General features: G+C 45.9%; 3 protein-coding genes across 5 annotated transcripts; 1 reads left to right on the top strand and 2 right to left on the bottom strand.

Moving 5' to 3' along the window:
* Positions 1-25850: 25850 nt before the first annotated feature.
* LOC121835572 (nucleoside diphosphate kinase B-like) lies at positions 25851-31186 on the bottom strand. Its single transcript, XM_042289987.1, has 4 exons — positions 30875-31186; positions 30202-30303; positions 28415-28527; positions 25851-26253 (listed from the first exon to the last, which is right to left on the bottom strand). The coding sequence occupies exons 1-4, from the start codon at positions 31049-31051 to the stop codon at positions 26130-26132; spliced, it is 516 nt and encodes a 171-aa protein (XP_042145921.1). The 5' UTR covers positions 31052-31186; the 3' UTR covers positions 25851-26129.
* A 3583-nt stretch (positions 31187-34769) lies between these two features.
* Positions 34770-42322, top strand: LOC120837000 (nucleoside diphosphate kinase B-like). The gene is made up of 4 exons (XM_042289986.1): positions 34770-34946; positions 38241-38342; positions 39272-39387; positions 41838-42322. Exons 1-4 carry the CDS (start codon positions 34770-34772, stop codon positions 41959-41961), a joined length of 519 nt encoding a protein of 172 aa, XP_042145920.1. The 3' UTR covers positions 41962-42322.
* A 2513-nt stretch (positions 42323-44835) lies between these two features.
* Positions 44836-63960, bottom strand: LOC8036941 (beta-alanine-activating enzyme-like). 3 transcript variants are annotated; one of them, XM_042289984.1, is made up of 15 exons: positions 63796-63960; positions 63352-63614; positions 63148-63271; positions 60523-60705; positions 57119-57308; positions 55725-55954; positions 54481-54578; positions 52853-53233; positions 52597-52718; positions 50745-51232; positions 49051-49199; positions 47045-47208; positions 46883-46963; positions 45752-45796; positions 45363-45630 (listed from the first exon to the last, which is right to left on the bottom strand). In XM_042289984.1, the coding sequence occupies exons 4-15, from the start codon at positions 60651-60653 to the stop codon at positions 45412-45414; spliced, it is 2298 nt and encodes a 765-aa protein (XP_042145918.1). In that variant the 5' UTR covers positions 60654-60705; positions 63148-63271; positions 63352-63614; positions 63796-63960; the 3' UTR covers positions 45363-45411. The 3 variants fall into 3 exon arrangements, with proteins under 3 accessions (XP_042145919.1, XP_042145918.1, XP_042145917.1); XM_042289983.1 differs by having other exon boundaries at positions 63352-63960; XM_042289985.1 differs by lacking the exons at positions 63148-63271; positions 63352-63614; positions 63796-63960 and adding an exon at positions 44836-45213 and having other exon boundaries at positions 45496-45630; positions 60482-60675.
* Between the last annotated feature and the right edge of the window lie 6937 nt (positions 63961-70897).

The raw sequence follows: 70897 nt of genomic DNA, 5'->3' as shown, positions 1-70897 counted from the left end.
ACCGAACGTTCTGTAATGTTCATCCGTCCAAAACGAGTTACGGAGAACAAAGGACAAACCGTAAACTACCGAAATTTCTTATAAAATTGCGATATACTACTCGAATTAACATCAAAAAGGCATTCGATGTTATTCTTTTTGCACGCGAATATAACTATAAAATTTGCAGCGTTAGAATTTTTTTGTGTGCATTCTATAGTCACTTGTGTCGTTTCATTGTTCTCTATACATTCTCTTCCGCTTAAAAGTGTTGTACATTTATGTTTTTTTGTTTTTTGTTTTTTTCTTCTTCAAAATGTCTTTTAGCAATGCATATGTAATGTACTTCGTGATCCTTAATTGTATCATTTCTGGGGAGAGGAAAGCTCGCCAAGCTGATTTTTCATATTGTTTCCCTCCAATTCCTCCGTCTCTTCGATGGGAATTAAAGGTATTATTCTTAGTATTATTAGTTTCTGCCAGCATAGCCACGGAGAGCGCAAGGAAGGCATGGCGTGTCTTAGAACCATTCTCACGCTTCCATCTTCATGATCCGTTCTTCGGCCTTTTTGTCGGCTGATCTCACAGTCCTATTGACTGCACAGCGTTCGTAAGACGATGCTCAACACGGCCTGAACACCTCAAGCGGTTGTGACGTCACGCCACACTCTGACGTCATGCCATGACATCACGTGAGACTAAATTTCCGCAAAAAACGTAGCTGAGAAACTTCCATTTTCGCTGTAGTTTTAGGGGGAAATTTTTTTCACTAAATTTATATGGCGGGGGAAGTTGTGACGTCACACGACGTGGCACAACGTGAGACTGAATTAGGCGGGAATTTAGTGTCACCTGGAGTCGTGACACAGTTTAGATTCTACTGTGTCCACGCATACCACAGCAGGGACGCTGAACATCCCGAGCACGCTCTTGTATAGGGAGTATCCACTGGACGCCATATTTGTGGGTGCTGTTTAGAGCGCATGCTCAGGACGAGCTCACATCAATAGGCTGCTAAGACCGGCACTCTCGATGGTGCGGAATGCACGTTGCAAAAGAACTGTGGAAGCTCGCCATCAGCACGCGCTCAGCATTCGCGCACACAGATATGGCCGCCAGTGACTCACTCTCTATAGCTTCCGCCACGCTCACTCCTAAGGTGAAACGGAGTATAGGGTGTATTCACTAGGCGCCATATTTGAGGGCGATTTGCAAGAAAGGCTCCTGTGCGCTGCTGTTTGGAGCAATGCTGACGCCGCGTAACGTTTCCGTCATGCTGTTGTGCGCGACATTGGAGTGCGCGATGACAAGATGGCGGCGCCTGGCGTATCGCAGACGGCCAGCGTTAGCGATACACTTCCTGTTTCGGAACGCAGGAGGATCGGTATCCACACAGAATCGTACGTAGCATCAAATATTGTAGGATTGAAGCTGACTCTATAAAGATCGCAGCCTGAGTTCCAGCACGTCGTAGAAATCAGAGCTGACGCGAGCGCAGCCATCGTTGATGCAATGGCCATGCGGCTTCTGACGCATTCTGATGAGCGCTTTGAGACTTCAGATATGTTTTCTAATATTTCGATTTGTTACTGGTTTAGGTATTTTATATAATTGTTCGTGATCTTTAGCGGTCGAAAACAACACATGTATGTTTTATACTAATATTTTTTTTTATTTCTTTCTGCGCTTAGTGGCGTATGCTTCAGCAAGATACGCTTGGCAACTTTGTACGACAAGCAGCTTTGTCCGGCAATCACCTCGGCGCGCGGTCTCTTACTACGCTCACTGGTGTACGCTTCAGCAAGGGACGTTTGGCAACATTGTACGGCAAGCAGCGTTGTCTAGCGTTAAACGACAATCAGTTCGGCGCGCGGTTCGAGGTTAAGTCGAGATCCCACTTGCAAAGGTGACGACAAGGTTCGGGTTTTTCACCCGCAAGCGAACAGTGGTGAGCACTGTCGCCAGCCCGTCTCGTATAGCGTCCCAAAATGAGTGCGACGCCGCACGCGGTGACGCCAAGACGAACGCGTCTGCCGCCCTTGAGACCACTCTCGTAAATCTTTAGCGTGCTCTCCGCTTGGGGGCGGACCGGTGATCCACTAACGATGACGTCATAAGAGGGTCTCATCTTCTATGGGTGGTGGGGTTGAGTTTATTCGCTAGACGCGGCAAGAAACCATTTTTTTTTTTTTGTTACAAATCTTTGTTTGCAGTTTTTAAGTAAAAAAAAACAACAAATAAAACGGGAGGAAAAAAAAAGCGTGGTCAGTTTTGAAACGTGTGAGTGTCATTTTTGGCTAGCGTTCGTCGGGGCCATTTTTTTCTCTCTCTCTCTTTTTTTATCGGAATATTTATGAAGGTTGTTTCAGTTCGTCCGAAAAAAAAAAAGCTGTGCGACACACCGCGTGGGACCACGGTGGCGAGCGCAAGGAAGGACCAAGTGCTCTCTCAATCTCGTTATGAGGAAAAGAACGAGCCGGTTCATACGAGACAGTTTATCACGCTGCGGACGTCCAGAATCAAAATCAAAGCCAGGGGAGTCTTTCATCTTGATTCACGGACGGCTCCCGATTAAAAAAAAAAAAAAAACATAAAATGAAAAAGGTCGCCTCGAAACGTGTCAAAATAGAAACGACACATACTACAAAAACAAAATCTTTTTTTTTGCTATGCACTGTTTTTTTCCGCACGTTGGACCGCAGCGGATGTTACGAGCGATCGGAGCCAATCCAATGACGTATAATTGTCACGTGACCCTAGAAAGGAACGCAGCGCCTCCTTTATGCTGTGTGTCAGCCCAGCGCGATGGGTCGCTGGTCGCGTCCACTGAAGTCCATCGGGAGGTAAAACGGAGTATCGCTCGCTTTTATAAACCTAGAGAAACAAAGAAAGGAAAACAAACACATTTGCGGCAACAAACACAAACCGACCGCGTAGAAAAAAAAAAATCCGAACAAAACATTATATGGCCATTCATTTTTATCGCCTTTCTTTCAAGACCTGCCTCAAAAGCCCCCCCCTTCCCCTTTTCCCCCTCTCTTTTAACGAGACAAAACAAAATAAAACAAAAAAAAAGACAAGGGGCAAGGCGATATTGGCTCCCTGGGGCATAGATTATCAAGCGAAAAGCTCAGAGAGAGAGAGAAACAAATAAATATCGGTTGCGAAATATAAAATGTGCTTCCCTCCCATAGAATCCCGTCTTTCTTAATATAAAGGCGCCTATCTGTAAACGCCGAATTCCAGACATCGTAAGCCGCCGGTCTTGCTTAGAGGCCAAAGGGACGCTTTGGACGCTCATCGGCTGCGCCCTCAAAGGCGTTGTTGTGTGTCGCCGTCGGTTTTTTTCGCGCGCGCAATGCAGTCCAAGTTATAAGCTCGTTAAGCAAACACATACAGTCCGAAAACCGGTATTTATCTCCTATTTTTTTAAAAAAAAGAAAGAAAGAATACGTAGGAATATTTTGGTCAAACACGAATGTTTGTGTTTTTGTCGACCAAATAAAATCAGCTTTGTATATACTGTTTTTTTCTTTGCTGCTTGAGTAATGCTTAGCAGTACAAGGAGGCGCCTTCTTTAGTGCCCATTTGATGGCTTCCATGCTCAAGAAATGACGCTGACGGCGGGGAGAAGCTTCAGTCGTTCCGCCTTCAGCGCGAGCTTCCCGCCTTCGACAGTGCTTCGGCGTCTCGCCAGCCTCGAGCGTGCGCGCGCAGTCGAAGCACGGCGGAGAGCATGAAGCCCATACGACAAGCGAGAAATCCTACTGCGCGTGGAATACGAAACGCCGTGCCTCACAGCAGACTTGGACGTGGTGGGCGGCACACCACAGGTTCTGAACACTTTCCGCCTATCATGGCTGCCCCCTCCTCCAAACCCAACACAATGCGTATACCTAAAAGGGGTTGCTCCGTACTTACTTTTGAAAGAGCATCCGAACCACCAAAGTATCCAAGATTTTTTGTCCTTCAAGCCCTAGATAAAGAAAAGCCACTGGCTAAACTCTCGCCTTTCCTAGTGTCAAAATGCCTTGATGCCATCATTGACAAAGCTTTCAAGGCGAAAAAGCTTTCTGGTAACCACCTTGTCGAGGTTTAAACAGAAGTTCAAAGCAGAACGCTTCTAAAACAAACATGTCTAGGCGAACACCAGATAAAAGTCAGCCCACATCGGACACTGAATATAGTGTTCGAGATGGTATCTCTGAGGCTAATCTGATAGATTGCACTGAGGCTGGACTCCAGAAACAGGCAGTGGTGGCCGTCAAGCGGATCACCATCCGTAAAGACGGGCAGGAGCAGCCAACCAAGCATTTGATCCTGACTTTTGAGCTGCATACGCTTCCTACTTCCGTTAAAGCTGGTTCCCTACACTGTAAAGTCCGGCCTTTTATTCCCAATCCACAAAGATGTCTCTGATGTAAGCGCCTCCGGCATGGCTCGCGAAACTGTCGGGACCGTGAAACTTGCGCAAAGTGTGGCAGCCATGACTATGTTGCTGACATTTGTGAGAATACTCTCAAATGTGTCAATTGCCAAGGTAACCATGCTGCTTATGCTAGAACATGCCCACAATGGAAACAAGAAAAAGAAATCCTAACCCTTAAAGCTCAAGAGAACATTACCTACCAGGAGGCCAAACAACAGTATTCCTCTATTGCAAAAGGAACGTTTGCCCAAGCGGTGCAGAAGGGACCAGCACCGCAAACAGAATCGAAGGCCACCCAGGTCTCGCCTGATGTCCTGGCAGTGGCTCTTCAGTCCCCAAACCCCCAGTAGCGGCAGCAGCTTCCTCCGGTTTCTGGAAAAAGCGCACCAGCTGCTTCTCGACCACGGGACAGGCAGGGAGCCCCTCTGTCTGTTTGCACTCCGAGGTCTCCCCCCAGGGAGGAGCGAGAGTCTCGCCCCAACTCACGGGACAGGACCTCGTCCAAGGAGCGGCATCGCGCGGCTCCTTCAACAGCTGAGGGGCGGGGATGGATGGAGTTGGGCGACGCTCAGCCCAGCACCTCCACTGCTGCCCTTTTGAGTGAGGTCGGTCGTGGCCGGGGAGTTCGGCCCCGTGTCTCGACATTGCCCAGACCTATACAACAAGCCTCGTCTCAAGAGGTGGAGGCGAGGGACGAGGCCACCGAGGCTTCTGCTCTTTCGTCCGACCAGGACGACATGGAGTGGGAGACAATTAAATCTAAGAAAAAACCAAAAATGCCAGTAATTCTACCAAAGTAGTTTTTTTTTTTTTGTGGGAACTTTATTCCTGGATTGGATTAATTGACTGTGTTCCGTATACCTTCATCTACTTCTGATATTAATGCCTCAACTTCTCCTTCAATGGAACTATCGAGGCTTACTTGCAAATTGTGATGATGTTACTGACCTGCTAGAGGAACACAGTCCCATTGCTTTCTTTTTTCCAAAGGCTCACTTGAAGGAAAGTCACTCGAATATCCTGAAGCATTCCCAGCTGTTCCGCAAGGATCGTCAACATTCGAGCCATTCGTCTGGAGAATTTGCTGTTGTGCTACAACGCTCGGTCCCTTGCCACTGAGGTTTTCTTAACACATCACAAGAGGCTGTTGCTGCCCGTATACTGACTGACCGTTTAATAACCATTTGTTCTGTATACATACCTCCAAATTATCACCTAGAGTGTAAAGAGCTTGAAGCTCTTTGTGATCAGCTACCTCCTCCTTTTGTGCTCGTAGACGATTTTAATGCTCATAACCCTCTGTGGGAAAGCGTACGAAGGGATACACGAGGAGCACTTATTGAACGTTTTTTACTTTCGACAGGATTGTGTTTGCTCAACTCTAAAGAGGCTACACACTTTTCCCAGCAACACATATATTCACATCCAATCTACCTTTCACTTGTGCATCCGACATTACTTCCACTGTTGTCATGGAGAGTCTATCCTAATCCCTACGGCAGTGATAATTTTTCCATTATTTTAGATTTCCACAATCATCTTGTCACACTTCCAACACGGTTACCTCGGTGGAAGTTTGACAAAGCCAACTGGACTCTTTTTAAGCAGTCATCTCTTTTAGCTATTACATCCCTCCATCAGCTCTCTGTCGATGAGGCAACAGGTCACGTCATAAAACACATACAAGAGGCTGCTATGCTTGCAATACCAATGGCGTCCACTTACCTCCCCAAACGGCTTAAGCCGTGGTGGAATCAGGACTGCAAAGAGGCCAAGAAGAAACAAAACAAAGCGTGGGGCATATTTAGGCGATATCCTACGCCAAGTAATCTCGTTTCGTTCAAGAAAATGCAAGCGTATGCACGATTTGTCCGCAGGCGGTCAAAGAGGAATTGTTGGGAGAAGTATGCATCTTCTGTAAACAATCAGGCAACACCAAAGGAGGTTTGGGATCGAGTTGATAAAATTAATGGCTCGTATCATGCTTTTATTCCTCTTTTGACAAAAAATGGAATATGCCCTGAAAGCCTCGAGGAACAGGCAGATATCCTTGGAGAGCATTTGGAGTTTGTTTCTAGCTCAAGAAACTACACACCTACATTTCTTAGACACAAAGCACAGGTGGAAAAGAAGGCTGTGAAGATTTCGGTGGTTTTCAAGATCCCTACAATGCTCCATTCACATTGCGTGAACTTGAAATGGTTCTCCACTGTCCTAAACAGACTTCACCCGGTCCAGATGCAGTTCATTACATTATGCTCCAACATCTTCATCCTTCAACTCTTAAGCTTATCCTATGCCTTTTCAATAAAATCTGGTCTGAAAGCCATTTTCCGTTCGCTTGGAAGGTTGCCTTCGTGGCTCCCTTGCTGAAGCCAGGAAAGAATCCTTCATGTGCATCTAGCTACAGGCCTATAGCTTTGACAAGTTGTTTATCAAAGACTCTTGAAAGAATGATCAACCGAAGGCTCGTGCATTTTATTGAAAATAACAACATTCTAGACAGATACCAATGCGGCTTTCGATCTTCCCGATCCACAGTAGATCCCTTGGTTCGTTTCGAGACAGTTGCGAGAGGCGTTTGTGAACAGACAGCACTGGTCTTTCCGTGTTTTTTTATCTGGAGAAGGCGTATGATACTGCCTGGCGATTTGGAATACTGCAGGTCCTAATCGGACATTGGTATCCGTGGGCACATGCTCGGCGCAATTAAAAGTTATCTAGAGTGTCATTCATTTCATGTAAAGCTGGGTACCACCTTCTCTCGAGATTTTTTGCAAGAGAATGGAGTTTTCAGGGTGGTGTACTTAGCGTCACTCATTTTGTTATAAAAATGAACTCCATTGCCCGCCTAATACCTCGTTCAGTTCAGTATTCTATCTACGTTGATGACCTCCAGGTATCAGTATCATCATGCAATCTTTCCATCTGTGAGAGGAGGGTTCAAGTGGCACTCAATAATTTAACAAGCTGGACAAACAAATGGTTTTAAGTTTTCTACAGAAAAGACTGTGTATGCTTTTCTCGTCGTCGAGGATTTTTTCTAGAACCCTCCTTAACCATCTATGGACTTCCTATCATGATGAAAAGGGAATACAAGTTTCTAGGTCTTCTCTTAGATTCAAAGTTAACGTTTGTTCCACACATTAAGCAATTGAAGTCAAAATGCATCAAATCACTCAGCATTCTCAAAGTGTTGTCCCATCAATCGTGAGGTTCTGATCGACTTTGTCTCTTGCGCATTTATCGTGCAGTAATTCGCTCTCGACTCTTATATGGCAGTTTTGTGTATGGTTCAGCCAAAGCTTCGGCATTGAAGATGTTAGACCCCATTCATGATCAGGGGCTACGGCTAGCCACCGGTGCTTTCCGCACTTCTCCGATTGCCAGCCTCTATGCAGAGGCCAATGAATATTCTTTGGAGAAAAGAAGTTTCGCTTAAGCCAAGTATCGTCCCTCCCTTTGCACAGAGGCATGTAAGGCAGCAGGGTACTTTGACCTTGACCCAAGGCCCCCTGTGACAAAGTACATAATATCTGCAGCTCCTTGGGAATATTCGTTCATTCACTGTAACTTCACTTTGACAAAACACAGAAAGAAAGATACTCCGGATGAAGTGCTGAGGCAAGAATTTTCTGAAACTCAAAGTCAGTAACATCACTTCAGCATTTACACAGATGGCACCAGAACAGATTCTTTTTTTGGTTGCGCAATGGTTGGGCCATCTATTTGCCATGTAAAGAAACTTAGCCTTTCTGCCACAATTTGAACAGCAGAGTTGCAGGGTTTATTTCTTGCTGTGGAGTATACACTTAACAAAAGGCTTCGTCGCTCTGTAGTGTACACGGACTCGTTAAGTGCATTAAAAGCCCTTGTTTCACTAAATTTAGTCAAAAATCCTTTGGTTGCTCAGCTGCAAGATAAGATAATATCAGCCATCAAAACTGGGTACGAAATTATTTTGTGCTGGGTGCCAAGTCACGTTATCATCCCGGGTAACGAGGAGGCAGATCAGGCTGCTCGCTCTGCCGTCACATACTTTGTGGACACAAGAGGAATCCCTCCAAAAGATTACTGTAAGAAGATGAAACGTTTTGTTATAGTTAACGGACTATAACAAAAAGGGCTTTGCTGGAACCGTTACACTATTAGCACGGCCCAGGCACTATAACCAAGTGTGGTTTTGGACAAGGAGTCTGTCGCCACTCAAGGTTAGCCCTCGCCGCCAAAGGAGTTGAAAAAGGAAAGACGAGAAATGAGAAGAGTGAAAAGAAGAAGACAAAGGTAAAAGAAGGAAGGGGATAGTAGAAGTGGCGACTAGACTGAATCATCCTGGCCGAGCCTTACCAGGCCTCCCGTCTACGAGAAGCGGGGGCCGAAGTGGTGTATTGCCCCACCCGGGGGGCCCCGAAGGGTCCAAACCTACCCCGGGCTCGGCTCAACCACCAGGATGCCTTTTCCCCAGACACCGGAAAGCCAAGCACAGCCAGACGTGGGCGAGCGAACCCGCATGGCTCGGGGTCCGTGGTGACGCCACTCACCAAACACCTGCTTACACAGGTGCCCCCTGCGGGGTAGCCACTGGCTGAGGATCCTGATAAATGTACGCTGTGGTCACCAAACTTATACGGAACATGTGAACCATCTCATAAAAGAGCTATCTTGTCACGCTTGATCAAGCTTTATTTCTTGCTCACGACAAGAGGCTGTTTCAATCCTGTCCTGCAGAGCAGCCACAAACCTTGACCAAGCCCGCCATTCCAGGACGACGTGTGTAAGTTATGTAAAAGCGACAGGGCAACGCTTGCGCATATCGCGTGGGACTGCACCAAAAGAAGACGGGAAGCAAGCCAGAGGCGGACCTTCAACCGGAACTCAAAGACGCCACCGAAAGCGACAACTACGAGGTACAACTACAGGCCGTCCAGCAGATCGCGGCAATCCTAGAGAGGCAAAGTCCTCGGGGGGTGCTAGCGACGACGTGAGGCCGCGTCCGGTAGTCTAGGGCTACTGCTGCAGGCTCAATAAAAGTTCTACACACACACACACTGCCCGCCAGGAGAGTGCTCCAACGTAATAATGTACAGTTCGCATGTCCCGTACAAGTTTGGTGACCACTGACCATTTTCCACGTATTATTTGCAATAAAAAGAATGACTGAATGAACGCTCCAAACCCTGAGACAAGGAAAAATAAAATATGGACAAGACGATTTTTGCCGATATGTGTCGTCTTGTCCGTCCTTTTATTTCTCCTTCTCTCGGGGTTTTCGTTAGGATGTTTTCTAATCACCCCGCCTGCATACTTTCGCTTCTAGGTTCGGATAGCGTATGCTAGGTTATAACTTATAACTTCGTTAAATGCACGCATAGTTACAGAAAGTTCCAGAGAAAAGAGAACCGTGTTTTTCGGCCCCGGTAAATATAAACTATGCATCGCAAAATGCTCGAACACCGCAAGAATGTGAAACTAGCAGTTGAGATAAAACGCGAAAGTTTGAGGATATGACGTTGCCTGGATTAAAAGGTAATTGAGAAATATGAAATTTCTCCATGAGCCGACGTCCCCCTAGGCCTACTCGTCAAAACAAGAAATGAGATTGTGAACGTCCGGGGGATTTATATCACTGAAAAACACTTGTCAGCAAGAAAGAGAATATTGTTTTCTTTCTTGCTGACAAGTTTGTTTCACTAAAATAGATGGTACAAGCGCCCACAGTGTGATTATTTGTTTTCACGAATTGAGGCTTCGGTGGACGTCGGTCCCAACCACTAGCGTCGAATTCTCACAGAGCTTGAGTATTCTGCGATGCATAGTTTATTTACCGCAATTTACCGGGGCCGAAAACATGGTTCTTTTTTCTTGGGACATCCCTACTTGCTTTTTCACGATAAGGAAAGATGGACATTGAAGACAAACAGAGAAGACATGCGTTCGTATCGGAGTTTATGTTTAGTGGAACCAGCTGAACTTATAAAGACAGGAGAAAAAACACCCGATCGCTGGTACATCAGCTTTTCTCCAACTTTTCTCCTATCGTATTGGAGATACACTTTCGAACCCCTTTTTAGCAACTGTCGTCACAAAAATATTTTGAAATATGAATAAAGTTTTTTGTTCTATCAATCTTGTGCCGATCTTGCGGGATTGCTAGCGCCATCTACTGAGAGGCGATACAAGCAGCTATCTCTTAGCTTCCCTGATTACCGCGAGATGGAAGCACCATACGGATAACGTTGTCGTCTGCCTGGCGGAACCGCCATCTTACCTTCCAATCGACGCGTCAAATAGTTTGACACAGTAATTGAATATTATCACGTGCTAAAAGCGGATCAAGAACACGTGACTTCAAGCCTTTCACCAAGCATGTGTTCTCTCTCTGATTTAAAATAACGGTTTTGCTTGTACATGACGTAATTCTATTGGTCATTGGCGTATCCCCCCACCCCCCACCCCCCCAAAAAGGGGGAGGGGGCGGGTACTACTGCCGCTTGTCTTCTCACGCGTCACGCGCTCAAAGTAGTGATTTTGGATGACGCTCAGCAAGTTTCTAATTGAAACCGGATGTCTATTTTCACTCATTAAAATTTAATTAACAAATGCTTGCCTAATTAGCCGACTGATCTTTACGATTAGTACCCTATACTTTGTCCCCCTGGCCGTTGAACTCACCTGCACAAACCGCATAAGACAGCTTTATTTTAAACAAATCTGTTAACCTAAAAAAAAAAAAAAAAAAAAATTCCTATATTTAGGTTACATAGTCAAACCGGACTTAGCATGAAGCTTGTTGAGGCCGTTAAACAGCACTACCCCCCCCCCCCTCCCCCCCTTTTTTTTTTTAAAGAAAGAGAAAAGAAAGCTGTTTTAAGAAAAAATAAAGGAGGCGTGTGTGTGTTTGTGAATGCTGAATATTCGCCACTTCGAATGATTAGCGAATGGTGTTCGCTGTACGTCTCAATTCTCAGTGTACACTTTTACCGTTTGAAGCTTCACTGCATCACACAAGCGTTCTGGTGTGAAGCTCGCTGCTTCGCACCGGAGCGCGTTCATGAAGCTTCACTGCTTTGCACCGGCGTGCTAGGAGAAACGGCTCACATGTCATAGCGTATGGGCTCGCTCGATGCTCTCGGAAAATGTAACCTTCTTTGGTTATGATTACAGTTCGATCCTTGATTTCAAAGAACAGTGCTGGGGAAGGAAACCTTAAACTACAGGGTGTCACAAAAGAAAATTTACACGGTCTTTTTTACCGCAAAAATAAACTAGGCATCGCCGAACGCTCATTCTCCGCCCAAAGGTAGAGCTAGAGGTCGCAACCAGATGCCAAAGTTTCAGCCCGATCCGATAACTTAATAAAAAGTTATAAATTATTTTCTGAAAATTTCTATGGGAAAATGGCGGCCGACGGAGTTTTCGAATACGTGGGGCTCTATGGCACCAGAAACCGAAAACGGGCATAAATGGGCTCCATTTTCCCATTGAAATTTTCAGAAAATCACCTTTAACTTTTGATTAAGTTATCGGATCGGGCTGAAACTTTGGCACCTGGTTGTGACCTCTAGCTCTACCTTTGGGCGAAAAATGAGCGTTCGGCGATGCCTAGTTTATTTTTGCGGTAAAAAAGACCGTGTAAATTTTCTTTCGTGACACCCTGTATATTAAAATAAATAAGATATAGTAATTGCTTTGTTTTTCCACGTTGCATTGTTTTACCCAGCATATTTTGTCAATGCCTTTTGTTTTTCCCTCAATTTAAGAGCGAGAAATATTTGTCGCATATTAAAACTGTTCCTTTTCATACGTATCCTTTTTTAGAAAAGACTTCGGCCCGCGATTTTTTATAAGGATTGGAAAAGTATGCACGAAAAATATTTGTCTTCGAAACTATTGAAATTCGCTTAACACTCAAACTTTAAGATGGAATAAATAAATAAGTAACAAATAAATAAATTCGTATCAGACTAGTAATACAAAAAAAAAAAAAATCGATATTCGAACGCCTCTCAACCACCCCTCAATTTTTGAAGACGAGCTTGGCAGCGTCCCTAAAGCTGGTTTCCCTGTAAGATGATATGGACTGCCGGAAGGCCGCACCTTACGCAGTCTTGAATGATGTACTGCGGTAATTCAGAAGTGTATTCACGCAAATATTGCCACTTTTTTTTTCGTGTCTCTGTGAACACGTGTGTGTGTGTGTGTGTGTGTGTGTGTGTGTGTGTGTGTGTGTGTGTGTGTGTGTGTGTGTGTGTGTGTGTGTGTGTGTGTGTGTGTGTGTGTGTGTGTGTGTGTGTGTGTGTGTGTGTGTGTGTGTGTGTGTGTGTGTGTGTGTGTGTGTGTGTGTGTGTGTGTGTGTGTGTGTGTGTGTGTGTGTGTGTGTGTGTGTGTGTGTGTGTGTGTGTGTGTGTGTGTGTGTGTGTGTGTGTGTGTGTGTGTGTGTGTGTGTGTGTGTGTGTGTGTGTGTGTGTGTGTGTGTGTGTGTGTGTGTGTGTGTGTGTGTGTGTGTGTGTGTGTGTGTGTGTGTGTGTGTGTGTGTGTGTGTGTGTGTGTGTGTGTGTGTGTGTGTGTGTGTGTGTGTGTGTGTGTGTGTGTGTGTGTGTGTGTGTGTGTGTGTGTGTGTGTGTGTGTGTGTGTGTGTGTGTGTGTGTGTGTGTGTGTGTGTGTGTGTGTGTGTGTGTGTGTGTGTGTGTGTGTGTGTGTGTGTGTGTGTGTGTGTGTGTGTGTGTGTGTGTGTGTGTGTGTGTGTGTGTGTGTGTGTGTGTGTGTGTGTGTGTGTGTGTGTGTGTGTGTGTGTGTGTGTGTGTGTGTGTGTGTGTGTGTGTGTGTGTGTGTGTGTGTGTGTGTGTGTGTGTGTGTGTGTGTGTGTGTGTGTGTGTGTGTGTGTGTGTGTGTGTGTGTGTGTGTGTGTGTGTGTGTGTGTGTGTGTGTGTGTGTGTGTCCAATGTGATCTGTTGTGCCACCTGATTAATCCCGTCTCCCCAAAGTCCAAAGAATAACATTGCCTCCCCCTCTTACGAGCGCAAATAAAGGGAAAGAGGGGGATCTTCAGTATCGCCAGAGTAGATCTTGTATGCCGACCTCCAAAGGCGTGTTTAAATATACCGAGGGAGTAGGTTCAGTTCTGGTGCGCAGAACACCCTACGACGTGCAACCATTGTTTGAAACAAGAATATTTGACACAAATCTTTCTAAATAAAGCAAAAAAAAAAAAGGCCTTTATTTGCGTTTCGTTGGACGTCACCAGGGGCGTCGGAGCAGGTGTAAAGGGGGACATTTGAATAATTTCATGTAAAGAATACGCGAATAAGAAAGAAAATCCCCTTTTTTCTCTCTCTCTCTCTCTCTCTAAACCGAGCTTCTCTAAAATGTGTTTCTATAAAATGGCGTTCGATCAACCGCAATAAACCCTGTGCAATGCACTTCATTGAAAGTGCTTTTGAAGCATAATAAGCTGAAAAAAAAAAAAAACTGAGGTCAGCGCGCACACGACGACTCTGCAGACCGAGCACATATCAACACGGCTGTTCGCACTGGCGGGGATAATTACGAGGGTTATTTTCGGTTGTTCGATATCAGGTCGATCATACGAATCTTATTTAGTCTTTTTTTTTTTTTTTTAGCTATTCGGTATTTTAGTTTTTAGCGGTGTCTATTCTCTGAGACGCCCTTCCAACGCTTTTCTGCGCCTAGAGCGGTAGCGTTACCCTTTCCGTCTGTTCCGTCTTCGTTGTCGGGCTAATAGCCTTTCGGCACGCCTTGTCGTTTGGCGAAGGACTCACGACACCCTGTCAACATGGCTTCTTAGTGCCTCTATGGTGTTCGAACATCGAAGGCTGCCATTATGCGGTTTTACACCCTTCTGAGAGAAGGGAGTGGTTTGGGAGTAATCCCGATGAAGTTTCCCGTGCACAGTAAGTTCCCGGTCTTGACTTAAAGGCAGTCTCAGGGATCTCCCCAGGATTCTTTCTCTCTCTCTCTCTCTCTCTCTCTCTCTCTCTGCATGAACACTGGAGGCGATGGTTCATTTAAAATATGTGTTTCTCTTAAATCGGTGGCATTTCAGCGGTTGTTCCGTTGCGGTCGCCCTAACCGAAGATTATCGTTTCAAATTATTTTCATAGAAATCATTTTGAGCGAAGATTCGACATTGGTGTCGTCGACTACTTTGACGCGTCATGTTTGCTGGTGCTGCTACTAAGCGGGGATATAAAATTGAATCCCGGTTCGAGTGAGGGAATTAAGGCGCTTTTTAAGGGGCAGAAAGAAATACTTGAACGCCTTGGGGAGGTTAACAAAACATACGATGACTACACAGCCCAAACTGACTTGCGATTGAACACTATAGTAACTGAACTGAGACGTCTTGTCGGCTATGGCCAACAGCTTAGCTAGTGCGAGAAAGCAGTTGAAGCAATGTCTACTGGTATGGCTGAAATGCGTGCGAAAATTGATGACATTGGAAATCACACTAGGCGTACCAACTGATTATCTATGGGCTCGAAGAAAGCAATAATGAAACGTTTGCATTAATGAGGGAGCGTGTTATCGACGAACTGTTCGACACTATAAGATGGGTGTTAAAACTAGATGCCTTGAAAGAATTCATTGCTTGGGATCCAGGAAGCGTGACTCAGTCAGGCCTGTGACCCTACGTCTTTTTTATTTGAATGAAGAAACAGCTCTGTGAAAACGCTCGTAAACTTAAGGACACCGGCTTGTCGCTTAGTGATGACTATTCTCGAAAAGTTCGGATCAAACGTAAACACTTACGGGAGTATGCGAAAGCTAAGAACTTTCAGCCTTTCCACTCTGGTGAAGAAGGAAGACCAGCGAAGCTGTATGTACTATGGTGGGGATGAAGTAATGGCCGGCCGCTAGTCGGCAAGCCAGAGTGGAAAGGCTGGAAAGGTTCCCGCCATCTATGAGGGAGCGACGCCGGCAACCAGACAACCTGAAAGCCGGTTGTCGCCGTCGCTCATAGATGGCGCTGGCTGTCCAAAGTTTAGTGTCATCATTTGTTTGCTGACGGACACGATCCTGGGGAAACTAGCCCTTAACAGCTCCGCTATAAAAAGATCAGGGCGAGAGATCAGTAAAACTCAGGAAGTGGTTCAAGTGAAGTGTCCATGACGCACCCCCAAATCAAGGTCAATTAGTAACGTTGTCGTGCTCGTTGTAAATTGCCGAAGTGTTAAAAATAAAGCGGGTGAATTGGCCGGCTTAATCAACTCTGTTTGCGCCGACGTGATTATCGGCACTGAGTCATGGCTGAATGAAACAGTAACCGATAATGAAGTATTCCCTGCTTCCTTCAGTGTTTATCGCAATGATAGATCAACTCGTTGCGGCGGCGTTTTTATTTGGTCAATGATTCATTATATAGTTGTCAACTCCCTGTTGATAACAATTCAACTGAATCTGTTTGGTACCGGGTCACGAGGTCTGACGGGTATAACTTCGTTGTTGGAGCCTTTTATCGTCTTCCCTCCTCTGATCTGAATGTTATGCGTCAGATGTGCGAAATTGCTTCTACTTTTTCTACAGAGTGTGTTTTTCTTGGGGGCGATTTTAATTTGCCTGATGTTACATGAAAGAATTACGCGTGTATTTTGAACTCTAATAATAGCCTATACTCTAAAATGAAAACTATGACGGATACGCTTGGATTTTTTCAACATGCATTGTACCCGACACGAGGTTTTAACCTTCTCGATTTACTGTTCTGTAACACTCCCGATGTTGTGCCTAACGTATGCGTTATTCCTGGTATTAGTGATCACCACGCTGTCGTTGCCGACTTGGCCATTACTACTTCTCCAGATAAAAATCACGAATCTAGGAAAATTTTTCTTTTTCAACAAGGGTGATTATGTCAAAATTTCCACGGATCTCCTTAATCCTTTTTTATCATTTGAATGTATAGCAGATGACTTCGGAATTATTGAGTTGTGGTTAACGCTCAAGAAAAAAAATCTTCATCTTACTGAGTCTCATGTACAAAGTATGGTAGGCAGCAAACTGAGAAAAAGGGAGAAGCCATGGGTCACTGGTGAACTTCTACGCATGATCCATAAGCGACAGAGAGCATTTGCAAAGTACTGCGAAAATAAATCGGACTACAATTTTTGCAAGCTCCGGGACCCAACATCAAAATATACAAAACCATTACGAGACAGCAAAAAAAAAAAAAAAAAAAAAAAGTTATTTTAGGGTTTAACTGTAGATATGCAAAGTAACATTAAAAGGAAGTTTTGTAAGTTCATGAAACGGTGTGGTAGAGATAAGCTTGGGCCGCCCAAAATATCTACAGTTGGAGGGAATCATTGCTGACTAATACGTACGATGGAGCTTCAGCATTTAATTTTTTTTTTTTTAATCTGTCTTTTTTTATGAGGAGAATGTCTCCCTGCAGATTGCAAATTATCAGTATCCTATCATGGAGCAGGTTGAACTCTCTATTATCGGTATTACCAAGTTACTCGACAATCAGGCTCGTAGCCCAGGGGGTGGCCCATCTTCCATTTTGCTGGGGCCTCCTCTGCCCCCTCCCCCTAACACAGCATTTTGTCATGGGCGCCCCCCCCCCCCTCCCCTCCCCTCCCCTCCCTCCCTCCCCCCCCCCCCCCCCCCCCGAAACAAAATCCTGGCTACGTGCCTGTCAACAATATTGATAAAAAAAAAAAAAAAAAAACACGGGTCCCGATGGTATTTTACCTAGAATATTGAAATATTGATCTAGAGCAGTGGCTGAGTACCCTTATGTAATTTACACAAAGTCGCTCCAGGAAGGAAAATTGCCTAATGAATGGAAAGTAGCCAGTGTCGTGCCAGTTTTCAAAAGTGGGTCCAAATGTAATGCGTGAAACTACAGGCCAATTTCACTTACCCTTTTGTGTTGTAAAATACTTGAACATATCTTCTTACTCAGCGTTGATGAAGCACCTGGGCTCGATTGGATTTTTGAATGATCAGCATGGTTTCCGTAAAGGGTTTTCATGTACGACACAGCTGATACAATTTTACCATGATATTGTCATTTGATAACAAGGGTCAGGTTGAGTGTATATTCCTTGATTTTAGAAGGGTTTACTACGGTTGATCGAATGCCATTTCCTCAAAGCACGTTTTAGAGAATGGGCACGTTTTATCGAAGCACGGTTTAGAGAAAGCGGAGCCTGAGTTTAGAAAACGCGCTTTATCGAAAAGAACGCGCTTAAAAAAAAAAAAAAAAAGGCTTTCCTACTTTTTGCGTGCATCACTGGTGCGCGTTTCAAGCCATGCATGCCCCCCGCTGCGCTCCGGCCGCTTCGCGGCGGCAGTCTGCGGCGCCTCATTACAAAAATGTTAACTCACCTGATTTACTCGTACACGCCGCTTCGCGGCGGCCGAATTCGCTAAAAGGAGGCTCATCGCTATTTTCTCTACACTGGGTTCTCTATAAAAGCATTCGATAAACCGGGGTCGGTAAAACGGCGTTCGCTAAAACAAGCTTCCCTAAACCGCATGCCTCCGATTTTAGAAATCGGAGGCATGCGGTTGAATGAGACGCTGTCTCATTCAATATTACTACAGAAGCCTGCAGATTTAAATGGTGATATTACTGTTAAATTACTGGTAAATGGAGCATGTTCGGGCCGTGTTTTTGTTACATCCGGCCAGTCTTGTACACGTTACTAAAAAAAAGTAATCGATTACAATTACTATTACTCTTGGCTAAAAAGTATTCGATTAGATTACTTGATTACTGGACGGCAAAAGTAATTGGACATTACTTAAAGAAGTAATCATTACTTTTTCGATTACTTTATTGTGTGAAAACACATCTTTAGCGCTCATAACAATGAACTACTTCCAACCTATATTTCACATTTGCACAAGTATTGAAGAAAAACTGGCTCCCTCTTCGTGGTCGTTGCACCTTCACAATGTGGACACAAGCATAAAATTCGTTTGAAGACGTTTAATTATTTGGGCGTTCGCCAGTCTGTGTTTGTAAGGGGGGGGGGGGGGGGAGAGAGAGAGAGAGAGCGGAGGGGGTTCTAGATCTTGTTAAGCTTGAGCAAGAATTGTCGCTCAAAGTTTGCGTCGCTCATTTTATTATTCACATGTGGATGAGCTCGAATGTTATACAAAAGAGCCGCAGCTCCAGGATTTGAAACGGATAATGTGTAGTATCCATTAACGGAAGAGATCGCCCCGACCACTTCTCAACTCGAAACATTGCTTGTCACAAAGACCAAGTAGGGGAAATGTGGAAATATTTCAACTGCCTTTGTTATATTTTGCATCCGCTTTAGGCATTCTTCGGTTCTGGTTCTCCTACGGGCTGCCAGTTGGTACCCTAAGCAGGATTTTTTATTTTTTTTTATTTCTGTGTGTGTGTGTGTGTGTGTGCGTGGAGGGGGCTAGTTTGAACTAGGATGCCTTCATGTGCGCAAAGCGCACATGAAGGCTCCCTGGTTTGAACGAAGGACTCACAAAGCTACATTCTGCTTCCTCAAACTTCGTCCTGAATGGCCTTTGTCACGCACTGTGGCTTCGGACATTCCACAGAAACTGTACATATAAAGAGATTGACCTCGTTTCCTACAGCTCAGCAAAAATCTTTCTTTTTTCCGTTCGAAAAAAAAAAATTATTTTTGTCATTTCATAAAAAAAAGGCGTGTGCCCCGGCGGGGGGGGGGGGGGGGGGGGGGGGGGGGGGGGGGGGTTTCGTGGACAAATTGTAACGGTTACAAGTAATTTTATTACTTCAAAAAGTAATCAGATTACTGTTGTGATTACTGCCTAATAAAAGTAATCAAGTGATTACAAAATTACTCCAAAAAGTAATCGATTACAAGTAATTTGATTACTTGTAATGCGTACGGTACAAGTCTGCATCCGGCGTACCACGGGGATTAGGGCCACTTCTTTTTCTTATTTATATCAATGATATTTCATGTGGTATTGAATCTAAAACACGGCTATTCGCTGACGATTGTGCTTTGTACACATGACATTAGTGTCTTGTGAAGCGGATTTTACTCAGCTTATGAGCGATGTAAAACGAGTTGAAATATGGTGCATAACTAATAGAATGACCTTGAACATTAGCAAATGCGTCCATGTTTGTTTCACAAGAAAACGCAAGAAATCGATTATTCAGTACTTCCTCAACAATGAAACAATTAGGACTGAAGCAACATAAATATCTGGGTGCGATATTCGCTGAGGACGTGTCATGGACGGCGCAAGTGGATAACGTGGTTGGCAGGGCAGGCAGGGCTCTTAGTTCTTTTACAGCGTAATTTAACATGTAAGTAAAGAACTTGAAGAGGCAGCGTTTAAGGCATATGTCAGGCCGACTTTTGGATATGCGTGCCCTGTGTGGGATCCGTTTCACCAAGTTAACAGAAACGCGCTTGAACGTATTCAGTCTGTCACTGCTCGTTTTGTCCGGAGGAGATAGTATCGTTTCCCTAGCACATCTGAAAGGAAAGGGAACGGGGCTGGGTAAACTTTAAATGAAAGGCGTAAACACCTTCGACTCAAGTTGTTTTATTCAATTTATCCTAACCAAACAAGGGTTCGTTCTTCATTGTTTTTATGTTCACCTAATTACCTTTCATCACGAATAGATCGTTGCTGCAAGGTTCGACCGTATCCCTCCGGGACAAGTATTCTTAAACATTCTTTCTTTGTTGGGATCATTGAAGAATGGAGTTCTTTACCGGTGGAAGTGGTGTGCCGTGTGAATGCTCATGATTTTTTTATAAACAACTGTGCCTCCACCGCAATAATCCCTGCAAGGCGCTGCGGGTTGCTCTTAAATAAAGAATAAAAAAAATAAACAAATTCCGGGAGCCCTTGTAAGCCTGATTCACATGGTGTGACTTTACTTGCGGTTTCGCAACTGTGACGTCGCTTGCGCAGCAAAAAATAAATGGTAGAATTCGAGGTGCCCGTTTTAGCGGCTACGAAATTGCAAGCAAATTCACACCATGTGAATCAGGCTAGAGACTTTAGTCACGCACCGTTATGCATCGTTGAGATTGATTTTGCACTTCTGTGCGGATGACGACCAAGCGGACGTCGAAACGGGTGGCGTGCGATCCGAACCCTTTGCGCACGTTCGACCTGTCTGACCTGTAACCGTAGAAACTTCTCTCTCTCTCTCTCTCTACAGCTTCGGAGCGCGTGGAAACAGACGTTGCCTTCAGTGTGTTTTGTCTACGGCGTCTGCATTGCACGGGAACGCCAGACAATATCCGATCCTGAACGGATGCGCAGTGCGAGCTGTGGCTGTGTTTCCTGCAAGTAAGGCGATCCCCACTAGACAGACGATTGAACATCAACGCCGAGAGGAGGCTGCTGACGTCAAGGCCAGCTTCAGAACGTGGAACTACCCGACCAATGGCGCGGCAGCTTCGGAATTCTGCCTTTTATTATACAGGGACCTGTCCACTGCCCTTTGGGTGTACTCCTTTGCCGTTACGCTACTCTATACCCACGGAAAAAAAAAAAAAAAAAAAAAAGTATTTTTGTCCCGCTGTTATGGTCTCCCGCCTCCACTTCGGCCAACGAGATCTCTGCAATGAGGGAATGGGCGTCAGCCTGAGAGCCGGGGCGTTCGGACGAGCGCCACCAGACACCCTCCTTGAAATAAACTAATTGTAATCGTGTTATGTATACGTTTAAACAGCCGAAGGTAGTCAGCCTTAGTGGGCGTCAGGTGACTCAGCCGTAGATGAACAATTTTCTTTTTTTTCTTTTAACGTGAAACACGCAGTAGCGATGCATTACCGCACGCCGATACGATGCTCATCCATATGGAAACGGGGCAGGGGTCCCTGGGTTCTGCAGCGCGAGCTATCGCTCTAGAATCTAGATGCTCAGAGCTGGTGTGCGCTAAGCGTGCGCTAGCCTACTTGGCCACCCATCCCTCCCCCCCTCCCCCCCACCCCCTTTTCCCATCCTCGAAGAGTATTCACGCGTAGTAAGAGAAAGTTTAATCGAGGTTTAGCTGCTGCTTCTCCCAGTTGTAAAATAAAAGCGGCTCTTTAGTGCCCCAGCGTTTTTGCGAGTTTCTCGGCTCTTTTGATTGTACGCATGCTTTCTTTCTGTCTTTGTTTCAGTCCGCGACACGGGCCGTTCGACGCTCTTCGGGGATTATTTTTGTGGAAATAATCCCCGAAAAACTTTCCCTGCTGTTGGTCTTCCCGAAAAATAGCCGATCGGGTCCAGGGCAGGAAAAGGAACAGACAGGTCGGTTCCTTTGCTTTGGTGCTGCGCAAAAAAGCAGCTTTCAAAACGTGCCTAGAAACAAACCGGATTCAGTCTGAACGTCCTGGAGCTACTGTCGACGACACTGGATAGGGGTACATTCCTTGTCTCATATGCAACACCGCAAAACAACAATTCGACGTTCAGTCCACAGACGTCGGACCGATGATACCAACTTTCAAGAGCGGCTTGACAGTCGAGCAACACAACTTATTAAAATAGCTCATGTACAGATTACAGGCTACACAGTAAGACAATCAAGGTTTTTCCGGCCCTGCTGCAAAACATGTTTGTTTTTTCTTTTGTTTTTCTAGTCTTTGATACGCACATTAGCTATTTAACCATTTCGTCGTTTACCCTGAGACTGGTTTTTTTTTAGAAGAGCAGAAGTAACAGAAAAAAACAGTATGTTATATATCCAACAGCTATCAAGCCTCTCGTAAAAGCTGGTATCGCCAGCTCGACGTCAGTGGACAAAACGTCCAAATATAGCTTTGGGCTGTTACCTATGGGAAAAGGGGAAACGCAGCGAAGCCACCGGTCTTCAAACCATAGCGCGCCCTATTCGCGACTCCAGCGACCTATAGGGGGCGCCACCACCAAACAAACATGGCGGCTGAGTCCAGGTCGCGGCGGCTCGGCCGGGCCGCCTGAATGGGTGGCGCGTTCAATTTAACAGATTTTCTTTTGTTTAATGCCCAATTTTAAAGGTATTTGAACTGAGACGGTGAAGTGTAGCCGGTGCAGATAAATTTGCAAAGCATAGTTTTGTTTTGCCGGTGTTTTTTTTTTTTTTTTTTTTTTTTTCTTTTCGTGTCAAACTTTCGTTTCGGAGATTTCGTTCAAAACCGAAACTATGGGCTCCGGAGAGACGGTAATATATTAATCAGTTTTGATCATCTAAGGAAAGCGGCGATGACTATAGAATTGTTCCACAGATAGTAACTTTTCAGCTAACTCGCATGCCTCGACCATGCGACTTATCTGTCCGCGGAATCGAGCTTTTGTGCGTATCCGCGTTTACGAAAGAGCTCCAGTCGTCTGCTCGGCCATCAACACAGGCTGCAAGAAAATTACGAAAATTAAGCAACCGCTTTTTGAGCCAAGGACCATGTTAACCCGCCGGCGCCCCACTAAGCAGCTGATACTCGTATTTCAATTCAGGTTTTAGTAGCAATCGAGAAGTCATTTTGACGAGCGGGTTATGTATTATATTACGTACTATGGTCCCACTAAAGCGATATTAGTATATCCTTCGGGTTGAAATATGAGCTTAGTTGACTAGCTATTAGGTGAGCTGCTGGATAAAAGTATATTTGACAGACGAAGACATACTACTTAAACTTAGCCAAATGGTTCTATAGCCGGCAGCACGGAGACAAACTGAAGAGAGTGTGTATTGAAGATCCACGCAGAACCTCTCTGCATTGAACTTTGCTTCGAATCCTGAACGGAGAAAATTAGTATTTTTTTGTGGCCGGTCAACCTGATCAATGTAGACGTATATTACTGCTGGCTTCGACGTCCTGGTAATATAAATATTGGAAGCGCGATAGGTCAAAATGCCGTGGCAGCATCTAACGTTGCGAGACTTGTCTCCCACCTTTTGAAAACAGATAATTTCCCTCATTCATCATTTGCAGCGAGCAAGTTTTCCTGAATAGAGTAATTGCGAAACCAGCCCAACTCCTTCAGTGTGGTCCAGAGGCTTTTTCGGCGAAAAGCAGCCAAGATGAATAACCAACGCACCGTACCGGCGTGGGTGGCTCAAACTTGAAGCTAACCGAACACAACCAAACTCAAGAAAAGCAGCTATCGAACCTTCCCATTCACTTGACTGCAACATTGATGTTCCCTCCAGTATCAGTTACCAAGCAGTCGTCACTTTGAATCTGATTCGAGACAGACAAGAAATCAAAAAGTTTTTCCGTGATTCCTCCCCATCCAAGAAATCGAAAGCACGCGACCGTGTGCTGTGGAGTAAACGGGCTTTCAAACACGTAATAGAAGAAAACAATCTACTGAGGCTTCACCACACTAATGATCACTCAGGCAAACTTAAGAAATATTCGGACCTTCGTCAAATTACATTGTTCGCCACCGCGCCGACAACACGTCTCCGCGAAAGCCACCAGAGACGCGAAGGGGCGCGGAGCGACCTGGACCGGCTGGTTCCCGGTTTTCCCGCTTGGCGGCGTCCGTTTTGCTGGAGTCGCGAGACCGGTGGCCTCGCTGCATTTTCATAGGAGTTAAGCCTTTTTCTTATTTTACTTTTCCTCAGGTAAGTTTGATCTTTGCAAATTTTATAGAAAAAAATGCACCACCTGTGGGCAACGCTGCACAAACTCGTAGCGCGATAGGTTAAGAAACCGATTTTTGCGGTCGATTTAAAGAGCCTGGCCGCTTTTTGAGACACCTGGTATAGTTCTAACGATGACAGGAGGGTCACATCAGAGTATTGGCTGATGCCCCTTCATTCGAGGATAGAGTGGAAAATGCGACTGTTTTTCAGTAGAACGCGAGAGGGCTTCGTACTCGAGTTTCAGCAATCTTCATCCTTCACAACAAGGGTGCAAAGGAAGGAGAAACGAAAAATAATGAGTTGTTAATCTGCGCTTTCACATGTACGTCATATTCTTAGTTCTGTCTACCATATCGTCTCATAGTTTATATGTTCAGTATAACTCTGCAGCACAGTATGCCTCATAATGTGAAACCAACTAGCCTAATTCAAGCATCGTTACAATACGTTGTTCGATTAACGAGATTCGAATTTCATGTTGCAAGCGGGGGATACCCATGCTTTTCAGCTATATATTGTAGTTAAATATTTTCCACAGTTAAGACCTTCATAGATTGCAACGGCTGAGTGTATGGCGTCGTAAAAAAACCAGCATAAAATGGAATAAACATTCTAGTTGCATTTGTTCTGTCGTGCACGGACTCCCCAAAAAATAGCTTCGTTTTTGTTCCCAAAAATGGTACAATGTTTTTTTTCTTTATTTACCATAAAACACGGGACACAATAGTGTCCGGAATTGCACCTACGCAGGCTGCCACAGCTTAAAGGGATACTGAACCAAGAAATTTAGTGCCCATAATAAGTGTCACACGTTCTTTCCACGAGCCAGCAGCCGCCGGTGTGCGCGAGCACACGCAACAAAAATGACGTCACAGTCCTCCATTCGCGGTTGAGAGGACAGTGAAATGCATGGGCTTCGGGACAAAGGAGAATAAAGACAGGCTTTTCATCTCTACAAGTGAAAGCTACGTGCTTGTGAGACCAATTAATCGCTTACCTTTTACACCGGACACCACTGTGTGGATGAGGAACTTGTCTTTATTCTCCTTTGGCCCGAAGCCCGTACATTTCACTGTCATCTTAACCGCGAATGGAGGTCTTTGACGTCATTTTTGTTGCGTGTGCTCGCGCACACCGGCGGCTGCAGGCTCTTGGAAAGAACGTGCGCCAATTATTATGGACACTAAATTCCTTGGTTCAGTATCCCTTTAATGACGAGAAAACCCACAGCCCAGCGCAGTCAACACTGACCTAAACTCTCAAAACCAGGGACGCGCACCGTAAATCGCTTCCTTTGAGGCTGCCGCTGGAGAGGTCAATAGCTCTGTTATGGTGGGCTAGAAGGGGAGGTGAGACCAGACCACGACCTACTGTAGGTCATGGGTGTGACAATCGCTTGCTTCGTATAGCGGCAGAAAATGGTAAGAATGTTCAGCACGCAGCAATAGCATCGAAATGCCCTAGGCAGTGCCACAACGGCACTTCGCTGCACTGTGAACACTAAAGAAGAAAATGCCTTCACCGTTGATCACAACCGTGAAGTGCTGCACAATGAATATTTCCTCGTTAGCCATAACAAATATCAAGCATGGCACATTGAGCTCGATGCAATCAAAACAGGTTGTAGTGAAGCTGTGCTGGGCTTGTAAAGCCCTCCATGTACTTTTTCTTTCAATTTCTATTCCCTGCAATGCAGGGTGGCGCCGCTATCCATCTATCGACGGCTCTCCGCCCCCACCACAACCCACAACAGCTCCGCACACTGAATCACGGAGCCACTTTCCCAAGCGCGGTCAAGATCTCCCCCTTCTGGCCGACCGTAGCTTTGTCTCTGTTCAGCACTTGGCATTAAATGGAAACGACACCAACAATGACGTTTCTGCACCTCTTTATTATTGGAGAGCAAAAAAGTCGCAGAACGACAGCAATATGTAAAGTAAAGCCGATCGTGCTAACTGACATCAGCAAATGTATGCACGACAAATTTGCAAGTTCCGTACAGATTGCATCCTCAACAAACAAGATGAGTAAATGGCTAAAAAAGAGCAAACGAGATGAGTAAAGCCAGGCAGTGACCAGTGTCAAAAATGCAACAAACAAAGATTCAGACTAACAAAATTAAATAGGACACATAAAAAAAATGAGATGAGATCGCTAGTTCTCCTTGAATATCCAGTCGTCCAGGCACTGCATCCACGGGACCACTTCAGCCTTTTCGAACCACAGCTCGATTTCTCGCTTGGAACTCGGAAGAGAGTCACTGCCGTGGACCACGTTTCTGGAATGTCGAAAATGTAACAAGTTTTTGTGCTCATGTTGCTCGTGAAGATATAAACGGCGACTGAAATAACCAGGCTCAAAATAAAATGGGCAGTAAAAATTGCCACCTGCACGTAGCAATTTATATTTTTTATCACAACAATATTTCGCAGGTCGGTTGTTTTTGTTTGTTTTTTTTTTTTCTTGTATAATTACAAAGCGTAACTGCCTTTCTGTAAACAAAAATAGGGCCAAAAAGCTTGCCAGGGTCACCGGCAAACGGCGGCGCAGGCGACTAAGAGTCGCCTGGAAACATGTACTGGAATCAAACTTTTGCTAAGAACGGTTGAGGGCTTCACGTATGCCGACAGAGAACCACTTCATTTTTTGCAGGAATTCGGAAAGGACAATTTGCTTTTAGCGTGTTGGTTCATCTGACAATTGTTACATAGAGTATTTCTTTATTTCTTAATCTACACAGATACCTGCTGCGCCGTTAGGCGTTATGCAGGGGCATAGCCTCCTCTATGGAGGCTATGGCAGGGGGGTACATGAAAAACACACACTCAAAGAACCCTTCAAAAGTACAAGCAGCAATCAATAAGTAAAGCTTTTTCACACTAGAATACTTCTCTGCACTCCATCATAAAGAAAACATCATTATCGATAACAGATATCAGTTCTTCCGGAACCGCATTCCACTCCCGGGCAGTCTGAACAAAAAGTGAATAAGGAGAACAGTCACTACGATAACGATACTCCACCGCTGTCTTAGAATGACTCCGCCTTGAGGATACATCATGTGGTTCCTGGACTTGAAGGCCTTTTTCAATACCTGACTCCCCATGACATATATTATAAAAAGTTTTTAACTGCGAAAATCTTCTCCGAAGTTTTACAAGGTCCTAACCCAGACTGGCCTTCATTTCTGTGCAACTTGAATATGGGCTATAATCACCTGTGACAAACCTTAATGCCTGATTTTGAATTCGCTCACTTATTTGCAAGGTAACACTGAGGCAGATCCCTGAGATAACACAGGCATACTCTAAAATTGGTCTGATTAAAGAGAAATATGATGTTTGTCTCACACTACGAGGTGTATTATTAAAATTCCTCCGAATAATATATAACCTCTTATACTTGCCTTCGCTACAGTATTATCTACATGGTCATTCCATTTTAAATTATTTGAAAAATACACTCCCAAATACTTATGTTCATCTACCCATTCAACTTCACAATTCTTTTATTTATATGTAGACGGGCTAACAATAAATTGTGTACAATAGATGTATTTTCACTTTTTTATATTCAATCCCATTTCCAAACCATCACACAAACGCTCTAACATTCCCAAATCTCTTCGCATTGTACAGACGTCTGCCTCATTTTCAACAACTCCGTATACTACATAATCATCTGCAAATAATTTAATATATGACTGCGTGCTTTCACAAATATTGGTAATAAATATAAGAAAAAACAGGGGTCCTAGTATGCTTCTCTCAACCTAATATAAATCCAAGAAGAGGACAAAGTGTCTCAATGCATTCCTAAGGACTGCCAGAGTTTATAACAAAACTACAGGCTATGCCTTAACCTCAGATTTCACAATTTTTATGTTCTGGTTAATTTGGCAAATGTTCTCTCCACAAGTTTGAGTTTCAGGAGTTTTTATTGAGCGAGCCAATCAAATAGAGCAATGTCAAAAACACTGTAGCACAAGAATTCAAGTCTCCAATAGATGAGAGACACGACCACACAAACAGGATTATTCTGAGTCGAGCAAAAACTGATCAAATTGCAAGATTCCAAATGTCTATCCTTGTTCGGCTTTGAACCTGGCGAGCTGACTGGTTCGACAAACCGAACACTCGAATTTGTGGAGCTTGAACAAACATGAAACATTGCAATTCACTGCACCAACGGGTTCGGCAAACTTTCAACGACCAGAAATTTAAAGGTTGAAAGACCACTGGAAAAGTTTAATCTAGCCAAAAGGTTCCGGTAAAAAGAGCTGAAAACCCACACTATACATGAACTGCCCATCCACTTGGTGCCAAAAGGACTCCTGGTGCTACGGTAATTTCCGTTTTCCACCTAAAGCAGATTTTGGGCACCTGTAGCGCTCAGTGTGAACGTCTTCCCAAAGCATAGTGCAACATGATACTACTGACCTGCCCGTCACAATGCCGTAGTCGCCACGAATCGTGCCCGGGCTGGACTTGAGGGGGTCGGTTGCACCAATGATGTCCCTTGCCCTTTTTACGACCTCCTTGCCTTCCCACACCTTCGCACAAAAAGAGTCGCAAGAACGTCGGGGAGTTCACAAAACATGTCGTCAACCACACAAAACAGTCCGGCCAACTGCAGGGGGAGGTCCCCACAGACCACTGAGGACATTTTTTTTTTATCTAAAAAGAGAATCCACGCTTTAGATCCCCCCAAATGCGGTTCACAAACCCACAGGGGTCCGCACTGATTTAGGGATCGCTCCACCTCTCCACAAGAGGGTTTAAAATCGTCAGACCAAACGTCCTCGCAGCTGTAATAGTGGCCTTAGGAGTAACAATGTGCTCTTGCTGGCTTCTAGTTGAGAGTGCATCTGGAGAAAATGCTCAAATAAGGTGTAGCCATTTTCGCTTCCCACCGCGGGACTGCTTTGTCGGGGCTCGTCCGTAGGAGGCCGAAGGCATTAAATGCGATTTATATTCAGTCGGACTAACGACTTACGACTTTCTTAAATTTACGGCGACGTCAGCAGGGATGGAACTGGGCAAAGCAGATTTGGAGCAATCTTGGGAGCAGAAAAATACTAGAGTTTGGAGGAGGCTGGAAGCAGCAAAAATTAGGTCTTGGAGCAAGTTGGGAGCAGCATACCAGTTTTAAGAATTAAAATAGAAGCTAAGTGTCACCTGGTTTTCAAAACTCAAGGAGATAGGGCATGTAGATAACTCAATATGAACTTAACAGTAGGTTCAATTAATGTTTTATTTGAAACATTTTTTTACGAAATTACAAGAAAATTAGACTCCAGAAAAGCACACAGTAACAACAGCAGACGTAGTCAATGCTACAAGTGCCAGCCCGTGGTCTTGAACAGTGCTTGCACTGCACGAGCGTGCGCTCTTGGCAGGGACGCTGAAATTCCAGAGCTCTCATTTGCAGCATTCTTAGATGAAGCAGGGCAACAGCGAATGGCTTCAAAGAGGTCTAGTAGCAGAAGCATCGCAGTGAGAATGCTGTAACTTCTGTTTTAAGCTGACATGAAGTACAACCATGGCAGCAACCTTCAGATACAGCGCTTCGGATTCGTATCCACCAACGTTCCCTTTGGGCCGGAATGTCCGATGTCAGTGTTGCCAACAAAAACTGCGAGGCGGCTAATTTCGACGAGGCTCGTTTATAATTTCAGTTTTGGCGCACCTTGGCGCAATTTTGTTCTTATTTATACTATTGTATCAGTGTGGTGCATGAAAAGTGAATAGGCGCACAATGGCGTAATTGGAGCAGCAGTTCCATCCCTGCATCAGTTTTCTGATGCATGCAACACATTGTTGTCGTAAGCGCATTCCATAAGGGCCTGCAAATGAGCCCTCAAGCCACGGTCACACTGCCAATACATCATACAAAGGACAGTCTGGGGGCATGTTCAAACCGTACGCATGTGCAAACATGCTTCAAACATGCAAGAGATGCGTTTGAGGATCACTTTATCGTCACATCTACAGCAAACACCGTGTCTCTCTGTACGACGTATGGGCAGCATGACTGCTGCTCAAAGATAAATGTGGTGGCACAAAGTTTAGGAAGGTCTGCCCTAGGGTTGTCCCACACTGAAACTAATCTCAATCGGCATCTGTTGCAGTCCTGCAGCCAGTTGTTCTCCGTTCTGCTGGGCATGGCGGGGGTTGAATCGAACCGAGACGAGGCAGGCAGAAAGCAGCGATGGATCGCGACTCACCATGATGACGATGGGTCCCATTTGCATATACTTTATGAGAGCGTGAAAAAATGGTCGGTCCGAGAGTTCCTCATAATGTTTCTTCAGTATCTCTTCAGTTGCCTGCAAAAAAGAAAATGAAAAAAAAAAAAAATAAAAAAAAAAAAGAATGTAAATATGCTTTCTCCATTACATTGGTTCCACACAAGCATTGATTTTCCATGCAACATGGAGGCAATATCCAAATACTATGAACTCGATTTTGTGGCACCCATGCGCGAAATTAGCCTTCTCTACTTACCGATGGTGAAGGCAAACAAGTTTCGACATACTTTTGCCTCCTTCTTTAATTTCTTAGTATTCTTTTTGCATACCAAAAGGTTTAGATTTTTGGAAGAGACATGAACTGCAGTCATTGACAGCATGAGAACAGCAAGGGCGCTCGTTGCCTTCCTTTGTGCTTTGGCTGCATATGCACGCTCGAGACTAGCAAGACACCAAAGCATTACCGAAGGGAGAAAGCTTGCGCTGGGGGCGTGACAACCGAAAGATCTCCCTGCCGTTCTAGCCCCTTCAGTGATGACGCCATGGCTTTTCATAACCGCGCAACCAAGCTGAGCTTCTTTAGTTCAATTTCACCGTGTGAATTTTCAACACCGTGCGCTTCGGAGAGATAATCAGCGCGCGGACTCACCTGTAGAAACTTCATCGCCACGAGTTTGAAGCCGTTCTTCTCGAAGCGGCTGACCACTTTACCGATGAGTCCACGCTGGACGCCGTCGGGCTTGACGATCACAAAGGTGCGTTCGCGCCGTTCTTGGACGGCGGCCGCGAGCGACGCGTACATGGCCATGAGGATCCCAACAACCATCGGGGGCTCGCGTGCAACGGTGCTTTTATACTCACCCGTGGACTATTTTTATACACGGTAATCAGTGTGGGCCAACAGCCCCCGAGACCGCAAATAACCGCAAGCAAAAGCCGCCGGCTGAGCGTTCGATTGTTTCGGAAGTTGACGGAGGCGAAAGAGTTGGTGCGAGTGTCTCGGAGTGACGCTACCGACCTTTGCCGGCGTTGAAACCTCTCGGTGTATGTGACGTTGATCAGATTTTCGTCTCAAAAGAGTTACATATTTCTGGGAGTGTTTCTCTTCACGGATCTTCTACGCGAAATAGAACAAAGGGCGCTTTTCTTACGTAAATAATTAGTGATGGGCCGAACTCGGGCAAAGCCGAATTTTCGCCGAACTGTCGAAAGAATCGGCAAAGATTCGGCCACTGGATTCGGCGAAAATACATTGTTACCAGACCTAAAGTGTTTTTTTTAATGCATATTGACGCAGTTATTACTAAATAATCAGATAAAATTAGCGCAAACGACAAGAGAAGAGAAAGGTAAGACATTTCTCTTCTCTTGTCGTTTGCCTTTCTCTTCTCTTGTCGTTTGCGCTAATTTTATCTGATAATGTCTAACCAACTAGCCCAACAGATGATATTATTACTAAATAAGGCTATATTTTACAAGATTATAGTATCTGTCACATTTTTGTATGTTTACTGGTAATTTTAGGATACTTTGTGCAGAAGATGTGTGATAACTGGGTTGGGCAGTAGGGGGCGCAGTGAGCGCATTCACGATACGTGAGTTTCGGTTTTGAGGCCTTATCAGCGCAAACGTGCAAGTGCTTGTTATTGAAGAAAAAGAAAAGAAGAAGAAAAAGAAAAGGAAGAGAAAAAAAAAAAAAAACAAGGCCGTAACACTGTGTTCTATATTTCCTCTGCGAGCCACCGTTTCGTGCGGGAAAATGAATGCAACGGCTGTTGAGCCTGAGATAACAATAATATTGTGAATATGCATGTTCTTCGATTTGAGTCACTTGACGCCAGCTTTGCATGAAAGTGTGGATCCCATATTCGCAACGTCTCGTTTTTAACCTTTAAAATGCCGGTTTCCGGTATTAGGACACAATAGATGATAGTTTTCTGTTTCGTTTTATGCGGAAAGATGAAAACCGCGAAATAACGCTAATTGAAAGCAATATTATTTTGATCTGTTACAAACTACTTGTGAGCCGAACACAGGATTGCTAGAATGGCGAGGAATGCTTTAAAGTACTTTTCAGTCCATTTTGCAACTACCTCGCCGCATCACTGGAAAGATGAAATGAAAATCATGTTATCCGGAATGTACCGCATAATTTGTCACTTGCGCAGTGGACTGCGGCATTTTTGCGTCCATTTCTGGTCGATCTTTTTGTTGTTTCCCTGATACGTAAGAACGCAACTTTATTAGAGTATATATACACAGCCCGCGTGGCTGGCGGGGATTACATTGTGGAGAGTCGCTCCAACGCTCGGCGGGGACGCGCGCGGTATCGCAGAACGCAGGGTCCGCACCGCAGGCGCGCGAGGCACGCGCAAACGAAACCTGACACGCGCCCGGTTCGGTGCTCTCCGGACGTGTGGCTCCATCTGGTGCAACCTGGGGGAACCCCAATACACGCGACTCCTCGGCGAGGTCAGGGCGCGAGGACTTGAATAAACGACAAGACGTCGTCCTGTCTATTTTCTGTCCCTTCTACGTTTTGATGTTTCTTCTCTACCCCAGTCTCAGGTTAATTCAACATGGTTAATATCAGCGGCATATGTTGTGCTTTGCAGCCGACCCGGCGTCGTCACGAGTCTCTTGTGGATCAAGGTCCGCGCCACCAGAATCCGGAGCACTGGACCTTGAGGCGAGTCCCTTGCGACTTTTCAAGTCGCGCAGGTGCGAACCTGCTCTTCAATTCCCTTGTCGCCTGGCCACCAGGCGTAGCCTCTGGCGAGCCCCTTCATGCGCACCATTCCGGGATGTGCAGAAGGAGAATTTTAAGGATCTCGGGGCGGAGGCTAGGTGACACAACCACGCGGCTGCCCCAAAGAATGCAGTCGCGGTATGCGGAGAGTTCGTCGCGGCGCACATAGTACGGTTGAAGCTCTTCTCATGGCTTCTCGTCAGGCCATCCATGCTTGATCCATCGGAGGACGCGGGACAGCTTCGGATCCTGTTTCGTTAGTCGAGCAATTCGCTCTGCGTCGACTGGCACCTCCGTAGCAGCCTCGAGCAGGAGAACGTCCACCAGGGGTGGGGGCTGAAAGTTCATTGTCGACAAAGGCAACCGACTGAAGGAGTCGGCATTGCCCATCTGTCGACCTGGACCACAGATGAACACAAATGTACAAATGATTACACTGATTTATATAGCCTAATATTCCAGACCCTTTCAAATAAATCTTGAAGGAAAAAAAACACGAAGGGGGTAAATTAGGCGGTGCATTTGTTTGTAAATGTTAAAACTGCCAACTTAATTAAAAGTTACATACAAAGACGACACTTTTTTCTGACCAAAAACGAGTTTTTTTTTTTTTTTTCCTGCCTTTGAAAAAAAAAAATTTATTCTTCTCAGCTACGTCTTATCAAAAAAAAAAAAAAAAAAAAAAAAAAAAAAAACACAACCGGGAAGGAAGAAAAGCTAAAATCAGTCTTATCTCAAGCTCTAGTCCTGCTCCGTCAAATTCCAAAAGTGTAAAAGAAAAAGTTAAAGCACGGCGTTGTTTTTTTTTTTTTTTTTTTTTTTTAAGCGCTTGCTGTTTATAAATGCGTCTGCCATAGTGTGTTAAAGCACGGCGTTGTTTTTTAAGCGCTTCTTGTTTATAAATGCGTCTGCCAAAAAATGAGCCAAACAGGGATAGTGTTCTTCTTTCTCTTGTGATCTCTTGGCAAATTGGTGTGCGATGCCCATCTCTCGTACCTTAAATTAATAATAATAACATATACTAAGAACTTACGTTCACCAGACTCCGCAGTAGCAAAGTGAAGAACTTCCGAACCGAAACCACACCTGTGATCTGTTGCGAACAGCACCAGAGAAACATTTGGCGTCTTATTAGAATTGCCGCACCATCTGGCAGACCAGGGGTGCTATGTTGCGCTTTTTGGACTCCCAGGAGACTTGGTAGAAGGAAGTGACGTCAACGACTAGAGCAAACGCAGATTGGATGTTGACAGAAGAAAACAAAATCAACATCCAATCTGCGTTTGCTGTGTCGCTGACGTCACTTCCTTCTCCCTAGTCTCCTGGGAGTCCAAAAAGCGCAACATAGCACCCCAGTACCTTCCAGGCATGATTGACACTTCGTCCGCGACCAGACGCGCCACCGCGACTTTCTTCACACAAACCAGAACTAGCCGACCGACACTGCCGGGCCGACTCTGCCCGTCACCGCGGTGACGGCGGTGACGCCGAACTCGCCGGAGTTCTGCTGGTTGTATACGCGTATACAACCAGCAGAATTCCGGCGAGTTCGGCGCATCCGAAACCGACCTCCCTTTACGGTAGGGAAAGGCGACAAAACGCCACGTTTCGCGGCGTTTGTAGGGGTGGTTCCATAATCACATGGACGACGGTGCTGGCCTCTACGGCATTTCTTTGAACGCTGGGAGCTGCGTTCGCCTGGCTTGGCAGGTTCGACTCTCTCGTGGACATTAATTACCGGGTATAAAAATAGACCACGGGGGAGTATAAAAGCATCGTTGCACGCGAGCCCCCGATGGTGGTTGGGATCCTCATGGCCATGTACGCGTCGCCGTCGGCCGCCGTCCAAGAACGGCGCGAACGCACCTTTATGATCGTCAAACCCGACGGCGTCCAGCGTGGACTCATCGGTAAAGTGGTTAGCCGCTTGGAGAAGACCGGCTTCAAACTCGTGGCGATGAAGTTTCTGCAGGTGGGTCCGCGCGCTGATTTTGTCTCCGAAGCGCACGGTGTTGAAAATTGTGTCTGGGCGCCTGCCTCTCCCTGAATACCTGCACAACGAGCTGCACTGTGTAAAATAGTAGCCCCCTCCCCACCCTCCCCTGGCAGATGCCGAGCGCTCCGCGCTAGGGGTCGTTGAGCGGCTGGCCTCCGTGAGCGATCGGTCACGTGATCCCCCACGTAGTACGAGAACGTTCTGAGAACATTCCGGGGATGTACAAAGGAACATACGCAACATTCTTGTAATGTTGGAAATTTACGTGAGAACATTCTATCTACGTTGTCAGAATGTGGCACAGGCACTTATCGCTACATTCGGGGATTGTTTTCTATGGGACATTCTCAAGGCCTGTCCAAACTAGGGAGCCTTGTGCTGCGCAGCACACGTGAGGGCTCCCTAGTCCAAACAGGCTACTACAAAAATCGTCAGGTCACACGACTGCTGCAAAAATCGTAAAAATTGAAGCGTCCGGGACTGGTCGGTCTTATTGGACAGCGGCCAAGCCCAATTCACGACTTTCCTCCTCGCCTCCTCCACTGTTCTTTGACGTCGGTGCTCGTCAGACCTGACGTCACACGCCACCTGCCAATGGTGTGCCTGCTGCCTGTTTCTCTGATCTCCCGCGGCTCACGAAGTTGCCGACCTCGCTTCCGCCGTCGCCCAAGGCCAAAGAGGTCCTGCTTCGGGTGGATTTGTGAGATTCCTGCGTCGAAGCGCGCGTCTCGGCTCAGCTGTCTTTGCCAAACACACGTTGATAGATCCGAGAAAAAAAAAAAAATTAAGTGCAGTGTGCAACAGTGAGACTTTTAGTTGTATGCATAAACACTGAGAACTTAAAGTGATACTACAACGAAATTTCGGCGCTCATTTTTTGGTCTATATATGTTCAAAGGAGCAGTATCACATCGAACATACCAATATCTTGTTGAAAAAGTCTCGAAAAGGAATTTTAAAGCAAATTAAACGATTAGCAAAGAGCACCTGGTGGATGTCGCTAACGCCTCGTAACTTCTGTAACTTTCTTGAAATGTTGCAATTTTATGCAGGGACATCCTTTCAATCTCCTTGGAACGTGGCGTGGACTATTTACTAAAAATCCAGGATTACGGCTTGTTTAGGCTGCAACCCCAATAAGCCGCACTACATATATGGATGTGATAAAGCTCCTCACAGGGCGATATTTTTTAATCGAAACAGATTTTTAGAAGGTGCAAACACAAGCTAGCCGCTTTCCCAGGGCATCGGCCTGATCACAAGCTAGCGTCAGTTTACTCCTACCTGTCACTCGTCAACTTGTTTCTTTCAAAATGTGCTGTGTACATAACCGATTACTCACTCTGAGCATAAGAAGAGATACACATGGCATCCCATATTTAACTGGGAAATACCGTTTTCAAAGTTTTAAACCCCAGATACTAAAAATCTGGTCCATTCAAAACTGCCCCTCTAGATACGCAGTGAGCGCCAAGTTCATTATCAAGTTTTAAAAACCACTGCTTTTCTCCTACACCCAATATCACATTCCTCGGTAGACTCGTATAAGATAAAACTGATCCCTTATGCTAAGTTCCCAGAAACTCCACTTAATTTTCATATTTTGGATGGTATTTCGAACCAAAGGTTGCGCGAGTGCTCCATAAAGTTGGCTTCACCTGCAAATTATTCTAGGAATGTTCACAAACGAATGTTTCAAAAATGTTGCTTATATGAATGTTCGAAAGCGAACATTCCGAGAACATTGCATACGAATGTTCGCCAACGAACGTTCCCATAGGATGCTCAGCAGCTTACCTTGAGTGGTAGGGAATGTTTGCATACGAATGCTCCTAGAATGTACCGAATGGTGTTTTAACGTTCCTTCAACACTCAGAACACCCAGGGAATGTTCGCACGACATTGGGTGCTACTTGGGCCACCCCAGTGGCACACGCTGCGGAGCAAATCGAGCGTAATGCTCCCAACGCCACCGCTTTCAGAGCGTCTGCTATCTTGCCGAAAGCATAAAATTCTGATCATAACTTCATACTTTGACCAAAAAAATTATTGTTTACTACTTAATTAGCGGTGAACGCCGACGTTAAGACTAAATTTAGTTTTCCTTACACTTATATAAACCCGGTGAAGACAACTAGAAGTACTTGTACGAGCCGTAGGATGCAATTAAGCAATACTAAACATGCATGCCATAAAGCGATCGTCATCTCCGAAGGCAATTTCCATCGGCGGAGTATTTGGCGTATTGTCTTCTAATTATTCCAATTATATTACAGAGACCAAACAACGAACAAACGACAAACCTAGCTCTTAATCCGAATAGGTGCGCACAACGTCTTCGACGTAACACGATATCTTGGGCCTCTTCGCTGGCAAGGCGAACAACTTGGCAAACACCTCGCCGAGAACGGCTGCCTCGTCGTCACTCGAGCTGGAGCTAAACTGGTATCTTCGTCGCTGTCGCTGATTTCGCTGTCACTGCGTTTTAATAGATCTCCTGAAATTAATTGCAACGATGTCGTCGCCGCAGCATGCTCGGGCAAGTCGGTCATGACGAGAGGAATGAAAGCAAGCACAGCAAGAGAGCCCACGCAGCAATCGAAACAAAAAAAGCCGCGAAACTCCTTCACTCTCCCGCGGAAACATTGATAACGAAACTGAAATGTTGCGAGTGACTACAGATCGCACTCCCCTGAAAAAGGCTGCGCGGAGAGCTACTCCAGACCGCTCGACGCGCTCCGCCACTTTCCCACGGATCGGTTGGATACAGACAAGCGGCACACGAAGAGATTGCTCAAATCTCGCGAGGGAAACAAGGATCCGCCTCCAGGCACCAAAGCATTACCTCGAGACACCAAAGCATTACCTTTGGTAATGCTGTGGTGTCTCGCGAGTCTCGAGTGTGCACATGCAGCCAAAGCACGAAGGAAGGCAACGAGCGCATGCTGAAGGGTAGGCATTGAAAAGAGACACCCTTGCTGTTCTCATCCTGTCAATGAGACTGCAGTCAATGAGTCCGAAAATCCAAACCTTTTGGTATGCAGAAAGAATAATAAGAAATAAAAGAAGCAGACAAAAGTATATCAAAACTTGTTTGTCTTTACCATCCCGTAAATAGAGAAGGATAATTTCACGCACGAGTGCCACAAAATCAAGTTCATACTATCTCAATATTGCCTCCATGTTGCATGGAAAATACATGCTGGTGTGGAACCAATGCAATGGAGAGTGTATAATTACGTTTCTGTGTGTTTCTTTCCTTTCTTACAGGCAGCTGAAGAGACACTGAAGAAACATTATGAGGAGCGCTCGGACCAACCATTCTTTCAGGCTCTCATAAAGTATATGCAAATGGGACCCATCGTCATCATGGTGAGTCGCAATCCATCGCTGCTTTCTGTAGGCCTCCTCTCGGTTCGATTTAAGCGTGCCCCGTTCCACTCCTGCCATGCCCAGCACAACGGAGAATGACTGGCTGCAGGACCGTAACAGATGCCAAACGAGATTATTTTCAGCATGGGACAAGCCCAGGGCAGAACTTCCTAAACTTTGTGCCGCCACAGCTATCTTTCAGCAGCAGTCACGCTGCCCATACGTCATACAGAAAGACACGGTGTTTGCTGTAGATGTGACAACGAACAGATCTGCAAACGCGTCTCACGCATGTTTGCACATGTGTACGGCTTGAGCATGCCTGCAGACTGTCCTTTGAATGATGTATTGGCAGTGTGACCGTGGCTTGAGTGGTCATTTGCAGACCATCATTGAATGTGCTGACGACAACAAGGTGCTGCATGTATACGACAACAAGGTGCTGCATGTATCGGGGAACTGATGTCGCCGTAAATTGAAGGATGCCTGAAGTCGTTAGTCCGACTGAATATAGCCTTCAGCCTCCTGCGGACGAGCCCCGACAAAGCAGTCTCGCAGTGGGAAGCAAAAATGGCAACACCTTATTTGAGCGTTTTCTCCAAATGCACTCGGAACTAGAAACCAACAAGAGCACATTGAGACTCCTGAGGCCACTATTACAGCTGTGACGACGTTTAGTCCGACGATTTTAAACCCTCTTGTGGAGAGGTGAAGCGATCCCTAAATCAGTGCGGACCCCTGTGGGTTCGTGGACCACATTTGGGGGACCGCTGCAATAGAGAAATCTAAAGCGTGGATTCTCCTTTTAGATCCATAAAAAGCCCTGAATGGTCCATGGGGACCTCTCCCTGCAGTTGGCGGGAGTTTTGTGTGGTTGGCGACACGTTTTGTGAGCTCTCAGACATTCTCGCGACTCTTTTTGCGCGAAGGTGTGGGAAGGCAAGGAGGTCATAAAGAGGACAAGGGACATGATTGGTGCAACCGACCCCCTCAAGTCCAAGCCGGGCACGATCCGTGGCGACTATGACGGCATTATGCCGGGCAGGTCAGTAGCAGTATCGTGTTGGACCATGCTTTGGAAAGACGTTCGCACAGAGCGCTACAGTTACCCTAAATCTACTTTAGGACGAAAACGGAAATTACCGTAGCACCAGACGTCCTATCGACATCACGCTCTAAACGTGGACGGCACCAAAACGGATGGCAATTCATATATAGTGTGGTTTTTCAGCTCTTTTTACCAGAATCTTGTTTCCAGATTAAACTTCATCCAGTGGTTTTTCAATCTTTAAATTTCTGGTCATTCGAAGGTTGTCAATGTCGACGTCAGGAACTAAGAGTCCCTGAGAAAACTTAGCAAAATTGTAGAATTGCCGATTGCGGCTACTGTGATAAGACAGAACCAGAATCCTGTACTCCTGATAAGATTGCTTGATTATCATGTCTGCCACAGGGCTTCGTTCCGTGGCTGCAGAGTGCCGTGACACTTGCGCCGCTCGCCTCAACCTTCAACGCCTCTCACTAGAGTGCTCAGAATTATTACGGGTCGGCCTTCTTTGTCCTAATTGTAAGTTAATCTCTAATTAAAAAAAAAAAAGAGAGAAGAAAGCAGTAGTCTATATATATATTTGAATAAATATGACAGTTACGGTAGTTCCCGTGCAGATGTCGATCGAAAGTGCAGCGAACTTTGATGTAACTGTGGTTCCTACGCCGCTAAAAAAACAGTATCGCGTTTAAAGTACACATGTAGCCTTTTACACTATTTTTGGGTGGTTGTTTTTGTCAGTTTATAATATTAGTCTTGAGTTTGGTAGGTTCATTAAACTTATGAGACGCGTTTTTATTGGTAGACGTGTTAGCAGATATGCTGGTTCTTGCTGGCATTAAAAAAAAAAATCATATTTACAGGCTAGAAACTGTCAAGTGTGAAATGAAGAAGGGAGAGAGGATTTATCCCAATGCGTTATGATTCACTTTTCAACCATTTTTTAATGCCCATTGTAAATGAAACCTTCTCTGACTTTAGCAAGTGTGTTCCTTTTATGGTTTATTTATGCAAAAGGTCAAATGCCGCTTCCATCACTGTATCTGGGATCTGCCTCGATGTTACCTTGCAAATAAGTTAGAGCGAAGCCAAAATCGGGCATTAAGGTTTGTCACAGGTGATTATAGCCCATACTCAAGTTGCACAGAAATGAAGACCAGATTGGGTTGGGACCTTCTTAAATTTCGGAGAAGGTGTTTTGCGGTTAAAATATTATCATAATACATGTCGTGGGGAGACAGGTGTTGAAAACGGTCTTTCCATTCTGGAACCGCATCATGTATCCTCAAGGCGGAATCATTCGAAGAGCGCGGTGGAGTATCACTATCGTAGCGACTGTTTTTCTTATTCACTTTTTGTACAAACCGCCCGGGAGTGGAATGCGCTTCCGGAAGAACTGATTTCCGTTATTGATAATGATGTTTTCTTTTTGATGGACTGCAGAGAAGTATTCTAGAGTGAAAAAGGTCTTGATTGTTGCATGTACTTTTGAAGGGTTCTTTGAGCGTGTGTTTTTATGAACCCCCCTACACAATGCCTAACAGCGCAGCAGGTATCTGTGTAGATCAATAAATAAATTATTACTCTATGTAACAAATGTCAGACTAACCAGTAACATGCTAAAAACAACTTGTTCTTTCCAAGTTCCTGCAAAAAATGAAGTGATTCCCTGTCAGCATACCTGAAGCCCTCAACCGCTCTTGAAAAATGGTTGATTCCAGTGTACCTTTTCAACAGTTCCCTGGAGCAAAAAAAAAATAAATAAATAATGTGCAATAATTAGGTTCTGGCCCCTAAAAATCAGCGCCTGCACGTAGCAATTTAAATATTTCGTCAAAGCTGCATTTCAGTTTTTTTTTTGTTTTTTTTTTTTCTTGTAAAATTGCCAAGCGTAGTTTCATTTCTTTAAAAAAAAAATAGGACCAAAATACTTGCCAGGGTCAACGGCGGACTGCGACGTAGACAACGAAGTCGAGTGGCGAGGTGCGCTTGATGCACGCAGCGAAAGAAAGCAGACGACACGCAGACGAAATCCCTCGCCAGCAAAAATGCTGACATTATGCAACCACTTTTTTTTTTAACTTTAAATTCTGATTTTATTGTCCGTATTTACTTTGAAACCAAAGGCACACTACAAGAAGACAGTCATCGCGAGGTAGCGCCATCTATCAATATGCGCGCCAAACGCGCCCCACCACTCGACTCAGTCGCCGTTGACTATGGCAAGCTTTGTGGCCCTATTTTTTACAGAAAAGGACTTATGCTTCATAATTATACAAGAAAAAACCGACCTGCGAGTTACCGTTTTGACGAAAAAATTTCAATTCATATGTGGAAGCGCCGATTTTTACGGCCCATTTTAGATTGAGCCTGGTTATTTCTGTCGCCCTTTATATCTTCACGAGCGATGCGAGCAAAAAAACCTTGTTACATTTTCAACATTCCAGAAAAGTGGTCCACGGAAGTGACTCCCTTCCGAGTTCCAAGCGAGAAATCGAGCTGTGGTTCGAAAAGGCGGAACTGATCCCGTGGAAGCAGTGCCTAGACGACTGGATATTCAAGGAGAACTAGCGATCTTCTCTTCTCTTTTTAATATGTCCTTCCAGTTTTGTCTCGTTAGTCTGAATCGTTGCTTGTTGCATTTTTGACACTGGTCACTGCCCGGCTTTACTCATTTCGTTTGCTTTTTTTTCTAGCCATGCATTTACCCATCTTGTTTGTTGAGGATGCGTTCTGTACAGAACGCATCATTTATTTTACTCGGCTTTATCGTGCATCTTGCTGTCTTTCTGCGACGGCCAGCCAAAAGGGGGAGGTGTGACGACCGCGCTTGCGAAAGTGACTCGGTGATTCAGCGTGTGGAGCTGTTGTGGGTTATGGCGGGGCATAGAGCCGTCGATCGCTGGATAGCGGCGCCACCCTGCACCGCAGGGAATAGAAGGTGAAATAAGCACATCGAGGGGCTTTACAAGCCCACCATAGCATCACTACAACCTGCCTTCATTGCATGGAGCTCTATGCGTCGTGCCAGATTTCCGTTATGGCGAACGAGGAAATATTCATTGTGCGGCACTTGACGATTCTGATCTACGGTGAAGACACTTTATTCTTCTTTAGTGTTAGAGCGTGGAGGACTGCCGTTGTCGCGCTGCCTCGGGCATATCGATGCTAAGGCTGCCTGCTGAACGTCCTTGCCATTTTCTCCCGTTATACGAAGCGAGCGATTGTCACACCTCCCCTTTTAGCCCACTATAACAGAGCTATTGGCCGTTCTAGGGTGCCTACATAGTTTTCTAAATGTCGAAAATGAAGCAGAGTTCACATACTTTCTTTTGTCGTTCCCGCGTTTGATAAAGCCAGCAGCTTTATGATGCTTTTTTCCAGCAACACAGTGTGGCTATCAGTTGCCATCTTTTCACATTTAGGAATTCAAAGAGTAAAATGGTTGAGTCCAACTATTCCAGGAGTGGGAGAGAGCCCAATGTTTTCATTCTGAGCAGTTGTAAGGAACGGGACTGTTCAAAGCTGAAATTCCCGGGAATAGATTTGGAATGGAGTGGGGGTGCCCATTTCGCAGCACTGGTCGGTTTGGACCACGCTTACGGAATGCGCAAACGTCAAGCCCGAAGCGGTTGACTTTTGCGTTTTACGTGCGACATGCACATCTTTCGTCTGCTTCGTACAACCAAAAACGGGAAGGGGAAAAAAAAAAAAAGAAAACGTGGTCGGGTGTAGTTACATGACTTCCGGCAACTCCCTCCTTTTCTACATTTTTTCTACTTCCCCAGTCCAGCTTCGGTTTCGAGCAGTTGTATTTTTACTTTATTAAAATATATGCGACCCTGTAGCAAAATATTGATTGGGTACTCTTCCGACATAATAAATCGCCCGACAAAAGATTAAGAAAAGTTTTTTCGGAGTGGGTGTCAGCATTTCTTAAAGGGGCGGTGCAACGATTTTATGATTAGAAGAATTTGCATCTCGTCATTTTTACGTTGTTTATCGTGTCCCAGAGGATAGAGAAAACACTTCGTTCATTAAAAATGTCGCGATTCCCCTGCATAATCGCAAAGCAAAAGTCGAGCTTTTTCCCCCACCTGCAGCCCCAAGTGGCAGCCGAAGGAACTACGGCGGAAAGATTACGTGACCTCGCTCGGCTCTAAGCTGCAGCATAACACCCGCTAATGTACGCAGAGAGAGGGAGGGGAAGCGTCCTCCGAGATAGCACACGGGAAGCTACACGGCACTCCGAATGACGTCACTGGGAGTGCGACCAGGTGTGACCCTGAAGGCTGGGAGTGAGTTGAGGGGTGCCCGAAATGCCAATCTTTATCTTTTTTTTACGCAACAATTAAGGACACGCAGGCGAAATCGGTTTTCTGTTCTTTACTTCAGAAGTGTCAGGGGGCAACTTCCAGAAATCTTTGACCGAAGTCCGAAAATCGTTGCACCACCCCATTAAAATTCCAAGTGCAATGAAAAAAAAAAAAAAGAAGAAACAATAGTTGAGTGCTACCTTTTTTTTTTATTAAAAGTGAACAGAGCATGAAATACTTTGTACCAAAATGTTTCAGCTCAAAAACTTAAATCTAAGATGTGTAGAAAAAATCGCCGAAAATTGCCTAAATACAAAAAAAAAAGAGTTGCGCAAGAGGTCAAATTTGTCGTTTTATTTGACTCAAGATGAAATCTTAAATAAAATAAATGCCACTAAATCAAGTAGATCAGCTGGTGTGCTTTATACATAAAAAAGTTTTAGGTTGTAGAGATATATTCTATATTAATGTGATCGTCAAAGTTGCGTCTACGCACAGTCGGGGAAAGCACTGTTCCACGTCCTCTCGGGTGCTATTTTTTGACAAAAATAAGAAAGTATTTTGCAAAATAAAGGTCTGTTCCGGCGTGTGGACATGTTTTGCTACCTCGCATAAAAATTGAATTGAAAGCAATAAATATAGCAATATAGATAACGGCAAGTTCAGAAACTCTTACATCTAGTCCGCATCACTAACTCCATTTCACCTTATGTTGTACCACAGCGCAGGCTCATAGCGTTGGGAGCTGCTCTTAACGCACGAGAACTTGTGCCGCCGAGATGTGCCCTAAAGCAAGGAGCTCGCGCTTGTAGCCTTTCCTGCGGTACAACACAAGGTGAAACAGAGTTTGGACGGAGACTAGAAACGTTTGGCGATGAGAAAGACATGACTCTCTTTCCTCCCTAAGACCCGCTACATAAAAGCTAAGTACCAAACCTGTCGGACGTACATAGACACTGGCAGGGTGAAGACGGCAGAGCAACTCCTTCAGGTACCTGGCCTCCAGCATGCGCTTGCTGCCCTGCACTGTGCTTTGGCTGCACGTCCATGCTCGAGGCTCCCGAGACATCGAAGCCGGCGAGCTTCCACTGAAGGCAAGAAAACTTAAACTCTTCCCGCCGTTACCACCCCGTCAACGACTACCGCTGAGAGCGAGGCAGTAAACAAAGTTGTCCCTGCAACCGACGACGACCCTGTTGTTGAACGCGACGGGCGAAGAAAACACGTCGCCCTCGAAGCGATACGAACTCGAGGGCTTCCCTTCTCCGGCGTCGACGAGGTGGAGCGTTCCGTCGGTGCCGACGGCGACGAGCGTTTGGGCTTCTGAGATGTGGAAGACGGTGGCGTAGACACGAGATTCCAGGCGCAGACGCCATCGAAGACTCCCGTCCGGAGCGGAGATAAGGTACACGTGACTGTCGTGACAGCCAATCACGATCGAGGGCCGCTCGCCGTCGACGAACACGGGCGACGAGAAGATTGGCCCGTCGGTTGATGCAACCCATAACTTCGTGAAATGAAAAAGAAATAAAAAGAAATTAATAAAATTGAATTGAGAACGGGTTCTTGATTAGCATGGTAAACTCGGACCTGGAGGTGCACTAAAAAAAGATTTTTCGGTTTCTTCGGTGCACCTCCAAGGATTCTAAGATCCACAAATTGTTGGTACGAGAACTTCACTCGGATATAAACGTACCTGTCAATATTAGGTTTTCAAAGAAAAATTAACTTTGAAAACAAGGAACCCCAAGTGGTAACCAAATAATACGAAGGTCTTGGCTGTTATTACCGTGCTCCCATCGGAGAGGTTCATGAGGTAGACTTTGCCCTCCACGGAACAGATGCACAGGCCACGCAGAGACGCGGCGGGAGACGCGAAGACAGGTTTGCCAACGTTTCGCTTCCAGAGTATCTTCCCATTACTCTGCAACATTTAAAATATTTTAGATAGATACCAAACGAAATACAGTAGTCACTTTTTAAGCATTTCGAAAGCTAATTTCTTTGGAACATGGCCTCCTGAAATGTTGTGGAAGCTTACTCACCGGACCTACGCAGACCACGGTCCCAACGAGCGATGCTGCATACACCTGCATGCCAATTCGAAAGGAAGCCTCAGTGACGTATAAAGAAAACAGTTACCTGAAAGAGCTACACCTACAAACATGCACCTGGGCTTCCAGAAAATCAAACTATGCTACTCTGGTACAGCTTATAATAAAGCCTATGATGAACCGTGGAGGATGCTACAAGCCACCAAAGCCATTCCAATTGGTTCCAATGCCGTCTGACTATCACATGACCTTCAAGAGGGGTGCAGTGACACACATGGGGCACAAGGCCACGTCATAGGTTCACGGCGCTGGATTGGCTGTGGTGGCTCATAGTGTCCGCTGTAGTCCGTCCTAAGATGAAACAAAGTACTAATGTCATCACCAGTAATGGAAGTGTTTAATGACGCAATCGTGAGGAAATTTTCAGCGTCTGAACCGTTCCAGTACCATCGAGAAAGTTCTAAATTTTGAAAATCTAGCAGCTCGCATCGAAAATATAATTTTTTTAATCGACTTGACAGTGAGCACCACATCTCCTTATTTGTCTGACTTTACGATAAGCCAATCCGACCAACCCTCGCTGATGAAGTCGAAACGCAACCCGGAACTCAGCACTACATATGAGCAATAAAAAAAAAATCAGCACCATCAGCACTACCTATGAACAATAAAATCAGTATCATCAGCACCACCAGAGCTTTGCCCCAATGTTTTTGTTCGTGCCGGATATCCCATGACGCATCGTGCTCTCCGTTCGTGTCTCTTCGAGCGCTTGCTCGAGTGCACCGTTTGGAACAAAAAATATAGCCAGGCGTTCAAAATATAAATGTGTGATTATCATTTACAGTTATTTTCCGTCATGCTTAACTCATTTCCGAACGAAATTTGAATATTTCAATTTTTGTACCCCTCTAAAGGTGCACTCCAGGGGATTCTAAGATTGTCTATTTATGGTGATACCTCAATCTACGGACTCCAAGCATTCTAAAAAAAAAAACAATGAAATTCTGGGCAGCTGGGCTCTCCTATGTCATGTACAAATAAAAACCTTGGTGAGTGTAAATACCCTGTCAGTGTCCCTTCAAGCTGGCTCATTATCATATGTTGTAAACCTGACAGCACCTGGTTTGGTGAATACGAAACTGCTGGAGACGCAAAGATGCTTCCGTCAGATGGACGTAGCTTCCAGAGTAACGCTCCGGTCTGCAACAAAAAAGACACGGTCGCCAACGGTCACCCACACGCGACAGCTCTTGCGAACGGGAAAGGGACGCAAATATTTACCTCGAAATTGATGCAGTAGAGGTGCCTGTCGTGCGAACCACACAGAAGAGAGCTGTCGGTCTTGTTGAGTGCGGGCGAGCACTTGACCTCGCCGTCGGTCCCAAAGGTCCAACGCTGCGCTCCGCTTGAGACCTCGATGCAGTAGATGTTGTGGTCATAACACCCTGTGAAGCATTGTTTCATAAATTGTCTGGAACTGAAGGGCCACTCAAAGCAAACAAGAATAATAACTAAAACAATGTGCCTGCTGTGGTTTTTACATTGTTAACAAGTTTGTATAATTTTAGTTGTGGCTATGAGGTACTCTACGAAAGCGTCATTTTAATGAAGTGTTACGACATGTATGCTCACCAACATTTTTTACTGAAAACAGAATCCAAGAGGGCCCCTTTACCCAGCAAAGGTATACACACTCGCAGGATCCCAAATATATTTTGAGTTCTAGGCCATCTAGGAGCACTTTCATTGTAGAAAGTAACTAACAAAATCCATAAAATGTAATTTTTGTGGCCACTCAAAACACCGAATATGCAATGATTTAAAGAAACTGTGAGTGCATTATCAAGAAGACAGACTCCCCGCAGCTATGCAAGGCGTGATTTCCCACAACAACTATGCATCGACAATGTGAATGGTCCGAGTTGTTTGGGAACGCCTTCTGGAGCAGCCAAAAGTCCATTTTGGAGCAAAACGCTTTTGGAGTATAAGCATATCATTCGTTCTCATTGATTCAATGGTGAGCACTACATTGGCCTGTCCAATTAGACGATAACACCTTCTTTACTTTCTTACCCTTGTGCAACCACTCATTGGCATCTATTGCACAGCAAGTCCAATATTTAAAACACTCAACTAGCTGTTTAATCATGGTTTTAAAGAAGCAGACAAACTTGCGCTCTGCATAGCTGCTTAGTGAAACAGCTATGCAGAGCGCAAGTTCATCTGCTTCTTGCGCAGGGGTTACAGTGACGTCAAAACGCTGAGCTCTGGCTGGCTCTGATGAAAGGATAGTGGGTAGACCTCAATGCTGGCTGCCTTGAGGTCTACGGACCATCCCACCAATCAGAGCCAATTGGAGCTCGGCGTTCTGACGTCATAGCAACCCCTACGCAAGAAGCAGACGAACTTGCGCTCCGCATAGCCACAGACAGGATGAGAGAGGCAGGGAAAGCTTTTAGTTGTGGGGCTTCTAGCGCAAGCTTTCTGCTATCGATCGATAACACTTCGATGTCTCGTGAGCTCCGAGCGTGCACGCTCAATTAAAGCATGGTGGAAGGTGACGGGCGCTTGCTGAAGACCAGGAACCTAAGAGAACGAAGATAACCGCCAAGTCGTTCCCAAGCTGTCAGTCACAAAGATTTTAGTTGAGTGTTGAGAACTGAAAAACCAAGACAAAAAAACAGGTTTCCACAAAATTTTTAAATATTTTACATGAATGGTATTAAAAAACTTTTAGCCTTTCCACCCTGGTAAAGAAGGAAGAGCAGCGGGGCTATAGCTTCTGTTCTCGGCGGTGGCTTTCCAGGCGAGCTATCTGCTCTTCTTTTGGGAGGGAAACTGAAGCGCTTGACGCAGTGTAACTTTAGGCGATAGGGACCTCGCAGCGGTTGCGAAACCATTCGCGCTGCTGCGCACATCGTCGCTCGTTCCGTTCCCGCTTTTGTTCCTCCGAAGAAACGTTGACGCGGTCTATAAGTGACAGCGGCAAGCAGACAACCGGCAAGCACAACACTCTGGACAGCTACTGCCATCTATGAGCGACGGCAGCCACCAGAGTGTTGTGTCGGCCATGGGTGTCGACATTTGTTTGGTTCCGGACACAATCCTGGGGAAACTAGCCCTTAATAGCTCTGCTGTAAAAACTGTACAGCTCAGAGCTGCCTTCTGACATTGGCATGAATCTACACAATTCGGATAAAAATAAGGCGGCACCAAGAAATGGCGGCTAGAGCGCAAAATCGGGCATGGAAGGCCCGAAACTTCTGCAGAATGTCGAGGACTCTCACCGAATGCGACGTAGCTGCCACACTTTGAAAGGCAGGCAGAGGACTCTATCCTGTCCGGTACCTGAAGCTCCCAACAGCAGCTTCCAGAGAAAACGTTGACAGCGCAGAAGCGACCCGAATGAGATCCCACGAGCGCCACGCAGTCTCCGCTGAAACAGCAATGAGACAGATTTACCCTAAAACGTAAAGGGCCCGTTAATAATGTGGTTGTGAGGCTGCGAAGAAATATATCATGGACACAAACATCCGTTTCTACTCGTTCTTTTGTTCTTTGCTAGTTCTGACCAAGCAGACAACCCTGACTTAGCGCAAAGCTTGTAGAGACTGCTGCGCTGCAGTCAAATGCAAAGATTATAAAAAAAAGTTGCTTGAAAAGTAGAAGTACTTGAATATTTGGAACTTTTAATACTTTACAAATAGTGTCTGCTGTTCGATTTGACTTGCAGCGCACTTCTGCTGTTCAAAGTATTCAAGTTTTTGAACATTCGAAAGTTATGAATAATGTCTTGAGAACTCTCCAATTTGTCGCAACAGACCTCACCGTTGTGCACCAGCGCACCGGTGTCCACCTTACTGCTTCGCACCGGCACGTATGTCAAGCTTCAGCGCTTTGCACCGGTGTGCTAGGAGAAACACAACCTCTCTGAGCATCTCATTCGGTTTAATGGTCTTGGAAATTTCGCTCACAATTGTAAATGAGGCTTCTTTGGTTGTAACTTTAGCTAAACCCTTAATTTTAAAGGAGAGTAACAGGAAAGATAACATCATGCTATATTAAAATAAGACGGCTAGTCACTGCTTTGCTTGCCATGTTACACAACTTATTAGGGCATTTGTTTTCTTAATTCGAGTTATGTGAGATGTTTTCCATGCAATAAAACTGTTTCTATTGATGAGTATGCTTTCTAGAGAAAGATTTCCAGCCATTATTTCTAGGAGAACCCATGCCCAATTGCCAATAAATATATAAAAAAATAATATTGAAAAAACATCAATACTCTATTTGCAGTCAAATTTTAACATTGATATTCAATTTGAAGTCAGAAATTTAATATTTGCGCAGCTCTATTGACAAAGTCAGCACGCCAAACATGGCACACCCATGACAGCTTCTTCACCCCTTAAGTACCCCTTTTTTTTTTTTTTTTTTTCAGAAAGTAACCTAAAAGTGCCATATATTTTTTTTATATAGAAGCTCTATTCCTCTAATAATACAGATAAAATTTCAAAAGTTTATTACTCAGAAATCACCGGCGACAAAAAAACAAATGAGCGAACTAGGACGAGTGCTGCCATCTATGATCAACGCCGCAAACTACTGGACGAGCTACGGAATCAAGGGCTACCGAAAAAACCACTGGACGAACTTAGCTCGTCCATGGCATTTTTAGCCAAAAAGCGGCCGACGAGCTTAGCTCTTCCAAGGCACTTTAAGGGTTCATTTCCGATCTACGGGCAATCGTTTTAGAATACGTACATAGCACGTAATACTTTTGTTGTAAGTTTTGCAAGAAACAAAGATGGCGAATGAGATTCAAAAGCAAAAGCAAATTAAATGTTCAACGTTCAAACAGTGCGAGGTCAATATGCCTTTGAGGTATGGCGATACTTGCTCGTGCCGTAAACGAGGAATTCTAGCCAGCGCAGTGTGACTGCTAATCTGGAGTGGATCGCGTGCAGCAGTGATCACTCACCCTTCATAACTCACAATGAGCGGAGACGCATCGACGCACTTGGCAAGATCATGCTTCCATTCGAGTGCGAACTTCGCCGCACTTTCACCGGTGCTCAGACGTTGCGCTCGACCGCAGTTTTTGGCGCACACGCAGTGGTGCCAGGAGTCAAGTCTCGAAACACACGAGAAACAAGGGGCAGTTCTCACTGAACCAGACCGAGACATCACGGTTGTCGAGTTGTTGCAAGCAGTCACCCGCTCTGAGGGAAGTTTGGGCCCTTCTAGACTGCGCTCGGCGGTTTCTTGTGCCGTGGCTGTTTGCTTCAGGTAAGCCGCAACGTCTGAAAACGTCCCGTTAAGAAGCTTGTCCACGAGAAGTGGCAAGCGGCGATCGAGTGTAAGCTCCATTTCCTGGGAAATGCGGACGGCTCCCAGCGAACTGCCGCCGCTGAAGATGAAGGAGGACTGCGGAGAAATCGGGCTGCCCTTGTCGCTTGCGGTGAGCTCCTGCGAAAAGTTTTAGAGTTTTCCGTAAAGCACACTCTGCAGAGTAGAAGAGATTAACATGAACCATTCGAGATTTTCACGCTTTTCGTACGCTCTATACGAGTCGCGAGTACTTCCAACTGGAGTCATGCCCCACGTATCGAACACCCTTCGAACCAAATCAGTGCTTAAAGGACGACCATCAGGCAGAAAGGAGGAACCTTTCCCTCAATTTCTCCTTTCTATTCGAGAAAGAGGGGGACCCAGGGGCGGACTTTACCAATAGGCAGAGTGGCAGTTGCCTAACTAGGGCGGCAGAATTTTGGGGGGCGGCCAATTTGTAGCTGCCCCCAAATTAATTGCCGCTTTTTTTCTTTTCTTTAATCTAGCTCTGAATTTGGTTATTTTAGGTATTGTAGCTCCTCCGAATCTGGCTACTTTTGAAATTTTTAACTCCAAACTTAGCTACTCAACCCCTCCCCATGGTCACCGACCATGGGCAGCGGGCGGGCGGGCCGGAGGAGGGGAGGGGAGGGAAGGGAGGGGAGGGGAGGGGAGGGGAGGGGAGGGGAGGGGAGGGGGGGGCGGTACTGTTAAAAGCTGTCTAGGGCGGCAAAATCCCAAGTCTACCTCTGGGGAGAGCCACCGTCCTTCTGCAGAGAGTAGCTCAGAGACATGCTCCTGTGAGGAGAGGAGGAGAGAAGAGTGCAAGAGGGAATGAAGAGAAGGAAACTGGGAACTGGTTTTCTGCCTGGCAGAAGACGATCTTGTAGGTCGGCCTTCAAAGTTGAAGCGTTGGAATAACACGCTGAATGTGTCCGTTAAAGGGATACTGAACCGAAATTTGGATTTCGCAAAAAAAAAGGCCGCAGAAGCGTTGAACGAGAAGCTACGAACTTCAAGACATCAGTCATACATCGATATTTCAGACAGATGGCCATACTTTTGGAAAAGAAGGGCGCAATCAAGCGAGGGCTATGACGTCATTGTCCTCCTCGAACATTTGAGAATGAGGGGAAACAACCTCGCTTCGATCCTCCTCGCTGCAGTTCACCAGCTTGACGGGACGTAGCAAGTAGGAGAGGGAATGAAAATTGTGACGTGACTTGTGTAGCCGGCCTCGTCGGTCGTTTTCAATCGCACACTTCTTTTCCAAAAATATGGTGATCCGTTACAGATATCGCTGTACGAGCGATGTTCTTGGGTTTTGCAGCATCCCGCCTATCTGTCCAGTCTTATTTTCTGAGCTCGAAATTTCGGTTCAGTTTTTGACCAGAAGACGAAAGGAAACTCGCAAGAGGGAACTACACAATACCAATGTGGTAGGTCAGGTCAATGAAAACCACATGCAAGCATTCTATGAGAACTCACAAAGAACTCCTTACGTTCCACAGTGTTGCAAGAAGCCGGCTACAAGCGACGGAATCGACGGATCCATCTGGCTTTGTCTGCCCCGTCCGTCTTCGTTTCCTTGCATACCTCAGCAGCGCTTTCATGTCTAGTTTGCCTGTGGAACGAAGAAAGATAAAATCATGCTCAACCTCTCTTTCAAAACTGGTGTGCTCATAACGCAGACAACTTCCAAATCTGCGCAACCGAAAAGGTGCCTAAAAATCTGGCAGTCGAGAAGCGGCAACACACCGTGGCTTGTTACAGGCAGGCCGTGATGTACCACAATGATCCGTAAAGGACACGAGCACTCTCTCTCCAGGTCAGTTTTCAGCAAAGTCAGCGTTTCTTCGGCGTTGCCATTTGAAAGCAGTGTAACAAAGAATAAGAGGGTCCCTTTCGACTTAGAAAAGTGGGCGCAGCAGCTTTCAACGACCGCCGAGTCGAGCAGCTTCTGCGACAGAAGAGCGGGGTTGACCTTGCGACCGTTGTACTTGAAGATTGAATCGCGCCTTCCGAGGAACGTCAGGTTTCCGCCAGACTTGCGGACGAGGTCGCCCGAGTTCCGCATTTGGCACTGCCCAACCTGCCGCCACGTCTCCTCACCCACAAGACACCGCCGGTCGGTCCCACCTGTCGAAATGAAACATTGCAAATTGAATAAAGGAAGGAGCAATAGCTGACAGTTAAAGTAAGTATAGGATGTTAGAACTCCTGAGGCTAGCTCTAAAATCAACCAGGAAAAAATTGGCACCTGCATGTAGCAATTTAAAATTTTCACCAAAGTCGTAACTTAGTGGTGCATTTTACCCTGTGAAATTTCAAGGCACAGCTCCCTTCGTGTGAAAAATAAAATGGGCGAACTTGCCAGGGTCAGTGACCGACATTGGCACAGACAACCGAGGTAGCCGGGGCAGCGAGCCTAGATTGAATAAAGGGTCCAACTCAAACTGTTGGGAGCGTTCATAATTTGATGGCGGACGCCTACTGCGGATATTGATTGCAAGTGCGCACCCATTAAAATGTAGCGCGGCAAGGGGGAAAGCAGACAGAAAGGTCAGGACGTTTGCAGACGATCGACACTTTTGCCACCTCTTCACAGCTCGTATTGCAAACGCAGCCTATGAACCATGTGATTCCGATCAAGCAGTAGGAGGCTCTTTGCAATACAATGGAATTTTATTAATTTGAACCCAAGGGGGACCAGAACTTTGTTTGAATAATGCAAAGTTTGAATTACCGGGAGTTTCCTTCCTAAAAACACATAGGCCGAGACCTGCATGTTAGTTTGAATTATCTGCGAGTTTGAGTTAAGAGAGTCTGAATTGACAAGATTCCACTGTACTGGCTCCCTAGGTCGGGGTTGTGCTTGCGGTGCCACCTCCCGACAGGCGCAGCAAGCAGACGACGCATTCAGTTGAAACAATAGTCTGCTTGCTGCGCCTATCGTAAGGTGGCACCACGAGCCTAATTCTCCCTAACTCGGTCGCCTGCATCGACGTCCACTGTTGACACTGGCAAGTTCGTTGGTCTTATTTTGGAAGTTTGTGAAGTAAAATACATCTTCGCCAAAAGTTTGAGATCGCTACGTTTCGACGCTGACTCTTCTAAACAATTTTAGAGCCGGCCTTGCAATTTCTGACACCCTATAGATTTTCGGCATTGTAAAAAATAAGAAAAGAGACTTAGGGGGTGGAAACATTTTCTTCCAGGTTTAGCATCTACTGCATAGTGAAAACTGTAAAACTATATTGAAACATTGGAGCGTTTCGCCAGAAACATTTCATCAGCTGCGTAACCAGTCGGGGAGTCAAATATTGCAATGCCCCAACCATGTGACCAGCGAGGTTTTTAAAAACAAATATAAAAATGAACCTTACCGATAAAAAGCGTTCCCTCTCCCTCGTCGACGATGCCTCCAGATTCATTCCGCACCTGCAGAACCGTTCCGTCCAGAGCATCGCCCAGGAAAACATCGCTGCACATGAGGCGAACCAAGGTGAGAGGATGCTGTGTTTGTGTGGGTCAGAAACACTGCTAAAAAAACGTTCAGCCTTTCCACTCTCGTGAAGAAGGAAGACCATGCGGAGCTGTACTCGATACACTGTGTGCTTCTTCTTTGTCGTCGTCTGTTTTTCGCGCTGTTTTCTACGATGAATTCACACCAACGCACTCAACTATCCATTCTTCTATTATAGCTGGAAAGGTTGGCGCCATCCACGAGCAACGGCGGAAACCATACTGGTTGTGTGCTAGCCGCCGTCGCTTATAGATGGCGGTAGCTTTCCGGGTAGGTTTGTGTCGACATACACGAAGACACGATCCTGGGGAACCTAGCCCTTAACAGCTCCACTGTAAAAAAGATTGTTAAGAAAAATCCAAACAGTGGTGTTCTTCCAGCCCAACCAACGAGCATGGTAAGGAATAGTCAAGGGCCATTCCCAGGTGGCACAAACCCTGTAGTACTGCTTCGAAAGCATGAGAAAAAAACTTGTTTTACAAGAAGTTCTCGTGCATTTTCGGTTTGCAAACTGGTGCTTTTGAGAACCAAGTTCAAAAGTCTAATTTTGTATGTGTTCAGAGGCGTCCCTGCAGTACAACTCCTCTCGAAGTGGTATAGGATATAACTAAAACTAGTAAACATTTATTTTCACAACCATACTTTTTTATTACAAATGATTATGAATGGTACATCTATTGAAAGTTTTAAAAAGAATGTAAAAGATGACTGTTTGTTGGACCCCAGTTAATTTCCTGTGGTTATTATTGTAAAAATGATTTCTCTTGTGTCTCTATTGAATAAATATTGTATGAGGCACAAATTCTTTAACAGCCTACAAGTACCGATGGGTGCCTGCATGCACTGATGGTCAGTTGTTCTTTTCCTCACCAGAACATTATATGACTAGTGTTGATACTTTCGCCAATGCTCTGTGATTGCGACTAGTTGCTCAAGCCTTTTTTAAGTTTCTATCACTTTTTTTTCCTTCTCACTCTTTGACGAGCACTTGTGTGGCTGCAGGAGCCACATCAGCTGGCATCAGCCCACTTCATCAGCTGAGACTAAAAGTCTGAATAGAGTCTTATTAGTATCTTTCTAATTACAAAACATTCAATGTCTCACCTTGAGTCTGTGAGGCGAATTCTCTGACATGTTGCCCAACACGAGACTTCGGTGACGCCGTACAAGTTGTAGAATTCCGTACAGTTTCCATGCTCGCTCCAGCTCCGAAGTTGGGCGACCGAAGGGCACGCTTCACCTCCGAAAGCGAGCACTCGCAGCGTCGCACCCCTCGAAAGCAACGATTCCTTGACTCGTTCTGCGCCGAGACGGCTAAAGAAGCTAGGCGTTGCCTTTTAATGAGGAAGAGCGAACACTGTGTCAAACTGTGGGTTAGGTGGTGCACTCTGTATCATGCAAGTCACGCCCATGTTGCACGTCAACCGCACTGTTATCTTTCCTGCCCAATTACATAAGCCACATGCCTAGTATCTGTACTGGCAACGTTGGCCTATATTACTAACTGCTCACTGAATAAACTTTGTTGTTGACTCGCCCCGGCCCGACTAATACGCAATCAACCTGAGATTACAAAATCTGTCGAGACGACTGATGCGCGTTGTGAACATACGAGTGGTAAGTAATTCGAAAAGTAGAGTCAAGTCTGGTTATACTAGTCGACATGCCTGTTTACTGACCCAAATGAGACTTCGATTCGCCAAACTTGGTGTGCACACGCATGTAAAATAATTTGGCACACAACTGCCTGCATGTTGAAGGCAAACAACACTACGTTTCTCCTTACGATGAACAGCAGCAGACGTTACGGGCTACTGGAGCCAATCCAACGCCGTACAAGCCTCGCACGACTTTCGAAACAAGTGCAGCGACGCGCGGGGCACATGGTCACGTGATACATTCACGGCGTTGAACTAGTTGGGATGACCTTTAGGGTCCACTGCAGTCCATTGCAAGGCGAAACAGAGCACAGAAGTAGTCAGAAAGTGGTCCCTTTACTGTCTCAGCTCTCAACGTTTGCTGTAGTGGCCAAAAGTGTCTTCTGCAGACAAGCCAAGTGAACAAACACGGCGTTTAATACCCGGGTCTCCTCAAACGCCTATCCGATTTCGACTAACTTGACAGTCATCTAAAAGTATCATCTTGCATTGTCCGTCATGCACCAGAGAACTGTGAGCGTAACAGACATGGCCAAGTGACTTTGACAAAAGCGCAGCAGCCATATTGCCAATCTAAAAGCACCGACGTGGTCGACATCGATCCACGCAAAAGCCAAACGTGCCACAGGTCGCCGAAATTACTGCTCTTCGAAAGCAGAAAAACTAGAGCCGCTAAAGAAGCAACGTTGCGGAGAAGCGACACTTCAGCAGTTTTGGTCATAAAGATCATTGTTGCCAGTCGTCTGAGCATAGGCTATTAGGTGACTCTAAGATAAATCAGCTGCGCAAAAAAACAGAATATCAGTCGCAAGACTTGTCACAAGCATTAACAGTCCTTACCTGAACGACGGTGACTTTACTCTCAACTAGAAGCTGGACGACTGCTCGAGGAATCCGCTTCACCGCCTCGGAAGTCATCACTAAAGTTGCGCCGGCAGTCAGGGCGAGGAATACCTCCACGACGGAAGGGTCGAACGTAAACGGGGCAGCTTGGAAGACAACGTCTCTCGGAGAAACTGCGAATATTTTTCTGGATTGGGTGGGGAGAAAACACTAGTCAGTACACACATAAAAGCTTACTCACAGGCCTGCGACCGACTACGATATACTAAAACAAGACCGGTTTTTAAGCCTCTTCCGACGGCTTACGACACGATGAGCTGCCGCCAAGCCGGTCGTAAGCCATCACAAGAGGCTTAAAAACCGGTCTTGTCTCAGTCAATCCTAGTCAAATGCAATTATGTGAATGGGCCTTAAAGGAGTAATCTGGGGATCTCTTCATGGACTCCGATTCACCTGAAAATATGCTAAACACATAAACACTGATATAGTATCCTATTTCTTCAGTTATTCAATGTATTTTCAACTGATTCCAAGCAGTTTCATGGTGTCAAATGAATGCTTTGGAAGCTTGCTCCAATACCCACCCACCAGCACAGAACAAATGCTTGGTATAGTCTATTTTTTTACTACTTGCTTGATTAGCAAGCTTGAATGCCACTGACGTCACGTCACTGAAAAGTGCGGGTATATTTGAATCTTGTTTTTCGTATCATTTTCAGTTGGCGATTTTACAATAACTAATATGAATTTTGCGATACTAAAGAGCGTATCGGAAGGGTGAAGGCCGGGGATTCAGAAAATGTGGTTAGTTGGGGTAGCTAAAAAACTCGCCAGAGCAAACCTTTAAAGGGGTGTCCAAACAGGACACTACAAAACCCGCGACTCCGACAAATCGTGAAAATTGAAGCGGACGCTTCTATTTTTACGGTCTGTCGGAGTCGTGAAAATTTTTACGACCACGACTGCTCTCCTCTTCAGATTGACGTCACACGCCACCTGCGTCTGTCTCACCTCGCCAACGCCCTCGCGTACCGCCGTTGCCTCGGCTCGAAGGCCAAGGAGGTCCGGCTTTGGGACATTCCTGCGTCGAAGGGTGCGTTTCGCCCGCCTCGGATCTGCTTTCTTTGTCGAGATTCACTTTCGTCGTGATGGCGTCCGATGCGGTTCCGTATTGTGAGCGGAGGCCTTGAGCAATTGACCGACAGCCAACAGAGCGTGTGAGTGGCTCTCCAGACCCACGTGATAAGCAGAGCAAGGCCGCCGTGGAGGAAGCGAGGGGGAGATTTGAGGGAGGGAAGTTTCCCTCCGGGAAGAATTGACGGAGGGAAATTTCCCTCCGACAGCCGGAAGCGGATCGCGGCACGATTTGCCGGAGTCGCGGGTTTTGTAGTGTCCTGTTTGGACACCCCTTCAGTCTACTTGCCATAAATGACATATTATTAGAAGACACTTGCTCGCTTGGTTCATATACGGCGAGTAAGTTTGTCTGCTATTGCACAGACACACAATGACGTCGCAGCACCGAGCTCTGATTAGAGGACATAGAGCGTAGACCCACTTTATCCTCTAATCAGAGTGAGGAAGTTTGTCTACTCCTTGAGCAGAGGGTGCAGCGGCAATCTCCGGCCTTGTCTGCTAGTCATAGCAACGGATGCCTTGCTTTTTCTACGACCTTCAGAAATCCACCGGTTCTTTGCAAACAGGGGCTTAGCCTTTGAAAAAGGGGAGATGATACAGCTTTAAGGGTGCATTTTCCTGGTGACTAACAACTACAAGATGCACTACAACGAATGAAGAACTCACAGCCGGAATGTTGTTTTGTACCCCCCCATCATGAAATTAAAACTAAAACGGAGTTATGAAGCACGCAAGTTTGGCTCTCATGAGCTGCTAAAGTGTGAAAAGCTAACCCAATTGTGCTAAAGCTCTGCAACAGCTATGAGAAAGATGTCTACAAAAGGTAAGCTTCAGTACTGCACCTGAAATATGGTCAAGAACCTAAATTGTGAGGGGGAGTCAAGTTCCAGCAAGGTAAAAAGGGGAGAGGGTATAGGAAAGAAGGAGGCAGGCAAAAGGGGAAAGCGCTAAGTGTATGTCGGGGCTAGAGAGATTACAAACCTGTAGATCTAACCAGGTCTTTATGCTGTGCTATTTAAGATACAACAGGTGATTAATCATCCCCTTAAAGGGCAACTCCACTAAATTAAAACAAAATTGAGTAAATGGTTCACTATATATCCTGAGGTAGCAATAAACAGTTCTATATAATTTCTTTCTAAAAAAACAAATATTTTTTGTGCAAGGTCTGAAACCTTGCCTGCGGCGGGCAACATTGCTCCTGTGGCATCATTATGCTCCAAGCACAAGGAACAAATAATGACGCCACGTACCAGGCGGCCGGACACAGCTCGGTGCAAGGGTGAAAGTGTTGTCTGCTACGATTGGCAGTCTGCTTCAACTAACGACGCCTACAATACTGTGGCAGCAGCATGCGCTGAAAAAGGCAAGTTTTCCCAAGGGCTTGTTTGAAAACATTCGCAGAAAGTGACGTTAGAAGAACCACACGTAAATATGTCACGACAAGTTTGTAGACACATACAATGCTTAACGTCACAAACCGGCTCCCTCACATGCGACAGATGCTGCCGGCGTTGACGCATGTTGGCACGAAAGCACACAAGCGCATGCCTGTTCCGCGAATCAACTGGCCAACGATAAGCATGCTGCTAGCTATGCCTTTAAACTTTGCTTGAAAAAGTTCAAAACAAGGAAAATTAAAATCTCACCGAGGACTGACTGCGCTCGTGGCCACGCAGTCTCGCCCGCTAGGACTAGAAGAATTTGGTAATTTTGCGCATCGCAGTTTCATCAACTTTTGGGAAGAATTCGATCGAAATATCCGGCCTGTGGTCTTTTTAGGCGCTACTAAAGACAACTGCATTGTTTTCTTAATATTGAAAGTGAACCAAAGCTGCCCTTTAAAGGAGAATTCTAAAATCACCAAGAAATTTCTTGCTAACCGGTCCTTTGGCTGAACACCGGGAAAATAGGTGACAAAGTATTTCATGGACAGTGGGAAAAGCAGTGTCACGATGGTGATTGTTTGTCCACTCACTTAACTGGAAGTTTGCGGGGACACAAAATACAATTCCGGCCTCTCCTTGCGGAACTTTTACAGAAAGGGTTCATATAGAGTTTTTAGGGGTTGAGGGATAACAATCATTGGTATTCATAAGTCGTACTAAGACGCAGACGATGTCCGACACAGAAGCAGACGTGTGCTCACACCTGGTTGCCCCAAATTCTGTCTGCTTCTGTGAACATCCTCTGCTCCTTACTGTTATTGTCTGAATACCATACCGTAAATGAAGTATGTTGGGGACGATGCATCGGTGCGGTACTTGGACAGTTTTTGGCTCCCCGGTGGTCCCCGAAGTCTGCATGACGTAAGCAATTTTGTGTCCAGGAACGGGTGCAGCTTTCTCACTGTCAGCACGTGGTCCGTGTGGCTCGGTAAGCAGCACGTAGGCATTGTCCCAAAGTTTGTCCACCATTTTCCAGTCTCCACTTTCCAAAAGAGGGCTCTGAAATGCTGATGTGAATCAGTAAGTGTGTGCACCCTGCTGCTGAAAACAAGAAGATAATTCTTTCCTAAAAGTGTATCATGAACCAAAGGGTGGAAGATGGTTTTGTGTTGCAAAGCCAGCCCTTATCCGAAAGCCATCCTTACGCAGTCCAACCGTCAACTTTCGCTGTACTACCACGATCAATATAACTGCGAACACTGCTCCGCGTGCCACGCGGTACTATCAGTGCCCCAGTGCCCCAAGTACATGTGCACCTCGGTTTCGAAACATTGTGTCTCTAGCGATCGCCGCACCACTCTGCACTTCCGGGTCGTCCGCTAGCGAAAAACGGTCGGCGAAACCGGTAAACTGTTCACCAATGACGAAGACCATTTTTTGCTAGCAATGTGTGCCCGCAAAAATATTTGTATAAATAATTTTAGGGTCATCCTTTTGATTAGGAAGTTTTAGTAGATTATTCCCCTGACAAATGCGTTCGAGCTGCCAAGTAGTGGTCTGGTTATCGCACGATAACCCGCAGCGACACTGAACTTTATGCTGTGTCATGTTGCTTTTACAGTGCTAAGGAGCGAAGGGTATCATTTAGAAGAATGGATATTTGGGCGAGTTGGTAAGAATTCGTCATGGAAAACAGCGCGAAAAAAATGAAGAGAACGTCTCGTCTGTTTCTTAAAGGACACATGCAAAGGAAAAAAACATTTTTTTTAAACGGCTTAGGTGGAAAAAGGACGCCATAAAACAATTTTACAACGAAGAAAAAAATTTTTAGAGCTATATTTACGGCGCAAAACGAATTTGTAGTTGGTGCCCACGGGCACCGCGGAAAAGTGGTCTGTATTTATCACATGACTGGTCTTTATTTACCACGTGGTGCTTGCGCTCTTTCGGAAGCTTCCTATGGCCTCTAAAAGTAACTTATTCATCTTTGTTTGAAGTATAACAAAAAACCAAGACGAATAAGTAACTTTTAGAGCCCAAAGGAAACTCCTGAAAAAGCACAAGCAGACGTGATAGATCTGTGCGCCGGTCAGACGACGGCGGCGGCGCCCCGAAGCAGACGAACTTGTGCGGCGGCGGCGACGGCGGCGTGGAGAAACGCGTTGAAGCGGCGTTCGCACAACGCTCAGCGTGCGGCGGCGCGCGGGCCTACCACGTGACCAGCGGCGGCTCCCGCGAGCGCCAACTACAAATTCGTATAGCGCCGTAAATATAGCTCTAAAAATTTTGTTTCTTTGTTGTAAAATCGTTTTATGACATCCTTTTTCCATCTAAGCTGTCTAAAAAAAAATTTTTTTTCCTTTGCATGTGTCCTTTAAAGTCATTGCAATTTCTTTCGCACTGTTTTTTATGATGAAAGGTATCACCCATGCTCACACCGTGCTAACTTCTTGTCTGTGCGAGTTGGTGGTCCTTCGCTATCAGAAAACTCACGCGAAGTGAATAATAGGCAGTCTTAGTTGATTTTAAATACAGTGCAAAAACAACGGGACAAAAAGGGCGAAGCAGCACACAGCACAAGCGCTTAGACTTTTTTGCGATATTTTTAATATGAATGTCAATTACCAACTTGGCCAGCAGACCAAGCTTTTACCAAGCTTAGTTGATTGTTTTGAAACCTCTGATAACAATATAATGCATGCTTAAAGTCGTCGGCAAAGTATCGGGTATTGTTATCGGAGTTGGGGGAATATTCTACTAAAACGTCCTAATCAAAAGGATGAACCTAAAAATGTTTACATAAGTTAGTTTTGCTGGCGCACATTGCTAGCGAAAAATGCTCGTCATTGGTGAACAGTTTCGCGGTTCCGCCGACCTTTTTTCGCAGCAGACGACCCGGAAGTGCAGAGTGGTGCGGCGACCGCTAGAGACGAAATGTTTCGAAACCAAGGTGCACGTGTACTTCAAAGAGCAGTCGACAGGGGGCACTGATAGTACCGCGGGCCATGCGGAGCGGTGTTCACACTCAAATTGATTGTGATAATACAACCAAGAGACACAGCCACTATGGCGGACGGGTTGCGGGTTGCCACGACAATGATCTAAATCGGTGATTTACGACCATTTCTGTGTGCTCTTTCGAAGAGGAATGAAGGAATGCATTTAGTTCGACGTGAGCACGTAGGTGAAGTTAAATGCAAACAGAAATAATAAACATAGGGACAGACAGAACAGCTGTTTTGTCCGTCCCTATGTTTATTCTTTCTGAAGGAATACAACTGTCAAATTTTACACTGGTGTAACTGAAGTCATATCATTTGACATATTAAGTTTACTAGGCACTTTTTTTTTTTTTAATTTTTAAGCAGCCATTTTGAGTTAGCAGAAGCTTTATTCCGTAGTCTAAAAAAACATGCAAAGATGCAATGTTTTTATGTGTTTTTTTTTCTCGCGCGTTTTTGTTACTGGGAACCAATGACATTTTGAGTAACCAGTCGTTACCTTCTTATGAAAAGCTTCTTCCGCCAGGATCAACGAGACGGACGTTGAATTCCTCAAATTTCGGAATCTTTCCTCTTGATGCTGGATGTCCAAAAACGCGAACGCGCACGAAGCTTTCAAGACCCTAGAAAACAAGCATACACAGTACCGTTGAGGATCACAGCTTCAATTCTGTCAACATTTCGAAGAAAAACAACGACGTACCCCAGGATTATAGAAGGAACGTAGACAGAAGGCCTGCAGAGAACAGCAACCACTGTGTCCTCCGAAACGCCCGCCTGCTTGATCTTTGCGCAAAGTTGCTGCGCGAACTGCGACACTTGCAGATACGTCATTCTTGCTTCGACGTGACCGTCGCGGAAGACAACAGCAGTCGTTGAAGAATGTTCCTCCACACATTTGTCGAAGTAATGTTGCAGCGGGAGCGAGACAGAATACGGCTTATTATCCATCGCGACCCCGAGCGACTGTATGGACAAAATGCTAGAACTTCAGAAAGTGGCGCCTCGCGTCACGCCCGCTCATATTTTTCTTCGTGCAACTAACAACCGACATGTGCGTCGAACACGTTGAAGTTGTGGAAATTCCGAATTATTTTCTTGTCAAATACCGAGCGTGGCATACGAATCACAAGTACACTGTACTCACAAGTTATCACGCTATTTGGAAGTCGGCGATCCTGGCAAAGTTGCTATCAGACAAGACCCGCAGGGCCGCGCCATTTTAATTGCGTTCACGTTTTGGCTTGACTTGGATTGCGTTGACTAATAGCGAGTTTGTTTCACACGTTCCAGAATTCCAGAACGCATCGCACTCGTGAAGCGTCGCAGGGAAAACTGGCCTCAACCCGTTGCCTCAAACCAACGAGGTAGAGGGGCTTAGAGCGAAAAACCGGGGTTCCGGTCTGCACTCAAAAGTGACCCCGATTTGACCACTCGTCGCATGACCAAACCAAATACGTGACGTAACAGGAAAGATGGCAGCGCCCATGCAGCGGCTGGCCCCAGCTGGGCCGGAGCTCGTCGGATGCTTTGTTGGTTGTCGTTCGTCTCGGCAAGTTGATTTCAGACCCGGAAGCCGTCATATGAGGCCGGTCGAAAGCGACTTCAGAGTTCAGCGTGGTGTCTGACGTAGGTATAACGTGAACAGAAGGAGGAACGGTGTGCATTTCGCTGGTGACCGACGGGGATGTTGCCACGAAAGAGACAATCGCCCCTACGTTGCTCGGACCTCGGATTCATTCGGGCACCGCTAGGATAAATTTTAAGGCAACGTTTCTGTGCTCACGTTGACAATCGGAACCTTCAAGATCTGCAGTGAAGCGTGTGCAATATATTTGGATACACAGTTTAGCGACGGAAATTGCAGGAGTCATGCTTGGCAGTGTGCAATCGTGGTGCCGCTTCGTTCAAATGACCGAAGGCTCACTTTTGTTGTGCGCTGCATCGGAGAGCTGCCTTGACGCTTGTAGTTTCCGCTCCGTGCCAAATGATGCTGTGCTGCTTCCCAAATTGTTCCGGCGTAGACGACACTTTCACGGAGCACAGGTGTGCGGCGCGCCGAAGAGCTGCCTTCAAGCTGGTACTTCCTGTGCCGTGCTTTAGGTGATGCTGTGCTGCCTGCTAAATGGTGTTGCTCTTGGTATTGATTCTGCTGGTCTGTCGCACGTTTCGTCGACACCAAAGTTTCATCAACACTCGTTACGCGAATGGACCTCTTGGCGAATATGTGCTGCCACCTAGACACGCGACTGGGTCGAGGCTAAGTGGCGAGAAAACAACGCGCGCGCGAGGCCTCTCCCACCCGTTGCGCTCCCAAAACGTCAGCTACATCCTCTTCACCCATTGAGACGTTGTGACCTAGATACGGCTCCCCCAAACTCGCCTTTGTCCCCATCGTGCGTAATCTTCCGCCCCGAAGTCGACACAACGAAACCATCTTTCCTCTCTGCTCGGCCAGAAGGAAGAGAGAGAGGATACTGGAACCAGTTACTCTCGAACCGATGTTTCTGCAAAAGGTCCATTGCAAGCTGTATGGACATTTCATCGCGCGTGTTACCTACCCAGTCCACCCGTTCACGCCGCTTTGCGACGACAGTCTGCAGCGGCTCATTACCAGAAAAGTGGTTCCATATCCATTTCAGTTCAGCTCGTCCTCAGCAGTCACCAAACCCCCAAGGAGAGGATTTATTTGGACAGAATGCCACTAAAGCAATGCAGCTTCTTTAGTGGTCATGATAGACTCTCTTCTATCTGTTTTGTTATATTGTCACGGATGCTTGCTCCAGTCCTATTTTCTATCAATATTTACTATTCTGGAAAGTTCCAGGCCATGCTCAGCTGTCAGTGTATGTTCTGGTTGAGGTGCTGCGCACTTTACCCATAGCTCTTCACTCTGTGTGGACCCTGGCAGCTCCTCAGCCGAGTTGCCCGATAACAAGACACGGGTGGCACATTATCCCGCGTCTTAAACCCCCGGCGAGCCGGGAACCAAGTCCTATCCCGAGCCCGGCAGAAAAACCGCAAGACGAGCGAGTACCACAAGGACGAACCTCGGAAATACACCACGAAGAACCTGAAATCCAAGCCAGTCGTTGCTACCAGCAAGAACCATTGGAATTAGGTCTTTTGCCAGAAAAACCGAAGCTGACTAAGCCAACAATGACAAACCTGTAGCAGCAAACAGCGTCCGCTCCCACTATCGTTTGCATGGCTGTCGCACCTCGTTTCATCACAATTTGGCAATTCATTTCATCACAATTTGGCAAACGGCAAAGGCTACAGTCTCGGCGAGTCAATAGGCACATTGGAGAGAGGCGCATGACAACATATCAGCAGAGGAAAATTGTGGATAAGTGCTAAACACAAAGGTCGCAGGAGCTTCCTCGCTAAAAGTTGCTGTGATTATGCAGTTACCTAGGGCTGAAACAAATTCCCCTAGGCCCTACATCCGACGCATACATTTCGTGTCGATTCTCAGACATTCCGACGTTCAAACAAAGCTAAATGAATGCGAAAATTTTTGTGCTAAAAGCACTCAAAGGTCTATCGATCCTTGAACAGATCCCGAATCCGAGCACCGGTATGGTGATACGGCTGATGCTGCCTCACAGGTGTTAATATCCAGATGATTCAGTGCGATCTTGCGCGAAAAGGGTATGAAGTCTCATTCCTTTATATTTCCACATTATACCTGCGTCAGTGAGCACGAAAAAGCCCGAAGTCGTCGGAAGGCAGCTGCACATCACAGCTACCGCGCACCGAACAAACTCGCATCTGCCAGCTCTGGGCGCTGCCATGCTACCTGTGACGTCACAGCTCTTGGGAGGTCACGTGACGAGTGGTCACATTTGCATAAAACATGGCGGCAACCGGGGGGGTGCCACTTTTGAACTTCCGGTTTATCACTCTAAGCCCCTCTACCTCGTTGTGCCAATGTGGCAACAAATGACGTCGCAGAAGCCGGAGTGTCATGCTGTTGCATGTCGCGATCCTGGCGGTTGGCCGTAGAAATGCTGGCGAAAAGCACGAGCGAACGCGAGTGTCGCTGTTGTCACGGTGTCCCAGGCGTCCCAATTTCCGGCTGCACTAGCTTCCGTGAACTGTCACAGCGGAGAGCCGGAGAGCGACCTGCAGCAGAACAGGCGTCTGCTAAATGTACCACAACTGTTGGGACGCCGCCAGGGTCGCGACCAGCGACAGCATGACACTTCTATGACGTCATCAAGCAGAAATCCAGCGACCACTTTTTTGGCCGCGGTAAACACATTAGTCGGAGACGCGTTCCAGGCACCATACCGAAACTAGCGCCTTTCTCTTCGACATGATGGGTGGGAATACAAGTGCAGTCGCGCTGCAACCTGTAGTTTTTATTTGCGGTGACTTCAAGCAACTCGGCTGTCGTAGATATATTTACAGACGGCGAAAATTTCTTCAACCAGCTGGCTACATAGCAGCTGGTTGCGATCTTTCAATTCTTATAACCTTTTAAAATGGAAAAAAAAAAAACTGGTGATGCTGTCCGCGAAGAAGCATGATCCGTTTGAGCATGGTATTATGCGAGAACCATGCACTGAGAGGGTACGAATTAAAGGGATACTTCAACGAAATTTGAAATATTCCCGTCGTGTTCAAAAATAGGTTGAATATGATCCACAATATCCGTAAATGACAATTGCACGTTTGTATTTTGATCCTGGTGGCTGTATTTTTCGTTATAAACGACCCACTCTGGCAAGCGCTCGGAGAAGGCCCAGCTTAGAGCACGTGACATCCAACGCAATCGTGACGTAGGTCGTCTCAAGACGAGCAAAGCTACGGCGAGGCTGACGTCGAGAGGATGGCCTAGTCGTTCCAGCCACCGAAGCGGCTGCTTTTGTACGAATTTTGAGTGACGGGTTAATCTTCTATAATCTTCTAGGGGAACAATAGCGACTTCTGCGACACACAAAAGGGATTCTCGGGAAGAGGGGAGTTCCTCCTTCCCCCCTTCTCTCGTCGTGGCCGGAGACGAGACAACCTCCGTAACTAGCTGTCAAGGTTCCTAGACGAGCATTACAAACGAGGCGTTAGCGACATCCACCAGGTACTCTTTGCTAATCGTTTAATTCGTTTTAAAATTCCTTTTCGAGACTTTTTTAACAAGATATTGGTATGTTCCATGTGATACTGCTCTTTTGAACAGATATAGACCAAAAAATCAGCGCCGAAATTTCGTTGTAGTATCCCTTTAAAACCAGGGTCTCAATGCGTACGGTTACGGTATGGTGCCTGGAACGCATCTCCGACTGGTGTGTTTACCGTGCCCAAAAAAAGTGGTCCCTCGATTTCCGCCTGATGATGTCGTAGAAGTTTCATGTTGTCGCCGGTCGCGACCCTGGTGGTGTCTCAGCAGCTGTGGTGGATGTGGCAGACGCCTGTTCTGTTGCAGGTCGCTTTCCACTGTGACAGTCCACCGAGAGCTACAGCAGCCGAAAGTTGGGATGCCTGGGAGGGTGATTATCATTTGAGCCCGTTCTCGTTTCGCCCTTCTCACTTGGCCCTTCTCAAAACAACAATTCTCAAAAAGATCTTCTCTCTTGGACCTGGCGCAATTGGTCCTTACCTGTTTTGTCCTTCGCATTTCAACCCTCCTCATTTGGGCCCGTTCTCGTTTCGCCCTTCTCACCTGGCCCTTTTCGAAACAGCCATTCTCAAAAATATCTCGCTTTGACCCGTCGCACTTGACTCTTTCCATACCAAAATCGTTTTTTGGGGGGTAATATTAATAAATGCATTGATATATTTTGTGCGTGCGTGTGTCTGTGTGCCACGATACAGGCGTACTCTCTCTGCTAAGGATTTTAGCGGTGCGTCGAGATGGTCGGGAAAAGCTACTAGCTGACAATAAAACAGACTAACTATTTATCGCAGCCACATCATATTCCAAAATGTCACGTTTTGTGGGGTCTCTCGACTTGGGACAATGCCACCACTTCTATAATGCAGTGGTTCTCAAATGAGGGTCTGCGAAGGCATCCTAGGGGTCCGCAAAGCCTTGTCTCATCAGTCAAGCACGGCAATATTAGTTGTCTGCTTTCTTGACATTGAGAAGAAACGTTCCAATTTTCGGGTGTGTCGTGTGTATGTCAATTAGATAAGTCTACTTCACTCTAGTAATTAGTTATATTCATTAATTAAATCATTATCATGATAGCCTATACCTTTCAATTCCCCTAGCCCCAAACGGGGTCCTCCATCATCTCCGCCTTTCTACAAGGGGTCCGGGAAACAAATGGTTGAGAACCACTGCTAATATGTATGCTATTTTTGTTCAAACAAAGTTTTCAAATTAAATGTTCGTTTTTTTTTTGTTTGCTGAGAGGAAAGGAAGCAGGCGTCATTGTACGATTCTCAGTGCGTACCTCTACACATAACATATATCTGATGGTATGTTAGGGGCCCAAGCAAGGTAAGGCTCATCAACAAAGCCACGAAGGCATAACAGCGTTAGAAGCACGCCGAACTAGTGCCATTCGGTCGTAGTGCGAACGGGCGAAATGAGAATGGGTCCAGTTGCAAAAAACATGATTCGGATCTTATGAGAAGGTTCAAACAAGGACCAAATGAGAATGGGACGAAACATGCAAGGTTCAAATGCGAATGGGACGTTTTGAGATACACCTTGCCTGGGACGCCGTGACGACAGCGACACTCGCGTTGGCTTGCGCTTTTCACCAGCATTTCTACGGCCAACCGCCAGGATCGCGACAGTCAACAGCATGAGACTCCGGCTCCTGTGACGTCATTTGTTGCCACTTTGGGACCGCTTTTGATGTATGGGCAGCATAGGACGCTGAATACACCAGTCAGAGACGCGCTCCGGACACCATAGTTACGGTTAAAGTTTCCTTTTGATATCGGTTTCGTTTTGGTTACCGTTTACACGTTCCTAAAAACCGGTTTATTTCAGTTTCTCCAATAATTCACCCTCTCCCGCCTGACGGGACACATGTGTCCCAAAAGTTTGTGATTTTTTTATTATCTCCTGCATGCTCCATATCCCGGCGAAAACCTGTCGGGACATAGGTGGCATTGGCTGCATTTCCAAATCGCACCGTTTAGGTGCTGCAATCGCGCGAACACAACTTTTAAGATGGCTGAAGGCGTGCTTGCGCGGGCTCTTTGATTCTTGAAACGAAAGTCAGCAAAAATGTAAGTAATTTATTCTACATTATTGCGCAACCGTGTGTGCGTTCACTAATAGCTTCTGAAGCAGCACGTATAAATATAGAGTGCCGCCCTGCTAAATTTTTTCAATTAGGCGATTGTTTGTTCTCTGGGACACCTTATGTTGTACCGCAGCGAAGGCTAGAAGCGCGAGCTCATAGCGTTGGCAGCTGCCCTTCACGCACGGGAGCTTGTGCCGCCAAGGTGTCATAGAGCAAGGAGCTCGCGCTTATAGCCTTTCCTGCGGTACAACACAAGGTGAAACAGAGTATACAAGACGAAAAATGGAACGCACTGCATTTTTGGCGCCCTAAACAAGCTTGTTTTGTTTGCTTAGTTTAGACTTCAAATTAGGCTAATGTTATTTTGTTCGACGTTTGACGGAGATCTGTATAAATATTGCTATTACTAAATACTACTACTGTTTATTTTTTAAGCATGGCAGCAGGTGGAAGTTCACTTAGCCGTGATGAAATCGACAAGCTCCTCTTTGAAAACCTACCTAGCGACTATTCAGCTGATACGGATATCGAGTCTGATTTTGATGACCCGGATATGGAACCAGGAAAGACTAACTGCCCACGTGATCTGCAAGAGTTGCTTGACCAAGTAGGTCTGGTGGACGCCTCAGCCAGGAGCGGACTACAACCAAGCAGAATCGCACAGCACAGGCGGAGTCAATAACAACCCAGCCTCTGAAGACTCGTGTGCAAGTCCAGAAGAAGTAGCCGCAGTCTCTGCGTTTTCCTTTCGTCAGAAACGCTACGAGTGGTGTCAAAGGCAGCACGTGACTGAGAGACCGGAGTTCAAGGAACAGGAAGGGGTTTCCGAAGAAGTGTTCTGTAGTTGCTCAACACCAGTGGAATTTTTTCTAGCTCTACTTCACATGCCACTGCAAGAGGAATTACTTTTTCAAAGCAACCTCTATGCCACCAAAAGGGCATTGACCTCCAGCTGTCAATCACAGAGCTGCTTGGCTTCCTGGGCATCAATTTCTTGACGGGATATCATCAACTTCCCTCTTGGATGGACTGCTGGTCAGG

This window comes from Ixodes scapularis, unplaced genomic scaffold (genome assembly GCF_016920785.2).
Source record: "Ixodes scapularis isolate PalLabHiFi unplaced genomic scaffold, ASM1692078v2 PGA_scaffold13__105_contigs__length_92229423, whole genome shotgun sequence".
Lineage (NCBI taxonomy): Eukaryota > Metazoa > Arthropoda > Arachnida > Ixodida > Ixodidae > Ixodes > Ixodes scapularis.
Note: the sequence above shows the minus strand (reverse complement) of the source record. Positions and strands in the feature narration are given on the sequence as shown.

Excerpts from the sequence above, each read along its gene's own strand:
- LOC121835572 (XM_042289987.1), bottom strand. The coding sequence starts at position 31,051 with ATGGTTGTTGGGATCCTCATGGCCATGTACGCGTCGCTCGCGGCCGCC. Across the intron at positions 28,528-30,201 it reads TGGGACCCATCGTCATCATG|GTGTGGGAAGGCAAGGAGGT; the intron begins GTGAGTCGCGAT and ends TTTTGTGCGAAG. Across the intron at positions 26,254-28,414 it reads TACGGCATTGTGACGGGCAG|AAACGTGGTCCACGGCAGTG; the intron begins GTCAGTAGTATC and ends TCGACATTCCAG.
- LOC120837000 (XM_042289986.1), top strand. The coding sequence starts at position 34,770 with ATGGTGGTTGGGATCCTCATGGCCATGTACGCGTCGCCGTCGGCCGCC. Across the intron at positions 34,947-38,240 it reads TGGCGATGAAGTTTCTGCAG|GCAGCTGAAGAGACACTGAA; the intron begins GTGGGTCCGCGC and ends CCTTTCTTACAG. Across the intron at positions 38,343-39,271 it reads TGGGACCCATCGTCATCATG|GTGTGGGAAGGCAAGGAGGT; the intron begins GTGAGTCGCAAT and ends TTTTGCGCGAAG.
- LOC8036941 (XM_042289985.1), bottom strand. The coding sequence starts at position 60,675 with ATGGTGGACAAACTTTGGGACAATGCCTACGTGCTGCTTACCGAGCCA. Across the intron at positions 54,579-55,724 it reads ATTCGCCTCACAGACTCAAG|CGATGTTTTCCTGGGCGATG; the intron begins GTGAGACATTGA and ends CCTCATGTGCAG. Across the intron at positions 49,200-50,744 it reads CTCATTGTGAGTTATGAAGG|CGGAGACTGCGTGGCGCTCG; the intron begins GTGAGTGATCAC and ends TTGCTGTTTCAG.